Raw genomic sequence first — 72,089 nt, forward strand, 5'->3', positions numbered from 1 at the left:
TAATATCTTCTCCTACAAATGATACCTCATCATCGGGAAAATATGTTTTCAATGGTTCGTATTCTCCGTCTATGGGATTTTCTGCCAGATGATCTGCCAATGCTTGCCCTTTGACTGCTTGATGAGTTACGTAGACGATGTCAAACTCGCTCAATAATATTTGCCATTTTGTTAACTTACCCGTAGGCATGGGTTTCTTAAAGATATATTTTAGCGGGTCCATCCATGATATGAGATTTGTGGTGTATGCACATAAGTAATGCTTCAACTTCTGAGCTATCCATGTAAAAGCACAACAGGTGCGTTCCACCAAAGAGTACTGGGCTTCGTAAGGTGTGAATTTCTTGCTCAGATAATATATTGCCTGCTCCTTTCTTTTAGTTTCATCATATTGTCTCCGAACGCAACCAAAAGCTCCGTCAAATATGAACAAATAAAGCACCAGAGGCCTTCCTGGTTCTAGGGGGACCAAAACGGGTTGTTTAGATAAATACTCCTTGATTTTGTTGAAGGTTATCTGGCATTCTTTAGTGTAATCTGTTGCGGCATCTTTTCTTAGCATCCTAAAGATTGGCTCACATATAACGGTTGATTGTGCTATGAAGCGACTGATGTAATTGAGATGCCCTAAAAAGCTCATCACTTCTTTCTTATTCTTCGGAGGTGGCAACTCCTGGATAGTTTTGACTTTTGATGGGTCTAATTCAATCCCTCGGCGACTGACGATGAATCCTAACAATTTTCTAGTAGGGACTCCGAAGGTACACTTTGGAGGATTCAGTTTTAGATTGTACCTTCGGAGCCAATCGATGAATTTCTTCAGGTCTGCTATGTGATCCGAGGTCCTTTTAGGTTTAATGATAACGTCATCCACATATACCTCTATTTCCTTTTGTATCATGTCATGGAAAATGGTTGTCATGAACTCTCATGTAGGTGGCTCTAGCATTTTTCAGACCAAACAACATCATTTTGTAACAATAAACCCCCATGTGTGATAAAGGCTGTCTTTTCAGCATCCTCTCCATCCATCCAGATCTGATGGTACCCTGCGAAGCAATCCACAAAAGGATTGGAGTTCATGCTTGGCACAGTTGTCAATTAATATGTGTATGTTAGGCAACGGGAAATCATCCTTAGGACTTACTCTGTTCAGATCTCGATAATCAACACATACTCTAACTTTCCCATCTTTCTTTGGAACCGGCACAATGTTGGCTAACCAGGTCGGTTATTCGACAACTTGGAGAACCTTGGCTTTGATTTGCTTGCTAAGCTCCTCTTTTATCTTCAAACTCATATCTGGCGTGAACTTTCTAAGCTTCTTCTTTACCGGTGGACATACGAGATCAGTGGGTAGCTTGTGAGCCACTATGGATGTACTCAAACCAATCATATCGTTGTAGGACCACACAAAGATATCTTCATATTCTTTTAGGAATCTAATGTAATCTTCCTTCTCTGACGGTGATAGATGGATGCTTATACGTGTTTCCTTGACCGTTTCGGAATCCCCTAAGTTAATTGCCTTAGTTTCCTCCAAATTAGACTTTGGTTTGTTTCCAAAGTTTTTCACTTCTCTGATGATTTCCTCAGGTATTATATCATCTTCCAGATCCTCTGAATCACTAGCCTTATGTTGAGTTGTCGCATTACATGTCACAGTCGTTGGTTCATCGGGATAGGTAATAATAATGCTGAAAAGAAAGTGTAAATTAAAATATTAAATATGAAAAGCAATAATGCATTAATAAAATCTTAACAAACGTCAACAAGCACGGCTCAATGACTCGAGCAATTATTTCAAAATAAAATACTAAAAATGTTTCAAACGCTCAAAACTATTTTTTAAAGTAATTCATGCTAATTTGCAAGGCTTTCCAGGAACTCGACGAACCCGTGATGGTGCAGTAGTACAGTTCTTGAGAACAACTCCTTTCTCCACGGTGTGAATGTTAAGGTCTTCCTCCTCCTCCTCCTCCTCCTCCTTCTCCTCCTCAACTGTTGCACTGCAGTCCATATCTTCTTCGTCTAGGAACGGCTTCCTCATGCCAGCTGAGACTTCATCTTCCTCAGATCCCCACATCATGTCAGCTTGATGTAATGTCTGGTGCAGAGGTGGTACCGGTTGTTCTAGTGGATAATAAGGACCATGCTATGGTGGCGACCAATTCTGGCATTCTTGCCAAGTGTATTCATATCCGAGTCCAAAAGTTATGCCATGGCGTTACGGTTGTACGGGTTTGGTGATCCTTTGAAGGTCTTTGCCGAGACCTTTGCCAGGTTCATACCCTGTCCATAGCTGTATGCTTTCTATCTTGTTGCTCCACCATTGGTATTTTCAATTGAGTTGACTCGCTCAATGCCATGGTATGTTTCTCCACCCAGCTTCTTCCTGTTTTCGATGACTGGAATAGTCTAAATGGTGTAGATGGGGTTACTTCCATCTCCATAAATAATCACCTCCTGATGATACCATTCAAACTTCATAGCCTGATGTAGGGCTGAAACCTCTGCCTTGATAGCATGTACCCATGGTCGTCCCAACAATAGGTTGTAAGTAGAAGATATATCTAGCACTTGGAACTCGACATCAAACCAGGTCGGGCCTATCTATAGGCTAAGGTTGATTTCTCCGATGGTGGCTCTTTGAGATCTATCAAACTCCTTCACATTTATGATTCCCATCTGTATCTCGTGTAGGCCTTTACCTAATCTCTTCAGAGTAGTCAGTGGGCATATGTTGAGACGGGAACCCCCATCTATCAGGACCCTGGCGATGAACTAATCCACAAATTGCACTGTGATGTGCAGTGCCCTATTGCGAATCAGTCCTTCTAGTGGTAATTCATCCTCATGAAAGGTGATTTTATGGCTCTCCAATACCTTCCCGACCTTATTATCCATCTCCCCTCTACTGATTTTGGTGGGTATGTAAGCTTCACTCAACACCTTCATCAAAGCATTTCTCTGTGTGTGGGGTTTTGCAGCAGTGACAAGATGGATATCTGAGTGGGAGTTTTGTTCAAATGGTCAACAACAAATTATTCTCTTGCTTGTACTTTTCTCCAAAGATCATCAATGTCAGATTCGACAACAGGCGGCTTAGATGCAGTTTTCTTGCTTGTTCCTCCCAGGACCCTGGCGATGAACTAATCCACAAATTGCACTGTGATGTGCAGTGCCCTATTGCGACTCTGTCCTTGTAGTGGTAATTCATCCTCATGAAAGTTGATTTTGTGGCTCTCCAATACCTTCCCAACCTTATTATCCATCTCCCCTCTACTGATTTTGGTGGGTACGTAAGCTTCACTCAACACCTTCATCAAAGCATTTCTCTGTGTGTGGGGTTTTGCAGCAGTGACAAGATGGATATCTGAGTGGGAGTTTTGTTCAAATGGTCAACAACAAATTATTCTCTTGCTTGTACTTTTCTACAAAGATCATCAATGTCAGATTCGACAACAGGCGGCTTAGATGCAGTTTTCTTGCTTGTTCCTCCCAGGTTCTCAGGTGTATAAAATCTGCCAGTTCTAGTCATGACTTGTGCCGCACCTGTTTCCTCTACTTTTGCTTTTCCCTTTCTCCTTGCTTCCGCAACATAGTCCCATGGGATGGTATCAAACTTGTAAGATGGCGTGGGAGCTACCATCACGGTAAAGGGTGTAGATACCTCAACTTGAAACGGTGCATAGGTTTGTACCACAACTGGTGTGAGGGTGACTGGAGATGTTTTAGGATCATCTCCCGCTCGAATGAGTCTGATTGACCCTCCTGATCCCATTCTTCGTCAGTTTCTATCACATTCACTCCCTCACCTCTTTGATCCGGGAGAGGATTGTTACAGACATTTGGTGCAGCTTTCTTTACCTGTATGACTTTAGTGTTGATTAGTGACTGGATCTTATCTTTCAATGTGCGACAATCATCAATGGTGTGACCCTTCATGCCTGAATGATAGCCACATGTTTTGTTGGGGTTGATATACTGGGAAGAGTTCTCCATAGAAACAGCAGGAATGGGAGTGACGTAACCATCGGCCTTCAGTCTCTCGTACAGTTTGTCTATGGGTTCAGTAATGGGGGTGTATTGTCTAGGTGGTCTGGGGTCGATGTTTGGTCGTGGTTATTGGTAGTTTTGGCGGGCAGGTCATGGTGAATGGTAATATGAGGGTTGAGCATTATAGGCGTGGTACGTGGTGGTAGGATGTTGGTATCTGGGGGTGAAGGTTGGTATGTGGGTGGAGGTGTTCGGTATGTGGGCAGAGATGTTTGGTATTTGTGAGGAGACTTAGGACCCTAGGCTACCATTACGGCACCTACTTCTTTCTTCTTGAAATTACCTCCTAATTGCAAAGCCTTATTCATGGCCTGCAGTGCCTCGAAATTGGTCACCATCCCATTCTTAATCCCTTCTTCTATTCTTTCTCCTAGCTTGATAATGTCGGAGAATATGTGATTTTCAATAACCATCAACCTTTCATAATACTGCAAGTCTTGAGCTCTGACGAAGAACATATTCATTTGTTCTTCTTCAAGTGCTGGCCTTACTTAAACGGCTTCAGATCTCCACCGAGTAGGATACTCGCGGAAGGTTTCTATCGGCTTCTTCTTGAGATTTTGAATGTAGAAAATGTCTGGTGCATTTTCCGTGTTGAGCCTGAATCTGTCTATGAAGTCTGACGCCATGTTTATCCAACTAACCCACTTCTTTGGGTTCTGACTGTTACACCAAGACAACGCGTCTCCTGTGAGGCTTCTCATGAACAGTTTCATGCGGATTTGTTAATTTTTGCCCACTCATACAAGTTTGTCACAATATGTCCTCAGATGCACTTTCAGATCACCGGTTCTATCGAACATTTCAAACTTGGGAGGTTTGTAACCCTCCGGAAGTTCCATATCTGGCTGAATGCACAAGTCCTTATAGTTTAAACTTTCAATGCCTTTACCACCTCGACACTGTGAACCCTACCAGTGAGCTTCTTCAGTTCCTCTGCCATGTTCTTAATTAGCAGTTCTTTCTCAGTCGATTCAGGTATGTATAGGGTTTTTTGCGGGGTGTGGGGTAAAGTTTCCACATATATTGGATTGTTTTGATGAACTCCGGGAATCTGGGCATAAGGGTGGTCATTGGTTGAGTTTTGGGGATCAGGCGTATGTTGCGGTGCATTCTGGGGAGTGTGATAAGTAGTGGTTTGTGGGTGTTGAGTTGGATGATGATGGTGTTGTTGAGGAGTTAGTACTGGTGGTGGGTTAATGTTCTGAGGAGGTGTGTGGTACTGGTGTGGTGCAGGAGGATTTGGTGGTGGGTTTTGGTTTTGTGTGTTTTCTGGTGGTGTTTGGTTGTGGGTAGTCGGGTTTTGCTGGTTAATATCAGAGACATTGAGAGTGAGGGAATGGTTTTCCAAATTTCGGACCTGCTCAAGTTCACCTTGTAGTTCCAGGATTTTATGTTCCAGATGTAAGACCAGTTCATTCTGTGCCAGAGTACTTCGGCCATCTGAAGTTTCGACGTTTTCTGCCATGGTGGCGTTGTCTTTTCTGATACCACTCAAATCATCCATTTTGCCTTTTCCTTTGTTTTTACCTTTAGGATCGCTTGGTGGAGGAGGAGGTGGAGGATCTCAGGATCTAGTGTGATATGCTGAAGATGCCAGTATGCACGAACCAACCTAGGGGAATGGGAATAATAAAAAAAAAAGAAAAAGCAAAAGGTAACCAAGTTAGTACTGGATATTGAAAGAATGCCTGTAGTATTAAACATGTTTTGCAATGTCATGCAATAATTCGCGTCCTAATTTGGAGACCTCGTTGTGCTAGAGGTAGGGCTAAGCGACACATAGACTTGGAGAAAATCGATGCCAATAATTGCATCATTTTACTAATGCGAAAATGAGTCAAACCCTTACTAAATCGACAGTAATAATAATGTTACAAATGGCATTTAGCCTTATTACAATCGAAATCTAAAACTAAGCTAGAAAACAGTAAAGAACATAATTTCCTAATCTACTTGGTCCCTGAAGGACCTTCTCTGTGCTTGGCTCTTTTGACTCCATCAATTAGGTTCCCCAGATCGCACATATCCAATAATAAGTAAGTCTTTGCAAGATGCCCCCTTCACTGACATCTGTGTTTGGATGATCTGAGAGCCTCTTTGTCATCTTTCTTCAAGCTCCATCAACCCTTGTTCCAAGTATTCCAATCTCTCTGGCTACTTAGTGGAAATTTCCTTCCACTCTTTTATTGCCTCCATGTCCACTTTGTGTTGTTCCAGATGTCTAGCTCCAGACTCGAAAACCATTTTGTGTAGCCTACTATACTTAACTTGTGCTTCAGCAGCATCATCTATGATCTTGTTTCATATTGACTCCTAGCTTGACGTCTCATGCTATATCGTCCACCAACCATGATGGATAGAAGTAGACATGACTGGCATGATATCTATCTGGCTCAATGGTTTCTTTTTCTACAATGATCTTCTGGTTCCACATATGTTGTTCCTCGAACTTGAATGGAATGACATCCCCTTTGAAATATGCTTTGTACTGGACATGTTGGAAACCCGAGGTATGATATGTTTTCTTCCAACTTGTCTCATTACCCTTATAGGAGCATAAGGATAAATGCCTCGCAACCCGATCAATACCAGATAAGTAGTCCTTCTTGACCTTATGATGAACTCACTGCTAGGAAACCACTCAAACATCCAGTGTATCTGCTCATCTGTCAGATTGCTGAAGAAACACACCCAACTTACAGCATTCCCAGGTTATGCAACCTATCTAGGATGAATGTCATTTTCTTTGGGTGGTGGTAAGCTATGTAGTCATTCAAAGGCCGTTGCAGAAGCTCTTGACGATATTCTCCCCTATGAAGGTGTTCCAACAGCCAGACTTGCAGTAATAGATTACAACCATCAAAGTGTCCAAATCCCTACTTGCACCAATCTAAAGTGCGGTACACGTCAGCTAAGATCATGGGAATGATGGTATACGTTTGTCACTAGATGCTTTCCATCAAAGTCCTGGTGACCATGTCCAAGCGAGTATGAATCCTTCCCCTTTTTATTGGAAATATTAACAACCCTATGAAGCAGACGATGAACACATAAACCCGGTAGTGCGTACAACCCAAGGAAGTAATGGCGAGTTCCTCATGATGAAGACGATACGACTTAGTATGCCCATAACGCTCGTAAAGAAATCCAAAAGGGATGTATGATTTCTTTAAACATGCAGTTCATCTTTTTTCTTAAAGCCCAGCATCTTTAAAAAATCGTGAGAGGTGCGATTCTTAGGTACCAGTAATCTCGGACTATCCCATGGAAACTTAGCATAGCCTCATATTTCTTCTAGGAGGGGAGTCATTCCAATGTCACCAAATCGGAAGATAGCTCTTTTCTCGTCCCAGAACATACTCGCGGCCTCAATAAATGCCCTAATTGGTTGGATGTTAAGCAAGGATGGCAGGTCACCAAGTACTCTTCTCATATGATTATTGTCGCAAGGTACAAGGTCTTTCCACCAGTCAAGTAGCAAAGGTGGGATATTTTGGACCATGCCGAACCTAGGGACTTCAGGCTTCATTTTCTGCAAACAAACAAAGGTTAGCCCTTTCCCCCTCCGGATTCGACTACTTACGCAACAATGATCAACACATTGGCACATTTTCTCCAAGTAATTCACATAACATGATGGTGTCCATTGGGATTGTGGAAATCTCGTCGGGCTTTGGACAAAGTTTATCTTAGTGGGCTATTACGTTAATAACGTTCTAACCCGTACTAGGTTTAGCATGATGCATATACATTTCAAGTCAGAGTAATGTTTTCAGAATGGTCTAGACTGGTACTCTCAAGTGGACAATTTGAGTGGGAAAGGCACAGGACCATCGATTGCACCGTGATCGACTAGTCTACCGCAAATAAGCCTTTCCGATATAAAAAGGGTAGTTTTGGAAGAGCGCGGACACTCATCAAGCGCCGGTATGTTGATAGTTGGCACGCGTGGAGTATGATGTGGAGCATGCTTTATGCAGAAATAACACATTGCCAAGTATTTGCATGATAAAATATGTAGAAGCAATAAATAATATAGCAAAAGTAATCATGGAAAGAATAGAAAAGAAATACAAAAGGAAGAAGTCAGTTTAATTCATGGAATATATGTAGGAATGTCATAAAGAAAATAAGAAAGTAGGCATGATATAGCAATTTTGACAAGATGAAGAGTGAGCATAGCAAATAAAGGTGAATAGGGGATGGAATGCGCATGTCATAGAAAATTTAAACAAATAAAGGTGAGTAGGGGAAGGGATGTGCATGTCATAGCAGGTTTAGACAAATAAAGGCGAGTAAGGGAAGGGATGCGCATGTCATAGCAGGTTTAAACAAATAAAAGTGAAGAAGGGAAGGGATGTACATGTCATAGCAAATTTAAACAAATAACGGTGAAGAAGGGAAGGGATATGCATGTAACAAAGAAAGTAATCCACACGAGCCTAGTTCATTATGGTAAGAGCCTAAGTGTAAATCACCATCAGAGTCGCCATGTTGTCGCGACTTGTTTCTCGCGAAAGTGGGTTTCGACGTGTGATAACTCTTTTAAATGGAGGAGGTATTAAAAGAGAAGAGTTGCCACCTAACGATTTTAAGGTGCATTAGGGCACCTACTATGAAAATAACTCTGTTTGACTAGTCAATGTCACCAAAGTTCGGGTAAGGGCTCAAATTAGCTCAAAGAGAAGGTGTTAGGTACTCTTCGAGGTCTACAACTGTGGGCCCCAACTGAACTTAAAACTATGTGGATTATGTCATTAGGCTAAGTGATCATATAACAAAGAAATATAAAATTCAAAGAGTTTATTATAACACATGAGAGTTGGTACAATTTTTAAGGACTACAATGATACAACTACATGGGTCCATGTAAATAACAAGTACATAAAGGAAAACTAGGGGGGGGGGGGGGTCCTAAGTTCCTAAAGGATTACCTTGTGCAACATAAATAATACTTCACAACTCCCTTAAGGTAGGTGTTGCTCATATTATTCGGCGGGCACAGACTATCATCTCCTACTACCTAATTACTATGTTGAAGTTGTTTACTTAAAGGCGCTCTAATTCAATTCTAAATCATACCCTATGCATGCACTACCCGTCCCATGACTATGGTCTAGGAGGCTTTGGACTTCTATTTGGGTGGTTCTAGACTTACTTAGGTTGCTCAAAATGATAAAACTAGGCATATTCAAAACAGATAGGACTTCACGTAAAGACATCTAAAGGCCTAAGTTAGCCTCCACACATAAACAACGAATGTACGCAAGTAGTTCAGGAAATAGACAAGATTCAGTATTAGAGTCATTAAATCCTATTGGCATGATTTCTATATTGTTCTGACATTAACAAGTAATGTTGCATTCTCTATGCTAATGTACAGGCATATTAGATCGCTATGAGTCCAATAGACATGGTCTCTAAGTGATTCTAATTTCCAGCGTCATATATAAGCAGTGTTCAGGTGAATTGCAATCATATAGGCATGATTTCTGAGCGATCTGGATTCTAATAATACATGAGCAGTACAACAATTTCTGGATTAGCGCATAGGCAAATTGAAGGTTGCTAGTCCTATAGACATAATATCTAATCGTTTCGCGTAGAATGTTAATGAAAACAGTCACAATTCTGAATTACTAATGTTGGTTCATCTTAAAAGGACGACAGTGTAATAGAAAAACAAGGGGAACAGTTGATTAGAATATTAGAGACCTATATCCATGATATCTAGATAAGCAGCACACTAAAAAAATTGATTGAAGCAATTTATAGATTTATTATTTTGAAGTCCTATAGGCATGGGATCAAGGTGAGTAAAATATTACATTAAAACACCGTAACATATGCTATCTAAGGACACACAGTAACGGAAATAAGCATGGTAAATACCGGAAAGAGCATATGTTTAGGTGATGTGTGTGTGTGACTTCTATAGGCATGCTTTCTACTCATGACATCAAAACAGGTAAAGCAAATAGTGAATAAACCACATAACTCTTATAGGCATGCTTTCTACTCATTTATGCAAGTACTAGAATACCCTTCCCCAATTTCGCTAATCCATAATTGTTCAGTTTACAAATTATTACAGCCCGAGTGGAAAAGTCAAGTGTGAATAATTACATAAGGAGACCATTATAGGCGCATTTAACAGAGTAGACCCAAAAGAAAATAACCTAGTAAACCCTAGGCCTTCAGCAGGCTCGTTCCTCATACGAACAGCAAACTCAGATCCAAATACACCCCAAATATTAGAGTGTATCAATTGCTCAGCTCGGACTCACACAAGGACCTACACTAGGCCCAAAGGGAAGAACCACTTACCTAGCAATTGCAGATGAACAACTTAACCGCACAAATTAACGAGCTACACATGAAAACTAATTAAATAGTTCCGAAGCCTACTAACAGTAGTTCTCACTAGGACACAGATACAAAATCATAAAACATATTGGCAGGAATCGCATAAGACATATTGGAACTTGCATTTCAGAAACAAAGGGCTTTGAACGTGAAAACTAGGAGAATCGGTAGAGCTCTTCAACATAGTGAGTTTGATATAGAAAACTAACAACATAGGTTCATGATTGAGTAATTATACCACAGGGGAAAGGGTGTAGCATGCTGAATACAGTTACACATTAAGAAGGTCTAAAAAGGCAAGTTTAATGAGTTAACAGGACAAACACACACATGCTAATTTCCCAGCAATCAAAGACATTAACAAAAGTTGGTCAGAAATAGATTTTAAGCAGGTGAGTCTTATTCGAAGTAGTTATTGTCAGAGGGATATGCAATTTCACATGAAGGTGAGCACAAGTAGCATGGCAACACTAATAGCATAGCCTACTATAAACCTTAGCAGTGTCCTAACTCATGAGATCATGCAACACTTAAAAGGGAATGAGACAAGCAAGCATAACCATTCGCACCCAATTGCCTAGACAGCAGGGAGAACTAACATAGCAATTTACCCCTAGAATTAATCCAAAACCAAACATGCAACACAACTTGAATAGAAACATGCTTCAGCTAATTAATACAGTCTCGAAGATCTATCATATTAGACAAGAAGAACTTCACAAAGTCTAGAATACAAACATAGAAATGCAGGATATAGTAGAGAACACACATTAGTCTAAAAACAAACTAAGAAAGCTGGAATCCGTTCTAACAATGAAAGCATCTCACATGTGCTGAAACCTACTGAATTCAACTAACAAAGAACATGGAATTGCAAGGGATTATAAAACAATATCATGGCAGTACAGTATCAGGAATCCATAAATAACAAAGAAACCGAATCATGCTTACAGAATTTAAACAACATTAGCACATAGAACACATATATCATAGATAAAAAGAAGGAAAATAGTTAACGTTGCAAGAAGTAAGGACACTAACCAGTAGCAAAAGTAAACGAGCAAAAGAATAAGGAGTTTAGAATAATGGTGGAAAGAACCCCAGATCCCCGATTCGTCAGAGTTCACAAGAGCCTCGAGAAGGGCTTCGAGCAGTGATTGCATCAGAGGAGGTTATTTTAACAATATTATGGCCTTGGCTTTCAGCCGGTAGAAGATCTAAGTGTTTCAAAATTAGTGAACGAGTGAGCGAAAAAGTATAGTGAGTGCAGTAGTAGTCAAATTAGGTCTCTCTAGAGGGGAAATTGGAGAGGGGTTTATATAGTGATATATTAGAATGAACAAACATGGAAAATAATCAAATAAACGTAAAATAAGGAAGGAAAAGATCACATGCAATTAGTATTAGAACTAGTAAAAGAAAAATCGGAATCCAAACCCTAGTTGGAGTCGGATTTAGGAAAAATCGTTCACAAGCCTCAATCACGCCAGAATCACTAGGGATATACCGTATTCAAGAGAAACTTTTCTCTCCTTAGGTGTATAGAACCACAATCGCACCCAGAACCATAGAACCAAAGCCAGATCTGTGAGAATCGAACTTGCCATAAGTACAATGGTAACTAAAATTACCATAAATGAGTGATATTAGCAGAAATGGTAAGTAGGATCCGCGTATCAACGCGTACAAGGAAGGAATAAGAGAGAATCTATGGATCTAGGTTCCGATTTAAGGTTAAAGAGGTCGTCTGGTTTGGGCTGGGGCAGATTGGGCTAAGGTTTGGGGTGGATTGGGCTATTAATTTTGGTCCTAGATTAGCCTTGAATTGGCTATAAATTAAATATGCGAAATTATTATAAAAATAATTTACAAAAGATATTAATAAATAATAAATATATCAGTTATGCAGTACAGTGATTTAGAATACTAGCTTGACATTATAAAAATATAAAAAATGCTATTTAGAAAAAATAATGCAATGAAATGTAATTATGCATAGAATATAGGCTATTATTGCAAAATTATGTAAAAAGCTTAAAACTACAAACATAATTATATGAAATAAAGTAAAATATTATGCAACATATATGTGGATGCAAATAATGAATTTGGATGATTACATCATCATAAATAATTTAAAGGCATAATATTTAAGTAATTTAAATGTAAGAAAATTAATTTTAAAACTCTAAAAATTGCGGAAAATTATGGAAAATACTTGTATAAATATTGTAAATCACATAATGATGAAAAAGAAGACATTTTGAAAATATATATACCATTTGAAAAAATGTGAGGGTAAAATTGGGTATCAACAGACACTGATGTACAGAGATAGTTAGGACTTTTTCATAGAGATTGTCACTTGTGACTACCGGGTCTTTGGGAGTTGTTTGTACTCTGAAGTTATTGGTTGTACTTGTATATGTCGAGTGACAGTTTTTCAAGCTTTAGTTATATATACTTGTTGTTGTTAAGGCTTAGCCGTTATTTCTGTTATCGTTTAAGTTATTCCGCAATTATTAAGCTTACCTAGTCATAAAGACTAGGTGCTGTCACGATATCTTACGGAGGGAGATTTGGGTTGTGACAAGTTGGTATCTAAGCTCTAGGATCACAGGTGTTATGGGTCACAAGTAGGTTTAGTAGAGTTTCGCGGATCAGTATAGAGACGTCTGTGCTTATCTTCGGGAGGCTATGGAACTGTTAGGAAAATTTCACTTCTTTTATCTTGTCATGCGAAATTGTTAACTTCAGAATTCTAAACTTATGCCTTCTATTCTCTCACAGATGGTAAGGACACGTATAGAAAAATCAGATGACTAGGCACCCGCGCCCCCTGCTTGAGCCGTGAGAGGCTAGGGCCGGGGTAGATGCCGATGATGTCAATGTAGTGCAGCTAGAGCACCCGCACGAGCTACTACGGTGGAGCACCAGTAGCTCCAGTCGGATCACAGGCACCTGAGATCCCTGTTACTGCACCATCTCTTCAGGAGACCCTTGCATAGTTTTTAGCGTGTTTGGCACTTTGGCTCAGGCAGGGTTGATCCCACTTTCTCCTGCCACATCTTAGGTTGGGGGAGGAGCTCACACTCCCGCCACCCGCATCCCAAAGCAGCGGGTTCAGGCCGACCAGGTTCCAGAGGTTATCACTGTGTAGCCGGTAGCCCTAGTTCCGCCTGAGGGTAGGGCAGTAGTTTCTGAGGAGGAACAACTCAGGCTCGATAGGTACACGAAGTACCACCCTCCTACATTCAATGGCCTGTCGTCAGAGGATTCCCAGTGTTTTTTTGAGGAGTTCCACCGTATCCTTCGTACTATGGGTGTAGCAGAGTCGAGTGGGGTTTCTTTCATTACGTTTCAGCTTAGAGGAACGGCCTATCAGTGGTGGCGTGCTTATGAGTTGGGTAGTCCGGCTGGGGCAGATTCACTCACTTCGAAGCATTTCTCGGATATGTTCTTGAGGGAGTATGTTCCCTAGAGTCTCAGAGATGTATGGCGCGCAGAGCTTGAGCAGTTGTGTCGCGGTTCTATAACTTTGTCAGAGTATTCGGTTCGCTTCAGTGATTTGGGTAGAAATGCACCAGCCTTGGTTGCAATAGTTCAATAGAGGGTCCGTTGGTTTATCGAGGGTCTCAACCCCAGTATCAGGCTTAGCATGGCTCGGGAGTTGGAGATAGATATTGCATATCAGAAGGTTGTGGGGATTGCTAGGAGATTAGAGGGTATGCTGGTCAGGGAGAGAGGGGAGAGGGAGGCCAAGAGGTCACGAGAGTCTGGCACTTATAGTGGTACTCGTGCCCCAGCTACAGTCCATCATGGTAGGGGCCATGTGAGTCGCCCTGTTCATTTAGCACTTCCAACCGGTAGTGGTATTCCGGCCACTCCTAGGCCCAGGATCCTTATTATGCACTGCCATTGTCTAGTGCACCTCCTGCACGGGGTGCTTTCAGGACTCAGTCTAGCTGACCTGGCCCGAGCCAGCCACAACAGCCACGCCCTCCGAGAGCTTGTTTTAAGTGTGGAAACACTCGCCATATGGTGAGGGATTGCCCCAGACTTAGGAGGGGTGCACCTCCATAGACTACTCAGGCACCGCATGCTCCACCGGGTTCCCAGGCTATGATTACAGCACCAGCTACCACTCCAACTGCTCAGCCAACTCGAGGTGGAGGTCAGGGATGTAGAGGTCTCCCTAGAGGGGGAGGTCAGAGATGCATCAGCCTTATTTGATCTAGGGTCCACTTATTCATATGTGTCATCTTATTTTGCTTCGTATTTGGGAGTATCCCGTGATTCTTTGACTTCTCCTATTTATGTGTCTACACCTGTGAGAGATTCTATTGTTGTTGACCGTGTGTATCATTCGTGTTTGGTTGTTCTTAGTGGTTTTGAGACCAGAGCCGATTTATCATTGCTCAGTATTGTAGTCTTTGATATTATTTTGGGTGTGGACTGGTTTTCGCTCGATTATGCTATTCTTGATTGTCATGCCAAGATCCTGACGTTGGCTTTGTAAGGTTTATCGCGGTTATAGTGGAGATGTACCTTTGATTATACTCCCAGCAGGGTTATTTCATTTCATAAAGCTCAACGAATGGATGAGAAGGGGAGTGACGCGTATCTAGCTTATGTGAGAGATGTTAGTATTGATACCCCTACAGTTGAGTCTCCAGTAGTGAGAGATTATCTCGATGTATTTCCAGCTGATCATCTGGGCATGCCGCACTCAGCCCATCTCTATTCCTCCATATCGTATGACTCCTCCTGGGTTGAAGGAGTTGAAGGAACAGTTACAGGAATTGCTTGGTAAGGGCTTCATTCGGCCGAGTGTGTCACATTGGGGTGCTCCAGTCTTGTTTGTGATGGATAAGGATGGTTCGATGAGTATTGTGCTTTGATTATCACCAATTCAACAAAGTTATAGTGAAGAACAAGTATCTATTGCCTCGTATTGATGACCTATTTTATCAATTACAGGGTGCCAGAGTGTTTTTCAATATTTACTTGCGTTCAGGCTATCATCAGTTGAAATTGGGAGCAACATATCCCGAAGATTGCTTTTAGAACTCGGTATGGCCACTACAAGTTCCTTGTTATGTCATTTGGGCTGACCAACGCCCAAGCAACATTTATGCATTTGATGCATAGTGTATTTCGTCCTAATCTTGACTCGTTCGCTATTGTGTTTATTGACGACATCATGGTGTACTCTCGGAGTCGGGAGGATCATGAGCATCTACGTACTGTGCTTCAGACCTTGAGAGAAAAGAAGTTATATGCAAAATTCTCAAAGAGTGAGTCCTATCTAGATTCAGTGGCATTTTGGGTCACGTTGTGCCCAGTGAAGGGATCAAGGTGGATCCGAAGAAGGTAAAAGTAGTACAGAGTTGGCTAAGGCCGTCCTCAACTATGAAGATCCGAAGATTTCTTGGTTTGGCGGGGTATTACTGTCGATTTGTATAGGGTTTCTCATCTATTGCGGCACCTATGACCAGGCTGACCTAGAAGGGTGCTCCGTTCAGGTGGATAGAGGAGTGTGAGGAGAGCTTTCAAAAGCTCAAGACAGCCTTGACTACGGCCCCAGTATTGGTATTGCCTATAGGTTCAGGGTCTTATACTGTGTATTTTTATGCGTCGCGGATTCGCCTCGACGCGGTGTTGATGCAGGATGGTTGGGTAATTGCCTACGCGTCTAGACAACTGAAGGTGCATGAAAAGAACTATCATGTCCACGATTTTGAGCTAGCAGTTATTGTTCATACTATAAAGATTTGGCGGCACTATTTGTACGGTGTCCCTTGTGAGATCTACATCGACCATCGAAGTTTACAACATCTGTTCAAACATAAAGATCTTAACTTGCATCAGCGGAGGTGGTTAGAGCTGCTTAAGGATTATGATATCACTATTCTATACCATCCCAGGAAGGCCAATATGGTGGTCGATGCCTTGAGTCGTAGGACAGAGAGTTTGGGGAGCTTAGCATATCTACCAGCAGCAGAGATGCCATTGACATTGGATGTTCAGGCCTTGGCCATCCAATTTGTTTGATTGGATATTTCCTAGACGAGACGAGTTTTAGCTTGTGTGGTCTCTTAGTCTTCTCTTTATTATTGTATCAGTGAGCATTAGTATGATGACCCCCATCTACTTGTCCTTAAGGACACAGTTCATCATGGTGATACTAAGGAGGTCACTATCGGAGATGATGGTGCATTGAGGATGTAGGTCAGGCTATGTGTGCCCAATGTAGATGGTTTGCTGAGTTGATTCTCCAGGAGGCTCACAGTTTGCGCTACTCCATTCATCCTGGTGCCACAAAGATGTATCAGTACTTGAGGCAGCATTACTGGTGGAGGAGATGAAGAAGGACATAGTAGAGTTTGTGGCTCGGTGTCTAAATTGCCAGTAGGTGAAGAATGAGCATTAGCGACCATGTGGATTGCTTCAGAAGCTAGAGATTCTGGAGTGGAAATGGGAGCAGAGCACTACGGATTTCGTCGTTGGGCTTCCACGGGCTCAATAGAAGTTTGATGTAGTTTGGGTAATTGTGGATAGGTTGACCAAGTCGTCTCATTTCATTCCAGTGATGACTACTTATTCTTCCGAGTAGTTGGCTCGAGTTTTTATCCACGAGATCGTCAAGCTTCATGGCGTGTTGGTATGTATCATCTTTGACCAGGGTACGTAGTTTACATCGCGGTTTTGGAGGACCATACAACATGAGTTGGGTACTCGGGTTGAGCTGAGCACAACATTTCACCCTCAGACGGATGGATAGTCCAAGTACACTATTCAAATACCGGAGGATATGCTCTATGCATGTGTGATGGAGTTTGGGGGTTCTTGGGATCAGTTCTTGCCACTTGCGGAGTTTTCCTACAACAACAGTTATCAGTCGAGCATTCAGATAGCACCGTATGAGGCTCTGTATAGTAGGCGGTGTCGGTTTCCAGTTGGTTAGTTCGCGCCGAGCGAGGCTAGGCTATTGGGTATAGACTTAGTTAAGGACGCTTTGGAGAAGGTTAAGGTGATACAGGATCGACTTTGCACAGCCTAGTCTAGATAGAGAAGTTATATAGATCGGATGGTTCGCGATGTGGCATTCATGGTGGGAAAGCGGGTCTTGCTCCGGGTTTCGCCCATGAAGGGTGTTATGTGGTTCGGGAAAAGAGCAAAATGAGCCCAAGGTTTATTGGCCCATTCGAGGTGTTGCGGCGAGTTGGGGAGGTTGCTTATGAGCTTGCCTTGCCTCCTAGTCTAGCAGGAATTCATCTAATATTCCATGTTTCTATGCTCTGAAAGTATCACGGCGATCCGTCTCATGTGTTAGATTACAGCTCAGTCTAGTTGGATAAGGATTTGCCTTATGTTGAGGAGTCGGTGGCAATTTTGGACAGGCAGGTACGAAAGTTGAGGTCAAAGAACATTACTTCAGTGAAGGTTCAGTTTAGCGGTCAGCCCGTCGAGGAGGCGACTTGGGAGACTGAGCATGATATGCGCAGCCGTTATCCTCATCTTTTTACCACTTCAGGTATGTCTCTATGCTCGTTCGAGGATGAACGATTATTTTAAGAGGGAGGGGGGAGGGGATGTAACGACTCGGCCGGTCGTTTTGAAAGTATTAGCCCCGATCCCCCATTTACTATTTCCCCTGTATTATTTTATGCTTATGTGACTTGCTGGGATGATTTGTTTTTGGTTTTGGAGTGAAATGGGACACTTAGTCCCTAAAATAGAAGCTTAAGTTCTAGGAATTTGGTGAAAACGACTTCGGAGTAGAGTTTCGTCGGTTCCGTTAGCTCCATTGGGTGATTTTGGACTTAGGAGCATATTCGGATTATGATTTGTAGGTCCGAAGCTGAAGTAGGCTTGAAATGGCGAAAGTTGAATTTATTGGAAGTTTGACTGGGAGTGGACTTTTTGATATCGGGGTCAAATTCTGATTCCGAAAGTTGGAGTAGGTTTGCTATGTTATTTATGGCTTGGGTGCAAAATTTGGGGTCAATCGGATGTGATTTGATAGGTTTCGGCATCAGTTGTAGAAGCTTGAAGTAGCAAAGTTCATTAAGATTGTATTATGGTGTGATTTGTGTTTTTGTTGTTGTTTGATGTGATTTGAGGGCTCGACTAAGTTTGTATGGAATTTTAGGACTTGATGGTATCTTTGGTTGAGGTCCTGGGGGCCCCGGGTGCGGTTCGGATCAATATTTGATTCATTTTAGACTTAGAGGGATGGCTGATGCCAGGCTGCTTCTGGTTTTATCGCACCTGCGTTAGTGTTGGCCGCAGGTGCGGAAACGCACGTGCGAGTGGAAGATCGCAGAAGTGGATTTGGGCAGCCCAGTCAGGATTTGAAGGTGCGGATGCATTTCGGCAGAACCGACCTTGCTTCTTTGGTGGGATGATGCTTAGGAGCGATGGAGTCGCAGGTGCGACACTTTGGTCACAGGCGCACACGTGCAGGTGCGGCCCCTCCTCTCGCAGAAGCGGAACCAAGGGACTTAAGTCAAGTCTGATCCTGTAATAGTAATTCTGCAGGTGCGACTAAGAGCCACAGGTGCGAGATCGCTGGGCAGAAAAGAAGGAAATTTTGAGCGTTTGATCTCATTTTTATTTTGGGACTTTGAGAGCTCGGATTGAGGCTAAAATATAAATGACTTTCAAAGGAAACAATTGGGTAAGGATTCTTGACTTGTTTTTGATTAATATCCACTAATCTATCGTTAATTTCTTCATTTAATTAAGGTTTTGGATTGAGAAATTTTGGAAAATGTTGGAAAGTTCTTCAACCGATTTTTGGGATTTTGATTGAGATTTTAGTATCGGATTTGAGTAATTTAGGTATGGGTGAACTCGTAGTTGAATGAGTATTCGTATTTTGTGACTTTTACCCCTTTTGCAAGATGTCGGCCCGGATAGTCTTTTTGGGTAAATTTCTAATTTCTTGCTAAAGTCTTGATTTCATTAATTAGATTGCTTTCGTTTCATATAGTTATATTTATAGTATTTAATTCCTTTTGGATAGATTTTGGCCATTCGGAGTTGGAAAGTCGAGGAAAGGCATTCTTGTTGATTGATGGAGCTTCGCTTGAGGCAAGTGGCTTGCCTAACCTTGTGTGGGGGAAATACCCCTTAGGATTTAGTACTGTTGTGATAATTCTGTGATATGTGAGTGCCGTGTACGCGAGGTGACGAGTGCGTACACAGGCTAATTGTTGTGAAATCAGATTTTTACTGAACAGTAACATGTTATATCTTAAATGAGTTATCCCAACATGTGTAGTTATCCTCTTTAGCCTAATATTGCATGTCTACATGTCTTAAATGTTTATTTGAAATCTGTGCGGCATGCTTAGTTGAATTCCTATTTCCTTGACTTGTATTTAGTCTTAATCTGTAGGATTTCTTGTCGTTAATTGTTGTTTTCATCGATTTGAGCTGTGTGTTTACTTTTGGGACTACGGGGCGGTATCTCGGGAGATCCCCTATTGCATATTTACTTTTAGGACAACGAGGCGGTACCTCGAGAGATCTCCATCGCATATTTACTTTTAGGACTACGAGAGGGTACCTCAGGATATCTCCGCTACATATTTACTTTTGGGACTACAAGGTGGTACCTCGGGAGATCCCTTGTTAAGTATTTACTTTTGGGACTACGAGGCAGTACCTCGGGAGCGCCCCTGCTGTTTATCCCTATGTGTTGTGTTGTTATCTTCCCTATATTTCTCGTTGTTAAATTTTTAGTCTTTCAGTATATTGCTATATTTTCTGCCTTATTTGAAATATTCCAGTCACAACCCAAATCGTAACCCGTCGTGATGGCGCCTATCGTGGTATTAGGAGAGCCGACCATTTCCAAAATGCTTCCACCATTTAACAGGAAATAAATTGAATTTTTTTAAATAACCGGAGTTTTCATAAAAATGGGGTAAAACCCAAACACAAGTGCGGAAATAACTTCCAAATCAGGGTGTCACTGAGGTGATGAGCATCTATACAACAAGTCTAGAAGGAAATGTCTACGAGAGTCTATATCAAAGTACAAATAAAAAAAGATAAGGAAGGTGAAACAAGGTCTGCGGACGCCGGGCTGCTACCTCGTAAATCTCCGAATATCAGCTGTGCACGATATCAATGCCCATTTTGTCCAGAAACACCTAGATCTGCACACGAAGTGCATGGTGTAGCGTGAGTACAACCAACTCAGTAAGTAACAATTATAAATAAGGAACTGAAAGATATTGACGAGCTACACAGTTATAATTCATTTTCAATATTCTTCACAAGAAAGTAGGCACGCTTTCAAATCCGGCAATTTAAGTCAAATCAGTTTATACAGGCCAAGTTCAAGTAAAAACGGGATATAAAATCTCTCAGTAGTTTTCAAAATAGTGAAGTATGGAAACTACGTGCAACAACAATGAAAGCAAATACAACCTCTCAGGGCAACAGTTCCTCAGTCTTTCTCAATAACTAATCACTCGGCTATCAGCCCTCAACACTCACACTCAATAGGTACCTGCTCTCACTGGGGTGTACAGACTCCGGGGGGGCTCCTTCAGTCCAAGCACTATATCGCTACGGCGTGTAGCCCGATCCCATAATATATAAATAGCCATAAGGCTCGTTGCGGCATGCAACCCGATCCATATATACATAAAGCCCTCAGGCACGTTGCAGCGTGCAACCCCATCCATATATACACATATAGCTCACAGCTCGGCACTCAGGCCCTAACTATATCACCAACCTCTCCAATCTCTCGGGATCTCAGAAATCATAAAGAATCAGCCTAAAACAGAGATAGAGGTTGAGATATGATACGCAAGTAAAACCGTGACTGAGTACAAGACATCAATTAGCAAATAATTCAACAACTACACAACCTCTACGGGTCCCAACAGTTTCATCACATAGCCTAAGCATGATTTCTAACATGATTTGCAGTCAAATTTCTATAACACAGGGAGAGCATATAGATAACAACAAGTTATGTAACTTTACAGTTCCACAGAATTGACCAAGTAAATATTCCTACGGTGCACGCCCACAAGACCGTCACCTAGCATGTGTGTCACCTCCAAACCAATCACATAACGCATAATCTGGGGTTTCATACCCTCAGAACAAGATTTAATACTGTTACTTCCTCAATCCGAGCAAAACTCTAATCCAAAATGCCTTAGCCTCTCAAATCGGTCTCCAAACATCCCGAAAATAGCCACAAGAAGTACAATACAATCAATATAGGCTAAGGAATCAATTCCACCAGAAAAATACGAATTTATTAGCCAAAATCCGAAATCGGTTCAAACCCGGCCCACGGTCCCACATCTCGAAATTCGACAAAAGACATAAAACCCAAAAGCCCATTTACTCACGAGTCTAACCCTACAAAATTTACTCAAATCCGACAACAAAATCCCATTAAAAACCTCAAAAATCTAATCCAAGTACTCTTCCTCATTTTCCCCAATTTTTGACCCTAAATCACAAATAAGATGATGGAATTAAAGGCATAATCATGGAATTTGACCAAAATTAGATAGGAATCGCTTACCCCAATCACCCACGCAAGAATCTCCAAAAAAATCGCCTTCTACCGAGCTCCTAATTCATTTTTATGATATGAACTCGAAACCCTTGTTTTGAATCTTTTAAATCTGCCCAGGTATGCCTCCTTCACGAACGCGACCTAACCCCCGCGTTTGCGTAGAGCACTATGACTGACCCCTCAAGTTAAACCTTCGGGAATGTGTCCACTGACTCGCGAACGCGATGCTTTGCTGAAATAACTCATCGCGAACATGGTCCCTCTCCCACGAACGGGTAGACCACTAGATAGGGCCCCTACCTGCCACATTTCTTCTTCGCTAACGCGTCCCCCATCTCGCGTTTTGCGATTCACTCACAGTCCAAACCTTCGCGTCTGTGTCCCCTTCGTGTCACAGTCCAAACCTTTGACTTGTGATTTTGTGCACAAAAGTCACAAATGACCCCAAGAACCTACTCCAACTTGCGGAATCCAATCTGATACTGATATCAAAAAGTCCATTCTCGGTAATACTTTCCAAAATTCCAACTTTCGCAATTTATAGCCTAATTCTTCAACGGACCTCCATATCATAATTCGGACGCATTCCTAAGTCAAATCTCACCTAATGGAGCTAACAGAACCATCAAGATTCAAATCCGAGGTCGTTTACACATAAGTCAACATCCGGTCAACTTTTCCAACTTAAGCTTTCGAATAAAAGACTACTTGTCTCTATTCACTCTAAAATCTCTCCGGACTCGAACGAACCAACCCGATAAGTCATATAACATATTAGAGTTCAAAAGGAGCAGAAAATGGGGGAACAAAGCTATAACTCTTGAAACAATCAGCTGGGTCGTTACATCCTCCCCATCTTAAACAAACGTTCGTCCTCGAATGAGTCTAGAAACATACCTGGAGTCTCAAATAGGTGTGTTTATGTGCCTCGCATCTCCCGCTCGATCTCCCAAGTAGCCTCCTCCACGAGCTGACTCTCCACTGCACCTTCACTGAAGCTATATCCTTTGACCTCAACTTTCTAACCTGCCGATCCAAAATGGCCACCGACTCCACATCATAAGTCAAATCACCATTCAACTGAACCGTGCTGAAATCTAAAACATGACATTGATTGCCGATATACTTCTGGAGCATAGAAACATGAAATACTGGATGCACACTCGACAAGCTAGGTGCCAAGGCAAGCTTGTACGCCACCTCCCTAATCCTTTGAAGTACCTCAAACGGCCCAATGAACCAAGGGATCAACATGCCCTTCTTTCCGAACCTCATAAAACCCTTCATTGGTGAAATCTTCAGCAGAACCTTCTCCACAACCATGTAAACAACAATACAGACCTTCCTATCGGCATATCTCTTCTGTCTAGACTGCACCGTGAGAAGCCGCTCTTGGATCAATTTAACCTTGTCCAAAGCATCCTGCACCAAGTCAGTACCCAATAGCCTAGCCTCACCCGGCTCAAACCAACCCACCAGAGATGTACACCGCCTCCCATATAAAGCCTCATACTGAGCCATATGAATGCTCGATTGATAATTGTTTTTGTAAGCAAACTCCACGAGAGGCAGAAACAGGTCCCATGAACCCCCGAAATCAAAGACACAAGTGCGTAGCATGTCCTTCGATATTTGAATGGTGCGCTTGGACTGTCCATCCGTCTGAAGGTGAAAATCTATGCTCAACTCGACCTGAGTGCCCAACTCTCGCTGCACGACTCTCCAAAACTGCAATGTAAACTGCGTGCCTCTATCTAAAATGATGGAAACTGGCACACCGTGAAAGGCGAACATTCCTCTCGGATGTAAATCTCAGCCAACCGATCTGAAGAATAAGTAGTAGCCACTGGAATGAATTGCGCGGACTTGGTCAGCCGATCCACAATCACCCAAAAAGAATCAAACTTCCTCGAAGTTCGTGGGAGCCCAACTACGAAATCCATGGTGATCCGCTCCCACTTCCACTTTGTAATCTCTATCCTCTAAAGCAATCCACTCGGTCTCTGATGCTCATATTTTACCTGCTGACAGTTGAGACACTGAGCTACAAACCCAACTATATCCTTCTTCATTCTTCTCCACCAATAGTGCTGCCTCAGGTCCTGGTACATCTTCACGACACCTAGATGGATAGAATACCGCGAGCTTTGGGTCTCCTTAAGAATCAACTCCCATAGCCCATCTACATTGGGCACACATATCCGATCCTGCATCCTCACCACCCCATCATCTCCAATAGTCACATCTCTGTCATCACCGTGCTGAACCATGTCCATGAGGACAAGAAAATGAGGATCGTCATACTGGCGCTCTATGATGCGATCAAATAAGGAAGAAAGAGATATCACACAGGCTAGAACCCGACTGGGCTCTGAAACATCTAACCTCACGAACTGGTTGGCCAAGGCCTGAACATTAACTGGAAGAGGTCTCTCACCAACAAGAATGAAAGCAAGGCTACCCATACTCACAACCTTCCTACTCAAGGCATTGGCCACCACATTGGCCTTCCCCGGATGATACAGAATAATAATATCATGGTCCTTTAGCAACTCCAACCACCTCCGCTGCCTCAAATTTTGATCCTTATATTTGAACAAGTGTTGAAGGCCACACAGGACACACCATAGAGATAGTGCCTCCAAATCTTCAACGCATGAACAATGGAAGCAAACTCTAAATCATGAATACGGTAGTTCTTCTCATGAGGCTTCAACTGGCGCGAAGAATAAGAAATCACTCTACCTTCCTACATCAAAACACACCTAATATCGATCCGAGAAGCATAAAAAATACACTGTATAAGAACTAGAAGCTGATGGTAAAACTAGAACTGGAGCTGTGGTCAAGGCAGTCTTGAGCTTCTGAAAGCTCTCCTCACACTCATCTGACCACCTGAAAGGAGAATTCTTTTGGGTCAATTTGGTAAAGGGTGATGCAATAGACGAGAAACCCTGCACGAAGCAATGATAATAATCGGCCAGCCCAAGAAAGCTACGAATCGCCGTAGCTGAGGACGGTCTGGGCCAACTCTGTATCGCCTCTATCTTCTTTAAATCCACCCGAATACCCTCACAGGATACCACGTGCCCTAAGAATGCCACTGAACTAAGCCAAAACTCACACTTGGAGAACGTGGCATAAAGATTCTCCTCCCCCAGCCGGTGCAACACAATCCTCAAATGTCGGGCATGCTCCTCCTGGCTGCGAGAGTACACCAGGATATCATCAATGAATACAATGACAAATGAGTCAAGATAAGGCCAAAATTCACTGTTCATCAGATGCATAAACGCTGTTGGGGCGTTGGTCAGCCCAAAAGACATCAAAAGGAACTCATAATGACCATAAAGAGTCCGGAAGGCTGTCTTATGGATATTCGAGTCCCAAATCTTCAAGTTGTCACACCTCCTTTTTTACACACCTACCCCGAAGGATAAATGTATAGAGGAGTTTTTCCATTTAAAGTGACATTATTCGAAATGGGATTATTTATTTATATTCAGAGTCGCCACATCGGATAGGATTGGCTTTTGGTGTCCCAAGTCATCGGTTTAACTTGAATCCCAAATCGAGGAAAATTTTGACTTCCCGGTTGGAGTCTGCGAACCAGAAATTCTAAGTAAGGAATTCTGTTGACCCGAGGGAAGGTGTTAGGCACCCCCGGATCCCGTGGTTCTAGCACGGTCGCTTAAACTATTATAAATGGCTAAATATCTGATTTTAATACATGTTTCAATTTAAAGTGCAATTTAAATTACTTACCGCTTTGAATTAATTTTTAAGGAATTTACAACATTGTTAAAACACGTCTCGAACCATGTCACATAAATGCACCCGTGGTTTTTGACATATTCCAACACCGTTGAGATTTGGATTTGGGTCACATAAATGTGCACCCGAATTTAAGAAGGTAATATTATTAAATGCCGGGCCTAAAGTAGCTAGCGTATTATTAAATTTGTGGGAGGCCATGAAATTCGCTAAATGGCACGTCCCGAGGTCTAAATATATATTTAAAGAGGGCCACGCGATTTGTGATTTTATTTGGCACGGCGCACCTCGTTTTTATTTTAAGGCCAACCTAAAAGGACTATGATTTTCTATTAAGTATTGTCTCTAAAAGGCCTAATTAATTAGTTATGCGAATCAATTATTACTAGGAGTAGTCAAGGAGGCTCAGGTCTTAAGTCCAAAATTTAAACAAGTAAAACGGACCTTCAGCACGTTGGGCCTCAAAGCTGTCCATGGGAATGAAATACTATTTCAGTTTTGCTTAAACCAATCGTTAAGAGCTTTGGGCCCCAAACGAACCCAATACAAAAGTAAAACAAACAGGGATTTGGGCCTAAGTCTGCACAGGCCCTCAGCCTAGCGAAAATGAATGGTTTGAGGCGGGCCTGTGGATATTCAGAGCGGTGATTGTGTTACTGGGCCAAATTAGGACCAAATCTACGGCCTGGACTGTCCAAAACTCACTACTAACCAATTGGAAGCTTGACTTACTATGTTAATGGCTAATATCAGGACTTAAATTCTGATTTATACAAAACATGAATTAAAATTGAAGATAACATTTCATATACTAACAGCGTAGCAGTGTTTATCATATGGACTTCGTGGACTAGCAGGAATCAATTTCACAAATAGGCCTGAAATATACTATTTTACTAGCTTAATTGAAAGCAGACTAGTCCATTACATGTGAATCATGTGAGACTATTTAATTCGTAGGCTTAAACTAGCAAATAGCTTCAATGTTCAATTCACAAGATCAAATAAGAGGTTGAGGAAATGCATTAACTAATGTTGTAATTCAAGTTACACTCCCTATTAAATTTCAACTAACCAAAATACCACAACTAAAACCCAGTTACGCTAGGCAAGCACTACTGAATATCCTACATATACATTTTCTGAGAGAGGAGGAAAAGCAATCCAGTTATTACATAACATTGAAAGTCCAGGTTCATTACATTTCAAATACTACTACTATATAATCTTACATGTAAACTAATGTGCACACAAGTAAAATAAACATGAAATTAACATGAGTAATTTGTCATTTATTCAATAATTTTGAATACACTTGCTGATTCAGCTCTTCACACATCATTCGAGATTGAAGAATACCTGGAATTGAAGTAACGTAAAAGGTGAGAATCAGTCCAAACAGACAGAAGAACAGCAGATGCAATTCAACAGGAAATCAGCAACTCAAAGTTAAGCTCGAACCCAGAAATGACATCAACCAAAACCCAGCAATTTTACAACCAGTAAACAGCCCAAAATCAACTCGAATAGACATATTTAGCTCGAAGTTAACTCCAGAAACTTTAAAAAAACCTTAATTACTGAAAACCAGGAAAGTTCAAGCCATTTTGGACCTTAGATAAGCTAGGAATTCAAATTAAGAGCTGGAACTTGAAATTGTTGTCAGGAAACTTCAATAGAATAGTGTTTTTTGGAGTTTTTTGTGTTGTTTTTGGGTTTTTTGAAGAACTAAAATCTAAAATGGACTCTTTCTTCTCAGATTTAGATCTGTGCTTTTTGAATTTGAATTTCAAATTTTCTGATGTTCAAAACTTGCAGAAAGTGTTTTGGGGGGAATTTTAGAGGCTGAAATTTTTTTTGGGAATTTTTCAGATGTTCAAACTTGTAAATCAAGGCACTAGGCCTGCTTTTTATAGGCAAGGAAGGGGGCAGAATGTTCTGGAACTCACTCCCCATTTTCCCCCTTTTTTATTTCAGAATTTAGTGATTAATCCCTGAAGTTTTGGCTTGTTGCCCAAGTTACTGCTTTTAAAATGCTGAAACTTACACTCAGACCCCTCCTAGAAGGTTCTAGGGTGTTCTAGCTTTGTTTTCCTACCTATGGAACGCCTATACTACCCTTATTTTTGTTCTGAAATTACTGGCCCTTTAACAAACCAGCCCATTTTGGATGCCTAAACTACCCTTGATTGCCCCTAAAATTACTAACCCTATTATGAACTATAATCCCCCAGCCCCCCTTTTGTCCTAGCTAAAATTTAACTATAGTTAAAGCAAACAATCCTAATTCAGCTATATCCAAACAACCTAATAAGAACGTCTAAAGATTCTAATTAACACTAACAAACTTTCAGCTATAACCAAATTAACTAAACTAAAATTTAACTCTAATTAATTTGTATCATTGAACTAATAAAGCAGTAAACTGTTAAACAATTAGGAACCCAGTAAAATATCGTACAATAACACTCAACAAACCTATGATTTGCCAAATTAACTAACATCAATAAGCAAACTACAGTACTAATTCATCAATATGTCAAACAAACATGAATTCAACAAGTAACGATTAATCAACGACACTAATTCATGAATTTTAAACTACCATTAGTAAAAACAGAGGAGGAACCAAAAAAAAAAAAATTTAATCGGCAAAAACATAAATACCAATTACTGCCAAAAAAGAAAAAAGAAAGAAGAAAAAGAGCATAAGGAAAAGATGAACAAATTTAAACAAATAAAGGAAAATTATATTCAAACTAACTAAAGCAATAGGATAAAACTCACCTATGCAAGGTCGAACGGGACTGGAAACTCGATTCGAGCCTCGGAACAATGTTAAGCATTTGTTCTTCTCAAAGAACAAACGAAAATATTGCTTCGTAACTCGAATCCCATATTAGACTCAAGAAATCGAGCAAAATGGATTCTAGGGTTCTGTCGGCTCTATGATTAATAATTCGAGCCGCTTTAATGATGTTCAAAGGAATCTAGTTGGGTATTAGGAATGAGGAAGGTTAGGGGTGCTATGGTGTTATTTTGGAGTTGTTTGGAGCCGGCGCCGCCGTGTGCGGCGGAGATGGAAGTTAGGGTTTTGCAGATTCGGGGCATTTGGTTGGGATTTGGAGGAAAACAATGACGGGTATGGGACGGGGAGATGAAGGAGATGACGTGGTGAAAATTTGGGACGATTTGGACGTTGGCTGCCGCTGTGAGGCGATTTCCAGCGGCGGCGATAGGGCGGAGGGCGGCGGAGACGGTGTTGTTACCGGGGGTACGAGGAAGAGGACTCTTGTCTCTAGGGTCTCTGATTTTTTGAGAAAATTTTATGTATAATTTAGGGGGCCAATGGTCCGTTGGATGGTGGAAAAGGGATGGACAGGATTGATCGATGCCAAAACGGCGTCGTTTTGCAATGGGGAGGGACTGGACCGATAATCTTTGGGATTGGGCTTGGGGTTTGGTCCGGTGGAAGGGGTCTTGGGCTGGGGGCTGACACGAAAACTGGCCCAAATAACCTGGCCTGGTTCTTTTATTAGTTCTCTCTTTTCATTTGTTTTTCCCCTTTTTTATTTATTTGTTTTATGTATTTCTTTGCAAAAATTAAAACTAACAAAACCTACTTTAACTCCCAAATTTAGACTAATTAATTTTCTAAAAATAAACTAAATCCTAATTTAAAAGAAAACTAAACAAAATGTAAAAATGTAAAATTAAAAATTATAAAAGGACTATTTTTCGTTATTTTTCCCTTATTTTATTAATATTAATTAACTAGTAAAACTAAGAATATAAAATCGAATTCTAAATGCAAATGCACTATTTTTTGTTCTTTTTAATGAATTATGGCACCTAAAATGCACACAAAAAATGCAAACAAGGCACAAAATCATGCAATTAATTCAAATAATAAAGAAAAATCCTAATTCTAAGGAATTTATAGGAGTAATTTAAGCGTGGCAAAAATCACGTGCTCACACAAGTGGTGATAACCATACCTTAAATCAATCTTGCAGAACACCCTCGTTGCCTGAAGCTGGTCAAACAGATTATGAATACGCGACAAAGGATACTTATTCTTGATTTTGACGTTGTTCAACTGCCTATAGTCAATGCACATTCTCATAGTACCATCCTTTTTCTTCACAAACAAAACAGGTGCACCCCAAGGTGACACACTATGCCTCATAAACCCTTTATCAAGGAGTTCCTGAAGCTTCTCTCTCAACTCCTTCAACTCAACCGACGCCATACGGTACAGACGAATAGAAATAGGTTTAGTGCCTAGCACCAAGTCAATACCAAAGTCAATAACCCTGTCGGGTGGCATACCCGTCAGGTCTGTAGGAAACACATCCGAAAAATCTTGCACCACCAGAACAGCATCAATAGTAGGGGTATCAACACCATCATCCCTCACAAAGGCCAAATAAGATAAATAACCCTTCCTAACCATCCACTAGGCCTTAAAATATGAAATCACTCTACTGGGAACATAGTCTAGAGAACCTTGCCACTCAATCCGTGGCAACCCTAACATCGCCAATGTCACAGTCTTAGCGTGATAATCCAAAATAACATGACATGGATAACCAATCCAAACCAAGATCACGTCAAAATCTACCATACTAAGCAGCGGGAGATCAACTCTAGTTTCCAATCTCCCAATAGTCACTACACACGACAGGTACACACGGTCCACAATAATAGTATTGCTTGCCGGCGTAGATACATGAACAGATAAAACTAAAGACTCATGGGGCATGTCCAGATAATGAGCAAAATACGATGATACATATGAATAGGTGGAACCAGGGTCAAATAATACAGAAGCATCTCGATGACATACTGAGACAATACCTGTGATCACCGTGTCTGAAGCAATAGCATTTGGTCTAGCAGGGAGTGCACAGAAATGAGCATGGATGCCACTTGATCGGCCTCCCCCTCTAGCGCGACCCCAAGCTAACTGAGCTCCACCCCGAGCTGACTGGGAGGCTAGTAAAGTAACTGGTGCTGAAGTCGTAGGTTGGCTCCTCTGTTGAGTTGGACCTCCCAATAGGCGGGGACACTGCCTCCTGATATGAAAAAACTCTCCAGACTTGTAGCAACTCCCCGGTGCTAGTGTTGGGGACTAAAAGGAGCCCTGAGCACCGAGATAACTAGTAGAAGGTCCTGGCAAAAATAAGCCTTGAACCGATGGAGCACGGGACGAACTCTAAGCTGGTAGGGCACTGAGAGATGACTGGCCCTGATGAGAACTGTACGACCCATTACCAGATGATGCACAAAGGTGAACCTGATGAGCCGTTTGAGCGTACCTATAGGGGCGACCGGTACCGTGGTGGAACTGACCTCCAGAAGGAATACCACTAAAACCACCTGATCCACGAGACCTCTTGGCCTCCCTCTCAACCCGCTCCTCGATGCAGACCATCTCTATCTGTCGAGCAATGTTAACAACCTCATCCAAAGTGGCACCAGATACCCTCTCTCTAGTCATAAGCAACCGCAGCTGAAATGTGAGGCAATCAATGAACCTTCTGATCCTCTCCCTATCATTGGGAACCAACCAAAGTGCATGACGGTCCAAGTCAGAAAACATCATCTCGTACTACGTCACAAACATATCATCCTGACGTAACTGCTCAAACTGTCTGCGCAGCTCCTCTCTACGAGACTGCGGCACGAACTTCTCTAAAAAGAGAATGGAGAACTCCTGCCATGTAAATGGTGTTGCAACGACCGGCTTACGCCTCTTATGAGCCTCCCACCAACTGAAGGCAGCCCCAGAGAAATGAAAAGTAGTGAACAAGACCCCACTGGTCTCCAGAATACCTACTGTACGGAGAATCCTCTGACACTTGTCCAAGAAACCCTGGGCATCCTCCGCCTCTGTACCACTGAAAGATGGAGGCTGGAGTATTCCAAACCTTTTCAATCGCCGCTGCTCATCAATAGACATAACATGAACCACGTGGGCCTGAGTAGCTGCAACCGGCTGGGCTGGTAGTGCCCCCGATGTCTGGAGTCCCTACATCACCTGCTCTGCTGTGCGGGCGGCGGGAGTCTAAGTACCTCCCCCAGCCAAAGAAGTGGCTGCTCTGGCCGGAACAGAGACCGCCTGAGCAAGACTGGTGCATACGGTCAGAATCTGAGCTAAGGCCTCCTGAAGGCCTGGAATCACAATAGGCATGGGTGGTGCCTAAGCTGGCCCCATAGGCTCATCCACAACTGGAACCTGCTCCTGAACCAGGGCAACTGGTGGATCTACAAGTGTTGCCCTAGCTGCTGTGCGAGATTCACCTCTACCCTACAGTGGCCTCTACCGCGACCTCGGCCTCCCGCAGCCCTGACTGGTGGTACTGGTGGCTGTCGTTCCTGTCCAGTAGTACGTGTCCTTACCATCTATGAGAGAATAGAATAACAGATGTTTAGTTACCATAATCAACAGATTCGCACGACAAAAATTCACGAATTTGAAGTTTCCTAAGGGTTCGACAGACTCTCGAAGATAAGTACAGACATTTCCGTACCGATCCGCAAGACTCTACTAAACCTGCTCATGACTTGTGAGACCTATGTAACCTAGGCTTTACTACTAACTTGTCACGACCCAAGTCCTAACCCCTCGTGATGGCGGCTATCGTGGTATTAGGCAAGCCGACATTTCCAAAATACTTCCAACATTTAACAGAAAATAAATTAACAAAATTTTAATTAACCGGAGTTTCCATAAAAAGGGGTAAGACCCAAACACATGTGCGGAAATAACTCCCAAATCAGGGTGTCACTGAGCTCCCGAGCATCTTTACAACCAGTCTAGAAACAAATATCTACGAGAGTCAGTGTCAAAGTAAAAACAAAGAAAGATAAGAAAAGGAGAAACAAGGAACGCGGATGCCACGCAGCTACCTCGTAAATCTCCAAACATCAACCGTGTACGATATCAACGCCCACCGTGTCCGAAAATGCCTGGATCTGCACACGAATTGCAGGGTGTAGCGTGAGTACAATCTACTCAGTAAGTAACAATAACAAATAAGGAACTGAAAGATAGTGACGAGCTACACAGTTATAATTTATTTTCAGTAATCTCAACAAGAAAGTAGGCATGCTTTCAAATGCGGCAATTTAAGTCAAATCAGCTTATACAGGCCAAGTTTAAGTAAAAACCGGATATAAAATCTCTCAGAAGTTTTCAAAACAGTGAAGTATGGCAGCTATGTGCAACAAAAATGAACGTAAATACAGCCTCTCAAGGCAACAGTCCCCCAATCTTTCTCAATAACTCATCATTCGGCTCTCATCCCTCAACACTCACACTCAATAGGTACCTACGCTCACTGGGGTGTACAGACTCCGGAGGTGCTCCTTCAGTACAAGCGCTATATCGCTGCGGGGTGCAGCCCGATCTCATAATATATAAATAGACATTAGGCTAGTTGCAGCGTGCAACCCGATCCCATAATATATAAATAGCCATAAGGCTCATTGCGGCGTGCAACCCGACACATATATACATACAGCCCTCAAGCTCGTTGCGTTATGCAACCCTATCCATATATATACATATCGTTGCGGCATGCAACCCCATCTATATATATACGTATAGCTCACAGCTCGGCACTCAGGCCCTAACTCAGTCATCAACCTCTCTAGTCTCTCGGGCTCTCAGAAATCATTAAGAATCAGCCCAAACAGAGATAATATAATGTATCAACAAGAAACAAGAAGAGGCTGAGATATGATATGCAAGTAAAACCGTGACTGAGTACAAGACAACAATTAGCTAATAATTCAACAAGTACACGACCTCTGCGGGTCCCAGCAGATTCGTCACATAGCCTAAGCATGATTTCTAACATGATTTGCGATAAAATTTCTATAACACAGGACAAGTTATTCAACTTTCCAGTTCCACGAAATTGACCAAGTCCTAATTCATACGGTGCACGCCCACACACCCATCACCTAGCATGTGCGTCACCACCAAACGAATCACATAACACATAATCCAGGGATTCATACCCTCAGAACAAGATTTAAAAATGTTACTTACATTAATGCAAGAAAAACTCTACTCCAAAATGCCTTTGCCTCTCAAATCGCTCTCCAAACATCCCAAATCTGGCCACAATATAGGCTAAAGGAATCAATTCCACAAGAAAAATACGAATTTATAATCCAAAATCCGAAATCGGCTCAAACCCGGCCCCTGGGCCCACGTTTTGAAATCCTACAAAAGTCACAAAACCCGAAAGCCCATTCACTCACGAGTCTAACCATACCGAATTTACTCAAATCCAATAAAAAAATCTCTTTCAAAATCTCAAAAATCTAATCCAAGAACTCTTCTTCATTTCCCCAATTTTCCACCCCAAATCACAAATAAGATGATGGAATTAAAGGCATAATCATGGAATTTGACCAAAACTAGATAGAAATCACTTACCTCAAACACCCACGCAAGAATCTCTCCAAAAATTGCCTTCTACCGAGCTACCAATTCAATATTATGATATGAACTGAAACTCTCATTTTGAATCTTGTAAATCTGCCCAGGTATGCCTCCTTTGCGAATGCGACCTGACACTCGCGTTCGCGTAGAGCACTCTGACTGACCCCTCGAGTTAACCCTTCGTGAACACATCCACTGACTCACGAATGAGAAGTTTTGCTGAAATAACTCATCGCGAACGTGGTCCCTCTCCCGCGAACGCGTAGATCAATAGTACGGGGTCCCTGGCTGCCTCATTTGTTCTTCGCGAACGCGTCCCCCATCTCGCGTTCGCGATTCACTCACAGTCCAAACCTTCGCGTCCGCGTCCCCTTCTTCGCGAACACGAAGTACAAAACTTCCTCAGCTCACAGATGCACTTCGCGAACGCGAGAGCCCTCTCGGGAACGCGTAAGAGGAAACCAGAAAATTACACCAGGAGTCTTCAACCAACAAGCTAAGTCCAAAAATGATCTGTTAACCACCCGATACTCACCCGAGGCCCCCGGGACCTTATCCAAACATAATATCAAGTCCCAAAACATCATGCGAACTTAGTCGAACCCTCAAATCTCCTCAAACAACATTAAAAACACAAATTGCACATGGATTCAATCCTAATGAACTTTGAAATTTGCAAATTCTACAAACGATGTCCAAACCTATCAAATCACGTCCGATTGACCTCAAATTTTGCACACAAGTCAAAAATGACCCCACAAACCTACTCCAACTTCCGAAAATCCAGACCAACCCTAATATCAAAAAGTCCACTCCCGGTCAAACTTTCGCCATTTCAAGCCTAATTCTAATACGGACATCCAAATCACAATTCGGACGCACTCCTATGTCCAAAATCACCTAACGGAGCTAACGGAACCATCAAAATTCAAATCTGAGGTCGTTTACACATAATTAAACATCCGATCAACTTTTTCAACTTAAGATTTTGTATAAGAGACTAAGTGTCTCAATTCACTCTGAAATCTTTCCAGACCCGAACCAACCAACCCGGTAAGTCATATAACAGTTGTAAAGTACAAAAGGTGAAGAAAATGTGGGAACGGGGCTACAAATCTCGAAACGACCGGCCGGGTCGTTACAATTCCAGTACGGCCCTGACCTGACCTCGTCACTACTCTAACGAGGTTAGGCTTGGCACTTACTGGGTACCGTTGTGGTGTACTCATAATACTCTTCTGTACATGTTTTGTATGCAGACCCAGGTACCTCCTACCAGCCCCGCTATTAGTTGAGAGTACTTGCTGCTGCCATAGAGACTTCAAGGTATATTTGATAGCGTTCCCAGACCTCAGAGTTCCTCTCTATCCTTTTATGTTGTTCTTCTTCATTTTTTCTAGACACTGGGAGTTGTTTGTACTCGGAAGTTATTGGTTGTACTTGTATATGCCGAGCGATAGTTTTTCCAGCTTTAGCTATATATACTTATTTTTTACGGTTTAGCCGTTATATTTGTTATCATTTCAGTTATTCTGCAAGTGTTAGGCTTACCTAGTCTTAGAGACTAGGTGCCGTCACGACATCTTACGGAGGAAGATTTGGGTCGTGACAGACTGCTGAGGCGTGTAGTTCCGATCCATAAATAATATATATAAAGCCAATATGGACTGCTGCGGCATGCAGCTCGATCTCATAAATATCCTTACAAATGGATGAACATGACTGAGTATGAAATTTACATTTTAAAAAAATTAATTCAACAGCAATTGACCCCTGTGGGTCCCAAAAATAATAGCACGTAGCCTAAACATGATCTTTAATACGAGTCTCAGCTCAATTCCTTTAACACATGAAAGTACACGGATAATGTTAAGATTATTTGACTACACAATTCCACGTAATTAATTACGTCACAATTTCTATAGTGCACGCTCACACGCCCGTCAACTAGCATGAGTGTCACCTTCAAACAAAACACATAACACATGTTTCGGGGTTTATACCCTCAGAACCAAGTTTAGAAATGATACTTACCTCGAACAAGCCAAATCCAATGTCCGGCAAGCTAAACAATACTCCGGAAATTCCGCTCCGCGCGTATCAAACTCTGAACGCCTTCCTGTCTCTTCAATTCAAAGCCAAATGATCCGAAACTAGTCAAAAAACGTGCAAATTAATCAAAATATACTCCAATGCTTACAATTTAATAATTTATAAAAAATTTCTACTCTGCCCGAAAAGTCAACCAAAAGTCAAAGTGAGGTCCACGTCTCGGATTTCCGTCAAAATTATAAAATTTGAACCCCCATTCAACCACGAGTCCAACCATACCAAAATTACTCAAATTCGACCACAACTTGCCTTTCAAATCCTCAATAAAAGTTTATGAAATTTTCTATCATTTTCAAACCAAAATACTAATTTAATGATAAAAACAACAATATATTCCAGTAATTTAACCAACACTGAGTTAGAATCAGTTACCCCAATCCATATGGTGAATTGCCTCAAAAATTGCTTCAATTTGAGCTTCATTGCTCCAAATATGTTAAAATGGCCGAAACCCCCGAAAAATAGCTTCTAACTAGGCATTTACCCTTTGCGATTGCGGAAAATGCTTCGCCATTGCGAAGCACAATTTTCTCAGCTCAAAATTGCCCTTCGCGATCACGGAAAACCAATCGCGATTGCGAAGAACAAACTGCCCAAAGTCTTCCACATAGCCTCTAGAATAATCTCCATGACCTTTTGTACAAAACTCCAAATGACACATGGTTTGATTTTCTAAAAACTAGACACCAAAGGCTACAACTTTTATTTTTCGATCATCTCTAAATTCCTTATAGATTGAGAGATATAAGCTTCTAAAGTCAGCCATGTGCAACAGAAACTTCCTCCTACGCGATCGGGAAAAGCCTTCCGCGATCGCGATTCACAGACCAATTTTTTTCCCATTTTTCGCTTCACGATCGCGGACAATTATACGCAATCGCAATTGCACACTGCCGTAGCCCAAAACCAGCAACTAAAAATGGCATAGAAATGGTCCGACTGAAACTCATCTGAGCCCCTTGGGACCCTGTCTGAATATACCAACAAGTCTCAAAACATATTATGGACCTATTCGAGGCCTCAAATAACATATAACAACATAAAAACAATGAATCGTACCACAATTCAAACTTAGAAATTTTTAAATCTTTCAATTTCGAAAACTCATGCCGAACCATATCAATTCAACTCGGAATGAACTCAAACTTTGCGTACAAGTCCCAAATGACATAACGAAGCTACTAAAATTCTTGGAACCACAATCCGAATCCAATATTATCAAAGTCAACGTCCAGTCAAACTTATGAACTTGCCAAACCTTCGAATTTTAAACTATCGCCAATTAGCGTCGAAACCTTCTAAAAATATCCAAATGAAATTTCGGGCATATATCCAAGTCCAAAATCACCATCCGAGCCTATCGTAATCATTAAAACTCTGATCAGAGGTCGAATGCTAATAAGTCAAACTTGGTCAACCCTTCCAACTTAAAGATTCAAACACAAGATTTGTTCTTTCAATTCAATCCCGAGTCATCTAAAAACCAAACTCGACCACACACGCAAGTCATAATACACATCATGAAGCTGCTCTAGACCTTAAGTAGCCGAAAGGGACGTTAATTCTCAAAACGATAAGTCGGGTCGTTACATTGTGTTACTTGGAATAGATGTATTGATCGTTTCAATGTTGACATCTATTAATTGCCTAGTCAACTACTGCTCACTTACTTAGACAAACAAATACAACGTTTATAATGGTGTTCCAATTACATTAAAAGCTGAATAACAATTTTTCAAAATTAAAGGTTCCAAATAACACGGTTTATCTCTTGTTTTCTGTAGTTATTAAAACAGAAAACATATATACAATTCAACAGATATTAGCCATCACACAACATTTTAGAACTATCGTCGTATACTTGCATATTCAACACAACACAAAAAGAAAATCAAAATGGATATTCAACTACAAGTTACTTCTTTATCATTGTAGATTCACAGACATATTTGTGTGTAAATATCTCAAAATTTGGTTCTATTGTTTTGGATTTTGATAAAATATACATATATATTGTCACGACCCAAATTCCATATTATACCGTGATGGGGCCCAACACCGTTGTTAGGCAAGCCAACACTAATCAACAAAAAAATCCTCGTTTAAAAAATTAGTACGTGATAACTTTTCCTTATTGATAAAGAAATTAGGAGTTTAAAATTTAAGCATAATTAAATGGAGAATAAATACGAATTGAAATCATGAAAGTAAACCAAAAATCATAAGTCTACTATTGTGTGTGCCAAGACCGGGTGTCACACGTGTGTGTGGGCAATCTAGTAGAATATACAAAACCATACTATCCTACTGTTTGGAAAAGAAATAGACAGGTAAATAAAGACAAGAGAGACTCCAGCTGCTACAGAACGGCTCAAAAGGGCAGCTCACCGAGAAGACTCAAGCTGAGGAGTCAAATCTACGCGCCGGACGGATTACCATATGCACCTGCCTCAAAGCCTGTACAATCAAGTACAGAAGTGTAGCGTGAGTACATAAGAATATGTACCTAGTAAGTATCTCGCCTAACCTCGAAGAACTAGTGACGAGGGGTCGACTCCGACACTTGCTAGGCCAGCAATATAATAATATGAAGTTCACTATTATAAATCACAATGTATGTAGATAACAACAAGTTCAAACAAGAATGAAACTAAAACTCCTTTCATCAAATTTAAGAAATCAAGGTACTTTCTTCATTTAAAATAAGTGACCTTTCAAGCAACAAATCATACGAATTATAAAGAGTTCCGGTTCGATTATCACACATAAATACCACCGAGGACGTTCGGCCTGATCCAACATAAAAGTAAACTGTGCACTACCGAGGGTCGAACGGCCCGAAGCATAGATACATCTATTAACCTGCCGAGGCAAACGGCCCGCTCCCATGAGTGTAGTGAAAATAATCACCCCGCTCGCGGAATATACTTGCGACTCGGTTAAGTATAAATATAATGAAATGTTTCCTCAATTCATTCAAAATAATAATTTACTTGAAACCTTTGAAATCATGAAATCCTCAACTTAGCTCTGTTCAATGCAATTCAACAAATATATTCATACAGCGGCACCCATAAAGCATGGTGTAAGCCTAGAACTACCCAGACATAATAAGAATAGTAGCTACGTATGGATTCTCCTCACTTCGTGCGTACGTAGTCCCCACAATTAATCATATATTAATTACGTTCACTTATGGGAAAATTTCCCTTTTACAAGGTTATAAAAGAGACTTACCTCGTTTCGAGCCAACTTCCAACTCAAGAATGCTCAAACCCTCAAATCAGAGCCGAACAATCCGAAACTATTCAAATAGTGTAAAAACAAATCATTATAGGTTCAACAGTTCATATCCTAACTATTAAAGTGATTTCCCAACTCCAAAGGCAAGATTCCTAATATTCACCCCCAGGCCCACGTGCCCGGATTCTAGAAATTTTCGAAGGGAGTTGTTACCCATAACCAAAGGAACATAAATATATGATTATCACTAAGTTTCATGGTAAATTTTGCGGTAAAAATCTCATTCTTGCCAAACCCTAGGTTTTCCTCTAATCCCATGATTTTCACTAATCTTTGCATGTTAATCTACCCAAAATCCAAGTATTTAACTCATATATAGTAGGAATTACTTACCTCCAAAAGATTGGTGAAAAACCTGATGACATCCAAATCCACTACTAAAAAGTAAATGGACACGGTCGCATGTAATATAATTTACCCAACTATAAGTCGGGGTCAAATCCCACAGAGAATAATATATAGGCGATTAGGAATGTAAGAGAATTATCACTTATTATGCAATGCCAAACGCTAAGAATAGATTTGAGTAAAGATTTATACCTAAATGTGGAAATGTAAACTAACCTAGAAAGCAAGTAAAATGATCAATGGCTACAAGTATGGATGCATTGGGAATTCCACTCAAGTAACTATCCAATGTATTTCACGATTTTACAAATATGAGCGAGTTTATGTTAATTAGCCTCGGGTAATAATTCTATATTAGCTTCTTCCAAAGACTAACAAGACTTCCTAATTGAATTATCCCTAAAACAATTAAGAGATTAAGCACACCCGATTATGGCTACAAGTAGTTCAATCCTATCCCTAGGTAGAGTCTATAAAATGAGGGTTAAAGCCTCAAGTTCTTGTTAATTAATCTTTCCCAACCCCAATTAATCTTTCCCAAAATTAATTCGGAGTTAATTGGCGAGTCCTAGGGTTAGCTAATCCCTTTGAAAACATTAAAGAACAAGAATAATTTAAGAAATAATAACTCACTTCATAAAAGATAAAAAATCATTCAATACTTAAGCACAACAAGGTATTTAATCCACACTTTAAATATGATTATTTCCATAAACAAGATTCAAGTGTTGGATAAAATACTACGCACTTAGATATAAAATACAAAGCAAGGAAATGAAGAAATGAACATAAATGGGTAAGAAATTCTCAACAAAAAGTTTCAAATCTTCAAGACCCAAGTGTGTGTGCAAACCCTAGTTTTCAAAACTTGTTCTTCTCTAGTGTTGAGGACTGAAAATAAGCCAAAGATCTGCTAGGTCGTGTATTTGTGGGTTTGGAATTGACAAAATATGAAATGACATTCCAGTCTAGTTCTGATGCCCGTTGACCGCACCAGCGGAATAATCCGCGCAGGTGCGGCTCCGCAGAAGCGAAAACATGAAGGGGCTTCTGGCTCTGCAGATGCGGTCTCTCTAGCGCAGAAGCGCAACCGTAGAAGCGGATCATCATCCGCAGGTGCAGTTCCAGGCAAAGTGTCTCAGCACCGCAGATGCGGTCCATTTCTCGCAGACGCGAGATCGCTTCTGCGACCTATCTTCTGCAGATGCTGATTCCCTGAAGTGTTTTGCATTACTTCACCATTTTTTTGCTCAATTCCACTTCAATTGAGTTCAAATCACTTCATGGAATCATTTACCTGAAAATATAACAATACACACCATAAACGGCCTCATATTATAGTTAAAGGACAATAAAACTAAAGAAAAGAGAATAGAATGAGTGATAAAATCACCACTCATCAAAACCCCTCTCAAGAAGCTCTAAAATTGCCCAACAATGGAGTGAAATGAGCCAAAAACGTCTAAGGCCCGTATTAAATGAAGGCCACTGCCTTCAGTCATTTCCGCTCCTGCAGTCAAGGGCCGCACCTACGCCCTCGCATTTGCGGACACTGGTCCGCTTCTGCAGGATTCCCTAGGCCTGCTGGAGCCGCTTCTGTGGAAGGCCCATCGCTTTTGCGGTTACGCTTCTGCGGAGAAGGGAGCACATCTGCGGGTTCAAGGATGCCCACCCTTGGCCGCATCTGCGAGTCAAAGCCCGCACCCGCGAGCTCGCACCTGCGGCATACCAACCGCAGGTGCGGTTATGATAGAAGTTGGGGCTTCAGCTCTTGTTCCAATTTTTCAACTTAGTCTGAGCCTCGTCCGATTGACGCTCGGGGCCCCCGGGGCCCCGCCCGAACATACACACAAGTTTGGAATGATAAAACAGACTCGCTCGAATCCTCTGAATGCCCGAAACAACATTAAAACTAAGAATCACACCCTAAAACCAATTGAATCAAACATATGAACTTCAAGTTCTCCAATTTACTTTCAATGTTCCGAAACATACTTATACTACTCGGATTGACATCAAATTTTGCGTGCAAGTCTTAAATGACAATACAGATCTATTCCCGGTCTCGGAATCGCGTTCGGGCCTCGATATCATTAAAAAATGCCATAAACCAAATTTAAAGAACTTCAAAAAACCTTCAAAAACCAACTTTCACTATTATGTGCCAAAATGCTCCCGGGCCATCCAAAACCCAATCCGAACATACGCCCAAGTCCGAAATCATCATACGAACCTATTGAAATGGTCAAATCCCGATTACGAGGTCATTTACTCAAAATGTTGATTGAAGTCATACTTGGCCTTTTAAGCCAACCTTAAGGAACCAAGTGTTCCGATTTCAACCCAAACTCTTCCAAATCTCGAACCAACCATCCCCGCAAGTTATAAATTAGTAAAAGCAAGTACGGGAAGTCTTATCTTGGAGAACGGGGTTCTAGAAAGCAAAACGACCAGTTGGGTCGTTACATTCTCCTCCTCTTAAACTAACATTCGCCCTCGGACGGGTTTACATTCATACCTGAAGTGCTAAATAAGTGCGGATATCTACTCTGCATGTCCTCCTCGGACTCCCAGGTCGCCTCCTCGTCTGGTTGGCCCCTCAACTGAACCCTTACATCAGAAATCCTCTTGGATCTCAACTGGCGATCCTGTCTGTCAATAATGGCAACTAGTTCCTACTCATAACCCAAGCTCTCATCTAGCTGAATAGTACTGAAGTCTAACATATGGGACAAATCGGAGTGATACCTCCGAAGCATAGACACGTGAAAAACTTGATGAACCCCCGATAGGCTGGGAAGTAAGGCAAGCTCATAAGCAACCTCCCCAACTCGCCTCAACACCTCAAATTGGCCTATAAACTTGGGGCTCAACTTGCCCTTCTTCCCATATCTCATAATACCCTTCATCGACGAGACTTTCAAGAGGACCTTCTCGCCAACCATGAATGATACATCACGCGCCTTCTAATCCGCGTAACTCTTCTGTCTGGACCGTGTTGTGCGAAGTCTCTCTTGGATCAACTTTACCTGTTCCAAGGCATCCTTCACCAAATCAATACCATATAGCTTAGCCTTGCCGGGCTCTAACCACCCGATAGGGGAACGCCATCGCCGACCATATAAAGCCTCAAATGGAGCCATCTCGATGATGGACTGATAACTGTTGTTGTAAGCAAACTCGGCCAAAGGCTAGAACTGATCCCACTGTCCTCCAAAGTCAATCAGACATGCTCTCAGCATGTCCTCTAATATCTGAACTGTCTGCTCCAACTGCCCATCGGTCTAAGGATGAAATGTTGTGCTAAGCTCTAGATGGGTCCCCAACTCACTCTATACTGCTCTCCAAAAATGCAAAGTAAACTGAGGGCCTCTATCTAATATGATGGAAACAGGCACACCGTGCAATCGAACTATCTCCTGAATATAAATCTGGGTCATCTTCTCTGTAGTATAGGTAGTCGCAACTGCAATGAAGTGTGCTGACTTGGTCAACCTGTCAACAATGACCCAAACTGCATCAAACTTTTGCAAAGTCTGTGGCAACCCAACTACAAAGTCCATAGTGATGCGCTCCCATTTCCACTCACGTATAGTCATCTGCTGAAGTAGGCCACCTGGCCTCTGATGCTCATACTTGACCTACTGGCAATTTAGGCATCTAGCTTTATACTCCACTATGTCTTTCTTCATTCGCCACCACTAATAATGCTGCCTCAGGTTGAGATACATCTTCGTAGCACCTGGATGAATAGAATATCATGAACTGTGTGCCTTCTCTAGAATCCTCTCCTTCAAGCCATCAACATTAGGAACACATAGACGACCCTGGAGTCGCAGAACACCATCCTCGCCAATAGAAACCTCCTTGGCACTATCCTGTAGTACTGTATCTCTGAGAACTGCCAAATGCGGATCATCAAATTATCGAGCCTTGATCTGCCCCAATAGTGAGGACTGGGCAACAACACATGCAAGAACTCGGCTGGGCTAAGAAATATCCAACCTCAAAAGTCAGTTAGCCAAGGATTGAATGTCCAAAGATAGTGGCCTCTCCTCTGCTGAAATGAATGCCAAGCTACCCATACTCTCTGCCTTCCTACATACGGCATCCGCGAACATATTTGCTTTGCCCGGATGATAAAGAATGGTGATGTCATAGTCCTTCAGTAACTCAGGCTATCTACACTGCCTCAAATTGAGATCCCTCTGCTTGAACAGATGCTGCAAGCTGCGATGATCAGTGTAAACCTCATATGACACCCCAAACAAATAATGCCTCCATATCTAAAGAGCATGAAGAATCGCTGCTAACTCTAGATCTTGCACAGGGTAATTCTTCTCATGAATCTTCAACTGACGTGAAGCATATACAATAACGCACCCCTCCTGCATCAATACACAACCCAAACCAATGCGTGAAGCATCGCAATAGACAGTATGCATCCCGGAACTGGAAGGAAACACTAGAACCGGTGCAATAGTAAAAGTTGTCTTGAGCTTCTAAAAGATCGACTCACAATCATCAGGACCAACGGAGAGGAACACCCTTCTGGGTCAACCTAGTCAAAGGTGCTGTAATGGATGAAAATCCCTGCACAAATCGGCGATAATAACCTACTAGCCCCAGGAAACTCCCGATCTTATTCACCGAAGTAGGACGTGGCCAACTCTGGACTGCCTAAATCTTCTTGGGATCCACCTTAATACCCTCTCCTGATACAACATGCCCCAAGAATGCCACGGAATCTAGCCAATACTCACACTTGGAGAACTTGGCATATCGCTTCTGTTCTCTTAATGTCTGAAGCATCACTCTCAAATGCTGCTCGTGCTCCCCCAGTCTGCGTGAGTAAATCAAGATGTCATCAATGATGACGATAACAAAAGAATCAATATAAGGTCTGTACACCCGATTCATCACATCCTTAAACGCCGCTGGGGCATTAGTCAAGCCAAAGGACATCACTAGAAACTCATAATGGCCATATCTAGTACGGAAGGCAATCTTCAGACCATCTGAGTCCCGAATCTTCAACTGATGGTACCCCGATCTCAAGTCGATCGTAGAAAACACCCTAGCACCCAGCAACTGGTCAAATAAATCATCGATACACGGCAACGAGTACTTGTTCTTGATGATAACTTTGTTCAATTGGTGGTAATCAATGCACATCCGCATAGTCCCTTCTTTGTTGTTCACAAATAACACTAGTGCACCACAAGGTGATACACTTGGTCTGATAAACCCCTTTGCTAGTAACTCCTCAAGCTGTTTCTTCAGCTCCTTCAACTCTTTCGGAGCCATAAGGTACGGTGGGGTAGATATAGGCTAGGAACCTGGAGCCAAATCAATACAAAAATCAATGTCACGATCTGGCAGCATGCTTGGAAGGTCAGAAGGAAACACATCGGTGAACTCCCGGACTACCAGCACTGAATCATTCGTCGGAGACTCTGTGGTGGTGCCTCGAATATATGCTAGATACGCTAAACAACCCTTCTCGACCAAATGTCGAGCCTTTAGGAAAGAGATAACCCGACTAGATGCACTAAAAGAGGAACCCTTCCACTCCAATATCGGTAATTATGGCATCGCTAAAGTAATAGTCTTGGCATGACAATCAAGGACTGTGTGATATGGGGATAACCAGTCCATGCCTAGGATGACCTCAAAGTTGACCATATCAAGTAACAGAAGGTCCGCTCTTGTCTCGTAACCATAGAATGTAACCACACAGGACTGGTAAATCCGATCTACAACCACAGGATCGCCCATAGGAGTGGACACATAAACAGGAGTACCCAAAGACTGACGAGGTATATCCAGGAAATGAGCAAACAGCGATGACACATATGAATAGGTAGACCATGGATCAAAATAATATCGAAGCATCCCTACCGCAAACAGAGATAATACCTGTGATCACGGCATCTGAGGCCATTGCATCTGGTCTGGCCGGAAAAGCATTGAATCTAGCTGGAGCGCCGGCTGGCTGGCCTCCGCCTCGCTGAACAATGGCTGGCTAACCTCCTCTTTCCTGGCCTCCACCTCTAGGACGGCCCACGCCTGCCTGCCCTCCGCCTCCGGGCGGCCGGACGGCTGGTGCTGTAATCATGGGATGATGACCCTATTGTACTACCTTTCCTTGAAGTCTAGGACAAAATCTCTTCATGTGACCCGGATCCCACACTCGTAACAACCCCACGGTGCTATAGATTGCTGTCCTAAAGTATGACCCTGATTGCCCGAACACCCACTAGAAGAACCCTGAATGGCTGGTGGGCGGCATGAACTCTCTAGCATAGCACTGAAGTAGGCACTAGAAGAACCCTGATGACAAGAATACCCGCGGAGGAACCCTGAATTGCTGGAGAGCGGGAAGAACTCTCTAGCATCGAACTGAAATAAGGCCTCACTGGAGCACCTCGAGGAGGTGGTGGTGGTGCTGAATAAGGGGGCTTGCTGGGCTGGCCCCTCCCAGACTGAACTCTGCCCGTAGCTGGGGCACCTCTAAACTCTCCCGAGAATCGGGCCCTCTTTGTCTTGTTGCATCAGCTCTCTACCCCTCTGACAGTAGCCCTCAATCCTCCGAGCAATCTCTACCACTATCTGATAATCAGTACCCATCTCATCCTCTTTGGCCATGGTGGCCCGAATACTGGGGTGTAACCCCGCAACAAATCTTCGCACTCTCTCTGTGTCCGTAGAAAGTATCGTAAGTGCATGGCGAGACAACTCATAGAATCTTACCTCATAGGCGTCACAAGCATCTGTCCCTGCTCGAGCTACTCAAACTGACACCGTAACTCTTCCCTCTGAGAGAGTGGAATATACCTATCCAAAATAAGTCGTGTAAACTGATCCCAAGTCATGGGAGGAGAACCTATTAGTCTGCCAAGAAGGTAAAACTGCTACCATCTACAGGCCTTGCCCTCTAACTGGAAAGTGGTGAAATCTACTCCATGGGACTCCAATCCTCATGTTGTGCAGTCTGTCCCTGCACCGATCAATAAAGTCCTGGGGGTCCTCATCCCGCTCACCCCCGAAGATAGGAGGGTGTAGCCTAGTCCATATGTCCAGTAGCTTCTGCGGATCACCGTCCGCAACTAGTCTAGACTCAGGTACATTTACGGTAACTGGCTGGGCACTGCCTGCGGGTAGTGTACTCGGAGTCTGATATACGGCAGCTGCGTGCCCAAGAGCCTGAGCAGTAGGAGTCTGTGCTCCCCCTCCTACCTGAGATGCAGCTGGGTTTGTTGGAAATAAACCAGCCGGAGTCATAGAGTCCATGAACCACAACATACGGCCCATGACCTCTTGAATGTCCGATGCTGTCATGAAATCTACCGGGGCAGGCTCTACTGCGGGCACCTCGTCCTGCTCCTTAATAATGGGATCCTCTACTGGATGCCGGTGGTACTACAGGGGCAGCACTGGGATGCCCTCGTCCCCTACCTCAGGTCGGTGCCATCTCCCGGCCTATGCCTCGGCCTCTAGCAACGGGGGGAGCAGCTCCTCCCGGGTCTAGAATGCTGCTGTACGCGTCCTCACCATCTGTGAGAGAATAGAAGAAGGAAATTTAGTATACCATCAAGTGCACAATAGAAGATGAGTAAAGAGTAGTTTCCTAACACCCTATTGCCTCTCGAAGATAAGTACAGACGTTTCCGTACCGATCCGTAAGACTCTACCAGGTTTGCCCATAACTTGTGAGACCTACATGAACCTAGTGCATTGATACCATGTTGTCACGACCTAAACTCTATATTAGGCCGTGATGGCTCCTATGATGACCCCAAAAGGCCATCTCATGTTTTAGAAGTCAAATTTGTGTTCCGAGCATTTAAAAACCTCCTTTTGTTTCACCAAGTTGCGTGCGCAGTCCAGGCGTATATCCGAAAAGCTCTTATGTTAAAATTTAGGAAAAATGCTAAATTTTGCCTTTAAAATGGAACTAAGTTGACTTTGGTCAACATTTTGGGTAAACGGACCCGGACCCGTGTTTCGACGGTCCCGTAGGATCCGTATTAAAATATGGGACTCAGGCATATGCCCGAAATCAAATTCCGAGGTCCCTAGCTTGAGAAAAGAATTTTTAAAGAAAATTGTTACCTGGAAAAAATAACGACTATTTGAAATGAAATGATGCGTGTTCTTGATGGTATGAAATTTGGTAAGAATCGGAGTAGATTTGGTATAAATCGGACCTTAGTTGAGAAAATGGAAATTTCAATGTTCTTGAAGAATTTCATGAATTTGAGGTTAAATTCGTAGTTCATGATGTCATTTTGATGATTTGATCGCACGAGCAACTCTGTATGATATTATTAGGCTTGCGTGCATGTTTGGTTTGGAGCCCCGAGGGCTCGGGTGAGTTTTGGATAGGCCATAGAGTGAGTTTAGTTTTAGGAAGATTGCTAGTATGTTGCAGCTGTGTAGCAATCCCCTGATCTCGCAATTGCGAGATCGGGCATCGCAACTGCGATGTAATTAGTGAACACAAATGCGAGCATTTGCTTCGCAAATGCGAAGAACTCAGGGCCAACCTTTCTCTCAAATGCGAAGGTTGTCCAGATAGGCTAGAGGTCACAATTGCGATGTTTTGCTTCGCAAATGCGAAGAAAGTAGAAATTCCCAGGGTTCGCAATTGCGAACCCATGTCGCAATTGTAATAACTGCACCTGTTAAGTGGGATTTCAGACGGGATTTTTGTATCATTCTTCAAAATTTTAAAACCTAAACTCCTAAGGGCGATTTTTCAAGAGCAAGTTCTTCCCTAAATCATAGGTAAACGATTTCTAACTCATCTTCTTCAATCTATTTCAACTTTTTACATAATTTCACTTCAATATCTAGGGTTTTTCATGGGAAATTGGGTGTTTTGGGTAGAAGTTAGATTTTCAAATTTTGAGGATTTGGACCTCAATTTGAGGTCCGATTTCAAAACTAATTGCATATTTGAGTTAGTGGGTAAATGGGTGATCGGGTTTTGGTTCGAACTTCGGGTTTTGACCAAGCGGACCCGAGGTAGATTGTTGACTTTTTGGGGAAAACAATGGGAAATTTATTTTCATGCATTAGGATTGGTTTATTTAGCATTTATTGATGTTATTAAGTAAATTATGACTAGATACACGCGAATTAGAAGTGGAACTGAGAGGTAAAGCGGTAGTTGAGGCTTAATCTTGTCCGTGGAATCGAGGTAAGTGTTTGGCCTAACCTTAGCTTGAGGGAATAGGAGTTGTGGTCTTATTTGCTATGTTTTAGTATGAGTACGACGTATAGGTGTGGTCACGAGTATCTATACGTTGGTGTCAAGCATGCCCGTGAGTCTTATATCATGATTGTTGTGACTCTATTATGTATCGTTCATGCTTAAATTGATGATTAAAAATGTTGAACAAAGCTTGTGAAAGTTTCTTGGTAATTGACTATTGTTGAGTATTGACTCAAGTTGAGTTTCATTTTGTGAAGTATTTGTTGAAAACGAGATTGGTTATAGCTGATTCCCTTGCCGGGATGTTATTATTGATATTGATGATCCCCTTGCCGGGATGTTATTGTTGATATTGTTGATTCCCTTGCCGGAACGTATTGTTTCTATTGTTTGGGTGAGGAAGAGTGTAAAGCACGAAGGGTGATGTCGTGCATGATATTGTGAGTGAGTGTAATGCACGAAGGGTGATGCTGTGCCGATATTATGAGTGTCAATGCACAAAGGGTAATGTCGTGCCATGATTTGAGAGTTAATGCACGAAGGGTGATGTCGTGCCAATATTGTGCGGAATAATGCACGAAGGGTGATGCCTTGCCGTTTCTGTTGTTTCATATGGTGAGGACGATAGTAAAAGCATGAAGGGCGATGCCTTGCACGTGTTACCATTTCATTATTCTTGTTGATATAGATATGATGTTCATCATGGTCCTTTATTGTTGCTTTTTTATCGGTTTATTATTAAAATCTGATATTCCCCGCAGCATGCCCCCCTTCCCACCTTATTCTGTTGATTCCTGTTATTATGATTCTATTTGTATATAATTTAACTGCACAGGTTTTTATGGTAGTCGTGTCCTATCCTCGTCATTACTTCGCTGAGGTTAGGCTCGACACTTACTCAATACATGGGGTCGGTTGTACTGATGCTACAGTCTGCACTCTTTTGTGCAGATTTCGGTACCGGACCCGGTGAGTAGTTGAGGTAGCTGCCTTCTGTCTAGGGAGACCAAGGTAGATCTGCTGGCGTCCGCAGAGCCTAAAGTCCCCCTTCCTTGTTTTAGCTTTCTGCTGTCTCTTTTCATTCCGAGAACCGTTGTACTTTTCTTTCTAGACAAGTGTTTGTAGAAATTCGTAGATGTTCATGAATTTGTGACACCAGATTCGTGGGTAGACATGTATTGGATTATTTGAATTTTTTATAACTCTTCCGCACTTTACATCTATTTAGCTTTAGTTATTGTTTATACCTGTTTTGGTTGATTGCTAATGGGTTAAAACTTTAATAGTTGGCTTGCCTAGCTTTCACGAGTAGGCACCATCACGACTCCCGAGGGTGGAAAATCCGAGTCGTGACAAGTTGGTATCAGAGCACTAGGTTGCCTAGGTCTCACAATTCACGAACAAGCTAGGTAGAGGCTGAGGGATCGGTACAGAGACGTCTATGCTTATCCCCAGAGGCTACAGATTTTAGGAATAACTTCACATCTATTCTTTTCCGTCGTGCGATTTGACTTCTCAATTCTAATTGAACTTCTACTCTATTCTTTCACAGATGGCGAGAACACTTGCGTCTTGATCTGCTGATCAGCAGCTCGAGCCCCTAGTGGCAGCTCCTACGAGGGCAGAGGACGAGGCCAAGGCCGTGCTAGAGGTCGAGGTAGGGACAGGGCTCAGCTAGAGCAGCAGCACCAGCGGTGGAGCCTCAGGTATAGTTTGAGGAGGAGCCTCCAGCCCAGACCATTCCAGTAGGGCCAGCTCGGGTCCTAGAGGGGTTCATCGCTACCCCGATACTCCAAGATGCTCTGGTCTATCTAGTGGGCCTTATGGAGAGTGTCGCCCAGGCACGCTTACTTCCTGTAGCACCAACCATCTCTTAGGCTAAGGGGGAGCACAGACTCCCGCTACTCGCACTCTGGAGTAAATAGCTCCTCAGTTTCAGACTCCAGTAGCTCAGCCAGTTGGAGTAGTTCAGCCGGGTGTGGTAGCTCAGACCGGTGATGGAGCAGCTATGTCTGCTGATGCTTTGTGGAGATTGGACAGGTTCACCAAGCTTTTTACTAACACATATGGCGATACATCTTCAGAGGATCCCCGGGACTATTTGGATAGCTATCATGAGGTTCTACGGAACATGGGGATAGTGCAGACCAATGGGGTCGACTTTGCTGCTTTTTGTATGTCAGGTTCCGCAATGACTTGGTGGAGGGATTATTGTTTGGCTAGGCCAGCTGGGTCACCAGCTTTGACTTAGGTTCTGTTCTCTCAGCTATTTCTGGAGAATTTTCTTCCTATCACCCAGAGGGAGGACTATCAGAGGTAGTTTGAGCGTCTCCAGCAGGGTTCTATGACCGTCACTCAGTACGAGACCAGATTTATTTCCTTGGCCCGTCATGCTCTTAGTATACTTCCCACCGAGAGGGAGAGGGTGAGGAGGTTTATTGAGGGACTATCTCAGCCTATCAGATTGCAGATGGTTAAGGAGAAAGGGAGCGAGATTTCTTTTCAAGATGCGGCCAATGTGGCCCGGCGAGTTGAGATGGTTCTATCATAGGGGAGTGGTCATGGGTCTGACAAGAGGCCTCTTCATTCGGGCAGATTCAGTGGTGCCTCATCTTGAGGCAGGGATTCTTTGGGTAGGGGCCATCCTCCCAGGCCGTTTCATTCAGCACTTCAGGCTTCCCATGGTGCTCCAAGTGGCCGTGGTTCTCATATGCAATATTCGAATCAGCTACCCTATAGTGCATCACTAGCTCATATCAGTGCACCTCCGCTCCAGAGTTTTCAGGGTGGTTACTCAGGTCGTTAGGGTCAATTTCAGGGTCAGCAGTCCCAGCAGCCAAGGACTTGTTATACTTGTGGCGATCCGAGGCACATTGCTAGATTTTGCCCTCGAGCCTCGAGCAGTTCTCAGCATCAGGGTTCTCATGCTATGGTTCAGGCACCGGGTGATCCACAGCCCGCCGACCAGGCAGAGGTAGGGGTCAAGCAGCTAGAGGTGGAGGTCAGGCCGTTAGAGGTGGAGGTCAGGCCATTAGAGGTGGAGGTCAGGCCGCTAGAGGTGGAGGCCAACCAGCAGGAGGCCGTCCCGGGGATGTAGTTTAGAGTGGTGGGTCCCAGCCCCAATGTTATGCTTTCTCAGCCATGCTTGAGGCTGAGGCATCCGATGCCGTTATCACAGGTACGGTTTCAGTTTGCAGTAGAGATGCATCAGTTCTGTTTGATCTAGGGTCTACATACTCCTATGTGTCATCTTATTTTGCTATGTATTTGTTTCTGCCTCGTGATAGTTTGAGTGCTCCTATATATGTTTCCACACCGCTGGGTGATTCCATTATTGTAGATCGTGTCTATCGCTCGTGTGTTGTTATTATTGGGGGTCTTGAGACCCATGTAGATCTCTTACTTCTGGATATGGTTGATTTTGATGTCATATTGGGGATGGATTGGCTGTCACCTTATCATGCCATATTGGATTGTCATGCCAATATCGTGACCATAGCCTTGCTGGGGTTGCCTCGATTGGAGCGGAGAGGGATTTCTAGTCATTCTACCAGTAGGGTCATTTCTTATATGAAGGCTCGGCGTATGGTCGAGAAGGGGTGTTTGGCTTACTTGGCATATGTGCGTGATTCTAGTGCCTAGGTTCCTTCTATGGATTCTGTGCCAGTTGTTCGTGAGTTTCCAGAGGTATTTCCTGCAGACCTGCTGGGGATGCCACCTGACAAGGATATCGACTTTTGGATTGATTTGGCTCTGGGCACTCAACCCATTTCTATTCCGCCATATCGTATGGCCCCGCTATAGTTGAAGGAGTTGAAAGAACAGTTGCAGGACTTGCTTGATAAGGGCTTCATTAGACCTAGTGTCTCGCCCTGGGGTGCGCCGATATTATTTGTTAAGAAGAAGGATGGATCGATGAGAATGTGTATTGATTATCGACAGTTGAACAAGGTTATCATTAAGAACAAGTATCCATTACCGAGTAATGATGATTTGTTTGACCAGCTTCAGGGTGCCAAAGTGTTTTCGAAAATTGATTTGAGATCTGGCTACCATCAGTTGAGGATTAGGGCATCCGATGTCCCTAAGACAGCTTTCCGCACTCGGTACGGACATTACGAGTTTTTAGTGATGTCATTTGGGTTGACAAATGCCCCATCAGCATTCATGGATTTGATGAATCGAGTGTTCAGGCCTTATTTGGATTCCTTTGTGATTGTCTTCATTGATGATACTTTGATCTACTCCCGCAGCCGAGAGGAGCACGAGCAGCGTCTTCGAGTCGTTCTTCAGACTCTGAAAGACAGTCAGTTGTATACTAAGTTTTCATCGAAGTGCGAGTTTTGGTTGAGTTTAGTTGCATTCTTGGGCAACGTCCTATCAGCAGAGGGTATTTAGGTGGATCTGAATAAGATAGAGGCAGTCAAGAATTGGCCTCGACCCACATTAGCTACATAGATCCGGAGTTTCTTGGGTTTGGCAGATTATTACCGTCGATTTGTGGAGGGGTTTTCATCAATTGCAGCCTTGATGACCAGGTTTACCCAGAAGGGTGCCCAGTTCAGGTGGTCGGATGAGTGTGAGGCGAGCTTCCAGAAGCTTAAGACAGCTTTGACTACGGCGCCGGTGTTGGTATTGCCTACGGGTTTAGGGCCATATACAGTGTATTGTGACGTATCTCGTATTGGACTTGGTGCGGTGTTGATGTAGAATGGCAAGGTTATTGCATATGCTTTGCGGCAGTTGAAGATTCACGAGAAGAATTATCCCGTTCATGATTTGGAGCTAGCAGCCATTGTTCACGCGTTGAAGATTTGGAGGCATTACTTATATGGCGTGTCATGTGAGGTGTTCACGGATCATAAGAGTTTGCAAAATTTGTTCAAGAAGAAGGGGCTCAATTAGAAGCAGAGAAGGTGGTTGGAGCTACTAAAAGACTATGATATCACCATCTTGTATCATTCGGGGAAGGCTAATGTAGTGGCCGACGCTTTGAGTAGGAAGTCGGCCAGTATGGGCAGCCTTGCGTATATTTCGGTCAGTGAGAGACCGCTTGCTTTGGATGTTCAGGCTTTAGCCAACTAGTTCTTGAGGCCGGATGTTTCTGAGCCTAGCCGTGTGCTAGCTTGCACAGTAGCTTGTTCTTCATTATTTGAGCGTATCCGAGATCAGCAGTATGATGATCCTCATTTGCTTGTCCTTAGGGACATGGTGCGGCACAGGGGTGCCAAGCACGATACAGTTGGAGATGATGGAGTTTTGAGGATGCAGCGTCGTATTTGTGTGCCTAATGTGGATGGACTTCGTGAGTTGATTCTAGGGGAGGCCCATAGTTCCCAGTATTCTATTCATCCAGGCGCCGCTAAGATGTACCAGGACTTGCGGCAGCATTATTGGTGGAGGAGGATGAAGTAGGATATTGTTGCATATGTAGCTCGGTGTTTGAATTGCCAGCAGGTAAAGTACAAGCATCAGAGACCTGGTGGTTTGTTCTAGAAGATTGAGATTCCCGAGTGGAAGTGGGAGCGTATCACTATGGACTTCGTTGTTGGACTCCCACAGACTCAGAGGAAGTTTGACGCAGTATGGGTTATTGTGGATAGGCTGGCTAAGTCAGCCCACTTCATTCCTGTGGCAGTTTCTTATTCTTCCGAGCGGTTGGCAAAGATTTATATTTGGGAGATTGTTCGTCTTCATGGTGTGCCTGTGTCTATTCTTTCTGACCGAGGTACGCAGTTTACCTCGCATTTTTGGAGGGCAGTTCAGCGTGAGTTGGGTAGTCGGGTCGAGTTCAGCATAGCATTTCATCCTCGGACAGACAGTCCGAGCGTGCTATTCAGATTTTGGAGGATATGCTCCGAGCATGTATTATTGACTTTGGAGGTTCGTGGGATCAGTTCTTGCAATTAGTGGAGTTTGCCTAAAACAACAGTTACCAGTCGAGCATTTAGATGGCTCTCTATGAGGCATTATATGGTTGGCGGTGTCGGTCGCCGGTTGGATTGTTTGAGCCGGGAGAGGCTCGGTTGTTGGGTACAGATTTAGTACAGGCTGCCTTGGATAAGGTTAAGATCATTCAGGATAGGCTTCGTACAGTTCAGTCCAGGCAAAAGAGTTATGCCAACCGTAAGGTTCGCGATGTGGCATTCATGGTCGGAGAGCGAGTATTTCTTTGGGTGTCGCCCATGAAGGGCGTGATGAGATTTGGGAAGAAGGGCAAGTTAAGCCCTAGATTCATCGGTCCTTTTGAGATTCTTGATCGAGTGGGAGAGGTGGCTTATAGACTTGCATTGCCACCGTGTTTATCAGCAGTGCATCCAGTGTTTCATATGTCCATGCTTCGGAAGTATCACGGCAATCCATCCCATGTGTTAGTCTTTAGCACTGTCCAGTTGGACAAGGACTTGACCTAAGAGGAGGAGCCGGTAGCCATTCTAGACCAGCAGGTTCATCAGTTGAGATCAAAGATATCCCTATCTTTTCCCCGACTTAGGTACTTTTCTATGTCCGTTCAAGGACAAGCGGTTGTTTTAGAGTTTGAGAATGTGATGACCCCAAAAGGTCATCTCGTGTTTTAGAAGTCAAATCTGTGTTCCAATGCTTTAAAAACCTCCTTTTGTTTCACCAAGATTTGCGTGCACAGTACATGCGTACATCCGGAAAGCTCTTATGTGAAAATTTGAATAAAATGCTAAGTTTTTCCTTTAAAATGGAATTAAGTTGACTTCGGTCAACATTTTGGGTAAACTGACCCGTACCCATGTTCCGACGGTCCTGTAGGGTCCGTAGTAAAATATGGGACTCGAGCGTATGCCCGGAATCGAATTATGAGTCCCTAGCCCGAGAAAAGAGTTTTTAAAGAAAATTGTTTGTTGGAAAATATAAAGAATCTTTGAAATGAAATGATGCGTGTTTTTGATGGTATGGGGCCCGTATCTTGGTTCTGGAGCCCGGTACAGGTTTAAAATAATATTTAAGTCGAACCTGTGAAATTTAATAAGAATAGGAGTTGATTTGGTATAAATCGGACCTTTAGTCCAGAAAATGGAAAATTTAATGTTCTTGAAGAATTTCATTAATTTGAGGTTAAATTTGTAGTTGTTGATGTTATTTTGATGATTTGATCGCACGAGCAAGTCCGTATGATATTTTTAGGCTTGCATGCATGTTTGGTTTGGAGCCCCGAGGGCTTGGGTGAGTTTTGGGTAGGCCACGGAGTGATTTAGACTTTGGAAGATTGCTGGTATGTTGCAGCTGTGTAGCAGGCCCCTGATCTCGCAATTGCGAGATCAGGCATCGCAATTGCGATGTAATGAGTGACCGCAAATGCGAGCTTTTGCTTCGCAAATGCGAAGAACTCAGGGCCAGCCTTTCTCGCAAATGCGAAGGTTGTCCAGATAGGCTAGAGGTCACAATTGCGACGTTTTGCTTCGCAAATGCGAAGATAGCAGAAATTCCCAGGGTTTGCAATTGCCAACCCATGATCGCAATTGCGATAACTGCACCAGATAAGTGGGATTTCAGGCGGGATTTTCATATCATTCTTCAAAATTTTAAAACCTAAACTCCTAAGGGCGATTTTTCAAGAGAAAGTTCTTCCCTAAATCATAGGTAAAGGATTTCTAACTCATCTTCTTCAATATATTTCAACTTTTTACATAATTTCACTTCAAACTCTAGGGGTTTTCATGGGAAATTGGGTGTTTTTGGGTAGAAGTTAGGATTTTCATGTTTTGGGGATTTGGACCTAAATTCGATGTCCGATTTCAAAAGTAATTGCATAATTGAGTTTGTGGGTGAATGTGTCATCGGGTTTTGGTTCGAACTTCGGGTTTTGACCAAGCGGGCCCGGGGTGGATTTTTTACTTTTTGGGAAAAACAATGGGAAATCTATTTTCATGCAATAGGATTGGTTTGTTTAGCATTTATTGATGTTGTTGATACCCAATTTTTCCTTGTATATTTTTTATATGCAAAATACTTTCAAAATAGTATATATATGCATATATAAGCATGTCCAAGTGTTTTATTATTTTTCCAAATTATAAAAGATTTTTAAACCAAATTATTGCCCTATTTTAACAGTACAAAACCAATAATTATTCCCAAAATTATCATTTTTGGTGATTCAGTTATTGTATTCTCATATTTATACCAAAATATAGCTAAGGTAATTTTTGCTATATCTTTTATAAATTAATTTGGTATTTTTAAAGTCTAAAATTGTNGAATCCGACAAAAATTCCAAAACCAGGATCTCCTTTCACTCCCGAGTCTATACATACCAAAATCATCAAAATCGGACCTCAAATGGTCCCTCAAATCCTCAATCAATACTCTCCAAAATTCAAGCCTAACCCCTTCAACTTCTCTCCAAATTCCCACTAAATTTCATGATTAAACAGTGGAAAAACCATAAAAAACACAAATAATGAAGTCCAAGTAAATTAGTTTACTGATACCCCTCGATTCCCTCTTGAAATCATTGCTCTAAGCTTCAAACTCGCCCAAAAATGGTGAAAAATGAACTGAAATTCGCGAAGGAGAAATTATATACTTTCTGTCCAGAACTTCTGCATCTGTGGTCCATAAGTCGCTTCTGCGACGCCGGTTCTGTGGTCAAACCAACCGCATCTGCGGTTTCCACTTCACCGCCCTTGAGCGCATCTGTGTCCAAATACCCGCACCTGCGGTCACGCAGGTGCGTTCCTCCATCCGCACCTGCGGCTCCTGGCTTCCTTGGCCTTGGCCGTTTCTGCGGCTGCTCTCCCACTTCTACGAACCTCGCACCTGCGGTCCCCACTCCGCAGGTGCGGTTATGACAGCTGAAGGAAATCTTCAGCACTTCCTCAAATCCAATCCTTGATCCGTCAACCTTACAAAATAAACCCTGTTGATACCCAATTATTTCCTATATATTTTTATATGCAAAATACTTTCAAAATAGTATATATATATGCATATATAAGCCTATCCAAGTGTTTTATTATTTTTTTTTCAAATTTTAAAAGATTTTTAAACTAATTTATTGTCATATTTTAACAGTACAAAATCAATAATTATTCCCAAAATTATCATTTTTGGTGATTCAGCTATTGTATTGTCATATTTATACCAAAATATAGCTAAGGTAATTTTTGCATATCTTTTATAAATTAATTTGGTATTTTTAAAGCTAAATTGCACTTAATTGCAATATTAGCCTATTTTAACAATTAATTGCGCTTATAATTACAAATTTGATTTCAGTATTATTAATCTAATATTTTTATTGTATTAACTAATTTAGCACCTTTAATTTATTTTCAGAAATCATTTTACTATTTTTATAAAATAAAAAGGGAAAAAGTGGCTATTTAAAATTTAGCCCTATTTCATTTCAAATTTTAGCCCAAATGGACCCCTCATTTAACCCCAATTTTAATCTCAATTGGACTGGCCCAAATCCTAAATTATCCGACCCCCTGACCCATTTATTTTTACCCGCCCGGCTCCCCTTTGATCCAGGCCGTTGATCAAAATGATCAACGGCCACGATTTTCCCTTGCCTTTTTAATTTCCCAAACCACCCAACCCTAAGCCATTTCATCTGAGATGCCGCCTTTGAATCCCTTCGTCTCTCAAACACTCTCGAACCTTCCCTGAACTCTCATCATCGCCCACCTTGAAACTCACCGGAATCAATGGCTTCCCAGGTTGTGAGGCCCCTATGCTCACCTCCTATTGCTCATTTGTGCTCGATACTTGAAGATTCGAGGCCAAACCTCGAAGGTCTTCACTCAGACCTTTGCTGATTCAAGGTTCTCCGGTCATCTCCGGCGTGCTATAGTTGTTTGAGTCTGATTCCGACCTCTCCGACTCAGTCCAATGACCTTTTCAGAGCCTTTCTCATTCTAGGGTTCTTCTGAAACCCTAACCCTTCGAGGTTTTTCTCCGATTCTTTTTAGATCTGTTGGGTATCTATGCTCTACTTGAGTTTTCAAACGATTTCCCTAACTTTTCTTTCGAAAATCACTTTCAAAACCTTTCTTTTCGATTTAGGGTTTTCTGGAAAGTGTTTAAGTGTTTTTTCTTCTTTGTTATTCGTGTGTTTGCCTCCGTTGTGTTCTCGTATCATCTCTTGTGTGCTTCTCTTACTATATTTTCCTATATTATGGTCTCGTAGACTTCTCTACTGTATTTTTACCATGTTCTTATATGTTTATCTTACTGTGTTTTCCTATATGCTTTTCTGCTATACTTTTCCGGTGTTCTTCTGTTCTTCTACTGTATTTTTCTGCAAAGTTTTTAAGTTTCTTTGTTTGCCTTCTACTGAGCCCTGTTTAGGTTTCTTCTAAGCATGTTTTCATTACTGTTCTTATTAGTATTTGCCAGTATGTTCTTTGAATCCTTCTACTGTGATTGCATTATTACTTTGCTATCATATTTTCTCATAAGTTCTATTGTTGAAGAACCCTGCTCTTTTCAGAAACTTCTAAACATGATTTCGATTCAATTGCTTTCCCTCTCATTTTTGCTTTATGGTTTGCTTGAACTGCAGTAACCATGCATGTACATGGGTAGATAACTTGCCTATAGGAATCTCTAATTTCTGCATTTTTCATATAGTTACCATGCCTATAAGACTTCTGCATTTTAACATAGTTACCATGCCTATAAGATTTTTGCATCTCATTTAGCCACCATGTCTATAAGATTTCTGCATCTCATTTAGCTACCATGTCTATAAGAACTCCTGCATCTCATTTAGCTACCATGTCTATAGGGATCCTGCACTTTCATGTAGATACTATGGCTATAGCTCCTGCACGCGCATGTAGAAAATATGCCTATAGGTCCTTTCTGATTCTTGCATACCCGCTTTTCACTAGGCAAACTTATCTGTAGGTCCTAATAACTGAAAATTTATAATCAGGTATCACGTCACGCTTAGATATCATGTTATAGAATTTCTGTACTCTTCTATGCCTATAACAACGTTTTAAGTTGACAAACACATAGAAAGCATGCATGTAGGGGTTCTAATTCAAATCTGAATCACCTCGCTCGTTGGTAAGTATAAACTGTCAGCAGTAATACATTATCAATTGCAGAATTCATACTCCTTTTGTCAAAACTGGCAACCTTTTCCTAAATCAATCTGCAATCTGCTTACCTCTTCTTTTCTAAAATCAGTAGATATCATGCCCATAGGTTCCTTCTAACACTTAGGCAAGCCTTAGGGTAAAAGTTATAAGTTGAATCAGTCTCTATCAATTACGACTAGCAAGCACGCCTAATTCGGACTTCTTATCTGGAAATATATGATAAATCAGCATGCCCCAGCTTTTAAGTTTAATCAGAACTTAATCAGTACGTGCAAGACATGCTAAACTATATGCTTTTCTTTGATCTGAGGAGGCCTGTTTGAGCCTTATTTGTTTATGTGCTTCCCCCATGCTTTATATACCAATATCCCTTCCCTTTAGGATAGTAGTCCTAAATGCCTCCAGGACTGATAGGATTGGGGCGGGTAATAGCATGCAATAAGAAAACGAGACTATTCCGGGCTTTAATACCTTAACAGGTGGGAAAGGGTAGATATGGATATGATGACCACGCGATAACACCATGTGTGTAGTGATTAACGGGTGTTGTGTGGGGTGATCCATATTATTTATAAACCTAGGACCCCCTCTCTTTTACTTGTTTATTTCCAAATTTCAAATTGTTTTTCCCAAAATTTAGCTTTCCTTCCGTTTCTTTTATCTACATCAATTTGCAACCATTATGTGAAATCCCCTCTTATTTGAAAGTCTTACTTGCTTACGTGTTATTTGTACTTAAAGTCACATCAATAGTTTGGCTGGGAACCACACTAGTGGATTCTGAGGGGTTCCTAACACCTTCCCCTTGGAATAAATTTAAGCCCTTACCCAATCTCCGGTTACTTGACTCAAACCCTTCTTAGTGTCCTAATGCACTTAAATCATTAGGTGGCGACTCTTCAATTCAATTCCTTTAAACCCAATTTCCAAAAGGGAACGTGTTGTCTTCCCAAATTTCATAAACCCGATTTTCGCGGAGGAAAAAGGGGGCACGACAGCATGGTGACTCTGCTGGGGATATTCTATTAGGCTTTTACCATTTCAAGCTATTACTGTGACTTAACATTTCTTATGTGCCTTTATTTGTTTAATCTGTTTAAGTATTTAATTCTTTCTTCTACTGCAAAAACTGACTCGTTTCTTTGTTTCTTTCCTTTATTTCTTTACTGCTTCCCTTTACTGCTTTCCTTTACTACTGTTTTAAATTATGAGGAATTGTTGTAATTATTGCTTTTGTAACGTGCAAATACGTGACAACTTGTTATAATTATTGCATAAGCATGTTTTCAACATCATATTCCACTCGTGCCAAAGAAAATACCATAGCAACGCTTATAATGAGTGGTAGCGCCCTTCCAATATTATCACCCCATAAATCCGGCAAAGGCATATTTGCGGTAAAACCAGTCGATCAACGGTGTAGTCGACGGTTCCGCGCCTTTCCCTCTTGAGTTGTCCGCTCAAGGGTACCAGTCTAATACCCCATAGAAAGCTTACTCTGTTTAATTGTTCATGCATCATGGTCAAACCTAGCCGAGTCAGTTATGTTGTCCGCATAATGACTCTTTAAGATAACCTTGTCCAAAGTCCACTGGGTTTTCCCAAAACCCTAAGGGACGTTACCACATTTTGTGCATTTATTTGGAGAACTAAAATTCTTTTATGCCAATTGTTGATATTAAATAGTCGAGTCTGGTAGGGGAAAGGGCCTAACCTTTTGTCTTGTAGAAGTATGAGGCACGAAGTCCCTAGATTCGGCATGGTCACCCACATCCACCCTAAACTACTAAGCTGGTGGAAGGATCTTCATTCCAGCGATCAGACTCTTGTCCGGAAATACCTGGGAAACCTACCTTCTCTCATGGAAATTCAACCTAACAACAAAATCATAGAGGCTGCTACCCTATTCTGGGATTGTGATAGGTCTGTGTTCCGCATCAGAGACATTGAGATGACACTCCTGCTCAAGGAAATAGGAGGACTGGCTGGAATACTGTGGGAAACTCCGGGTTTGTTAATGCCGGAAAACCGCAAAGGTAGGGGTTTTCTCAAAATGATGGGTTTAAAGAAGAATACAGACTTGACATGTTTGAAAGAGTCGTACATTCCCTTTGACTATGTGTACGAGAGGTGCGGCCACAGCAAATCTTACCGTACTTATCCTGACGAGTTCGCCCTTACATCATTGAGGCATATTCACCGAAGGGTCTTTATCTTCATGTTCTGTTTTTTGGGGATGATAGTGTTTCCAATGAAGAAAACAAGAATCCATACCAGGCTAGCTATGGTCACCAAAACCCTATGGAAGGGATTGACGGACAACCATTCAGTCTTGTGCCAATGATCATTTCAGAAATATACCGAGCCCTAGAAAGGTGTCAACAGGGAGCTAAACATTTCGAGGGTTGTAATCTTCTACTTCAAATGTGGCTCATGGAACATCTCCAAAAGGGTGAGTACCAATCATCACCCAAAGAGAATGAATTACATGCCCAACATGTTCGCCCAACCGGAGAATGCTAGAGAATGGGTCGAACTCTTTGATAATTTGACTGAAGACCGGGTACAATTGATGTTCGAGTGGTTTCCTACTGAAGAATTCATCGTTCGATCCAGGGATACGCAATTTCTGATACTGATTGGTTTGAGGGGAACCTACCCTTATATTCCTCTCCGAGTTATAAGACAGGATGGTAGGAAGCAGGTTATTCCAAGGGTCGACAAGATGTGTCATTTCCGGGCTGACTTCCAGGCTGACGATAGTCCGTACAGGTGCCAGGCTCAGCATATGTGGCACTGCAAAATTATCTTGGGAAAGGACACCATCGAACCAGACCAATACCATGTTGGTTGTAACCCACACTATTCAAAATGGCCGGAGGACAATCACAATGGTCTGGGTCAACCCTTGTTTGTTCGAAGTCACAGGATCATCGATAAAAAGGCTGAAGCACAGGTCAAGTACAGCCAACTGCGCAAGAGGATTAGGGAACGTGAAAGTGAGCACCGGGACATATAGGAAGCCAATCAAAAACTAATTGAAGAGTGGAAGGATATGGCTGTCAGCGCCAACAAGCGATTGGTCTATTTGGAGCGAGGTATAGTAGAGTTGGAAAAGAAGTTTCTGAAGAGAGTCGAAGATTGCCGGATTGCTGAAGGAAATAAAGGTGGACATCTGGCCGGAGCTTACCTGCTACTAGGACTGCGCGATCTGGGAGAGCTGTTCGAGGGAGCCAACAATGCCGAGTCTAGGGAAGGTCCCTCCGGGACCAAATAGATAGGAATTTCCATTTTCGCTTTATGAGATGTAATAAGGCCAATGGCCATTAGTGATTTTTATTTTCTTGTCATTCAGTATCGTTTTAGGATTTGTCTACCTTTAATCAATGAAATGAGGCATTTAGCATTCCAAGTTCTCCAAATTAACTTATCTCTAGGCCTACCTCAGGCACAACAAGGTCCCCAAAATTAGGACGCACTTTATATTTCAAGCACTACGTGTTTAAATATTGCGACATTTTTCTTATGATCCTTACTGACTTATTACTTTTTTTGTTTTTACTTTTTTGTTTATTCCCCTCCCCAAAGGTTAGTTCGTAAACTCTGGCAACATCATCATATTTTACGAAATTCAGGGGCCCTCCACCTACTCCTCCTCCCAGTCCTGTCAGACATAAAAACAAAGGAAAAATGGAAGATTTGAACAACTCAGCTGAACGGGTAGAGGTCACTCATGGTACTCTGGTCCCTAAGGAAAATGCATCCCAACTAGAACAAAAGCTGTTGAAATTTCAGGAAGAACTTGATCAAGCCCGAAATTTGGCGAATCTATCGTTTTCCCTCACCATCCAGAGGTTACTTTCCCAAAAACTCATAATCCTGTACCTCCGCAAAACATCCCGAAGCCACAAAACCATCCCGCTCCTCACCACCACAGCAATACTTGCCATACCTCAAATGATACCTCACTGCTCATCCTAGAACTCCACAAATGACCACTGCCACACCCAACATAATACCCCCATCTACGTGGAGACTGTGCCACACTCCACCCAGCCCATCTCAAGCACACCCGAGTCCGAGGGTAAGGACTTGCTCATGAGAAATTTGGCCGAAGAGCTTAAGAAGTTGACTAGCAGAATTCAAGGCATTGAAGGTAGTAAAGGAATTGAGGGGCTAAACTATGAAGATCTTTGCATACACCCCAATGTCGAACTGCCCGAGGGGTACAAACCTCCCAAGTTCGAGATGTTTGATGGTACGGGAGTCCAAGGGTCCACTTGACGACATACTGTGATAAGCTGGTCGGAGTAGGAAAAGACGAGAAAATCCGCATGAAGCTTTTCATGAGAAGCCTGAAGGGAGACGCTTTATCTTGGTACATTAGCCAGGATCCGAAGAAGTGGTCGAGCTGGGTAAGCATGGCGTCCGACTTTATGGACAGGTTCAGATTCAACACGGAGAATGCGCCGGATGTGTTCTACATTCAAAACCTAAAGAAGAAGCCCACAGAAACCTTCCGCGAGTATGCTACTCGTTGGAGGTCCGAAGCAGCTAAGGTTAGACCTGCCTTAGAAGAAGAACAGATGAACAAATTCTTCGTTCGGGCCCAAGACCCACAATATTATGAGAGGCTGATGATGATCGAGGGCCAAAAATTTTCTGACATTATCGAGCTAAGGGAAAGGATCGAAGAGGGCATCAAAAGCGGAATGGTTACTAATTTCGAGGCTTTACAAGCTATAAACAAGGCCTTACAGTCAGGCGGTGTGTCCAAGAAAAAGGACGTAGGAGCCGTAATGGTGGCACAGAGAACCAAATCTCCCGTCAAATACCAAACCTACTCAATGCCTCCACTCACATATCAGCCTACTCCAAACTACCAAGCACCCTCACCCTCTTACCAAGCTCCACCACTCACCTACCAATCACCTCCCACATATCAGCCCACTTCACCCAAATATTCCCAACCAGCACATGTTTACAAAGCCTACAACACTCAACCATCCCACTACAAGTCCCCTCCTCCATGCCAAAACTTCCCTAGACCCCGACCAAACTTTGACCGACGACCCCCAGAACAGTNAGCTGTACGAAAGACTCAAAGCTGCTGGTTATGTCACCCCTATCCCTGCCATAACCCCAAAAAACCATTCTCAGTGGGTCAATCCAAATAAATCCTATGCATACCATTCCGGTATGAAAGGACATACCATTGATGAATGCCGCTCTCTGAAGGATAAGATCTAGACTTTGATCGACAATAAGATCATTGTAGCAAAGGAGCCTGCTCCAAATGTCCGTAATAATCCTCTGCCAGACCACAAGGGCGGAGGTGTTCACATGATCGAGATAGAGGATGACTGGGACCCAAGAGATCAATTGGTTTAATCACAGAAGGCAACGATCCAAAGAAGCCAATAGTCACCCTCAATCCGATTGTGGTCCAGATTCAGCCTTCTGGGGATGCCGAGGTAAATATGTCCATGCCACTCGAGTTTGATACATCATCATCTGCAAAGACGCCGGCGCCAGTTGAGGTCGAATTCGTGTCTCCAGCAAAGGCACCTATACCCTTTGAAGTTGCAGTTTTACCGCCTAAGGGGCCTGCTCCGTTCAGGATAAGGATAGCCACACCAATTCCAGTGGCAATGTCAACTATAACACCATTCCATACAAATGCTATACCATGGGACTACACAGCCGAAGCCAGAAGAAAGGGGAAGGTCAAGTTCGGGGAAGCCGTTGCGGCACAGGGTATGACGAGAACCGGCAGGGTTTATACCCCGGAACATCTGGCTGAGTCAAGCAAGCAGGCCTCTAGTCGACCAACCATCATTGAAACTGGGCCCGACGATCTCTAGAGAAAGATGCTATTCTCGCCTTGCTACAAAGTTCCGATGCACACAAAAATGCCTTGTTAAGAGTGTTGAGAGAGGCATATGTACCGAGCAACATCACTGGTGGAGAGATGGCGAATATGGTGGGCCAGGTACTGTAAAGTCACAAGATCACTTTTCATGAAGATGAGCTGCCGCCAGATGGGTTGAGTCACAACAAGGCATTACACATCACTGTACAGTGCGAAGATTATTTTATCACCAGAATCCTGATTGACGGAGGATCCAGCCTCAGCATTTGCCTGCTAGTGACACTCGGGACATTAGGAAAGGGTATTCATGAGATCAAGGCTGGGGCCATCAACGTCAAAGCTTTTGACGGATCCCAAAGGTCTACTATTGGGGAAATTAGCTTGTGTTTGCAAATGGGGCCTACATGGTTTGACGTTGATTATCAAGTGATAGACGTGCCAGCGTCTTACAATCTGTTGTTGGGACGACAATGGATTCATGCCACTGGGGCTGTAGCATCAACACTACATCAGGTAGTGAAGTTTGAGTGGAATCACCAAGGGGTGATCATTCACGGCGACAGTAGCAATCCCATATACAGTCGCCAGACCATTCCGGCAATTGGAGGAAGAAGAAGGATAGGCGGGGAAACTTACCACCACATCGAGCGAGTCAACGCCGTTGATAAGGACAAATGGTGGGACAACAAAATTGAAAGCATTCTAAACTGAAGTGGATATGAACCAGGCAAGGGACTTGGCAAGAATCTCCAAGGAATCACTAAGCCCATCAAGCTCAAGAAACATGGCACCACCTTCAGATTGGGGTATGAGTATACCTGGAAGGACTTCAAGGACTGGTCGTCACCATGGCGCGGTCCTTACTACCCTTTGGAGCAGCCAATACCCCATTTGGAGCAAACTTTCCAGCCGACCGAGGTTATCTACGGGTTAGAAGAAGAAGAAGCACTGGCAGCAGTGAGGAATTTGTTCCTGGGAGAAGATGATATGGATGGTTGTGTCATTTTCGAGGAGGAGCGGGAGGAAGGCCCTTCCATACAAGCTGTAAGTAGAGGAGCATTCCTCAATAACTAGACTATCAGAACCACCAAAGCCCGGCGAGCCTCGGGGTAGCAAGGCTGAACAACAATCAAGCACTATCTTTTATTTTTACTAGTTGACTTTCCTTTCACATTTTTTATTTTTTGCAAGAAAGAGCTCAAATGTTCAAAAACGGTTATGGAATTTATCAAAGCATTTCGATTATCTTATAAATCTTACTCTTATTATTTTCTCTCATTACTTTACTTATACAGCATTACTATTACTTATCTTGATAAACCAATGACTGTGACATGCAACGAGACAATGCAACAAAAGGACATAGACTCAGAGGAAGACGACATACCAGAAGACATCGTTAAAGAGGCTGAGAATTTTGAGAACAGACCTAAGTCCAACCTGGACGAAACTGAGATTATTAACTTGGGAGATGCTGAAAACATCAAGGAAACACGAATCAGCGTTCATTTGTCACCATCAGAAAAGGAAGAATACACAGAGTTTCTAAGAGAATATGAGGACATATTCGCCTGGTCATATGACGACATGACTGGTCTGAGTACATCTATTGTGGCTCACAAATTGCCAACCGATCCAACCTGTCCGCCAATAAAAGATAAGCTCAGAAAGTTCAAGCCAGATATGAGTTTGAAAATCAAGGAAGAAGTCACTAAGCAGGTCAAAGCCAAAGTCCTCAAGGTAGTAGAATATCCAACATGGTTAACCAACATTGTGCCCGTACCGAAGAAGGATGGGAAGGTTAGAGTCTGTGTCGACTACCGGGACCTCAACCGGGCCAGTCCAAAAGACGACTTCCCCTTGCCAAACATACACATCCTGATTGAAAATTGCGCCAAGCACGAGTTGCAGTCATTTGTGGACTATTTCGCTGGTTATCATCACATCTAGATGGATGAGGAAGATGCTGAGAAAACTGCTTTCATTACGCCGTGGGGAAGGTACTGCTACATGATGATGCCATTTGGCCTTAAGAACGCAGGGGCCACCTACATGAGAGCCATGACTACCATTTTCCATGATATGATACACAAGGAGATTGAGGTGTACGTAGACGACATCATCATTAAGTCAAAGAAAGCCATTGCTCGCATGCAAGATCTGAGGAAGTTCTTCAATAGACTGAGAAGGTACAACCTGAAACTGAATCCCGCAAAATGTGCATTCGGGGTTCCAGCTGGAAAATTACTTGGGTTTATTGGGAGCCCTCGGGGAATAGAATTGGATCCATCGAAGATCAAGGCCATTCAAGAATTGCCACCACCAAAGAACAAGAAGGACGTAATGAGTTTCTTGGGGAGACTTAACTACATCAGCCTGTTCATAGCACAATCTATAGTTATCTGTGAGACAATCTTCAAGATGTTGAAAAAGGATGCCGCCACCAAATTGACTAATGACTGCCAGAAACCTTTCGATAGAATCAAGGAATACTTATCAACACCACCAGTCTTAGTCCCGCCTGAGCCAGGTAGACCTCTGTTACTCTACATCACAGTGTTGGATGGTTCCTTCGGTTGCGTCGTGGGGCAGCATGATTAGACAGGAAAGAAAGAACAGACCATTTACTACCTCAGCAAAAAGTTCACCCCATATGAGGTCCGGTATTCTCTGTTAGAACGCACCTGTTGTGCTTTAACTTGGGTAGCCTAGAAGCTGAGGCACTACTTCTGTGCCTATACTACATATCTCATATCATGGATGGATCCTTAAAAATACATCTTTCAGAAGCCCATGCCCACTAGCAAGCTAGCCAAGTGGCAAATCCTGTTGAGTGAGTTCGACATTGTTTACGTAACTCAGAAAGCAGTCAAGGGACATGCACTAGAAGATCACCTTGCGGAAAACCCCGTAGATGGAGAATACAAACCCCTGAAAACGTATTTTCCTGACGAAGAGGTAGCATTCATAGGAGAAGATATTGCGGAATCCTATGACGGGTGGAGAATGTTTTTCGATGGAGCAGCAAATTTCAAAGGAGTTGGCATAGGAGCAGTCCTAGTGTCAGAAACCGGTCATCATTATCCGGTGTCTGCCAAACTCAGGTTCCCATGCACCAACAACATAGCCGAGTACAAAGCCTGCATCATAGGGCTCAAGATAGCCATTGACATGAACATTCAAGAGTTGCTAGTAACTGGGGATTCAGACCTACTCATTCACCAGGTACGGGAAGAATGGGCAACCAAGAATTCCAAGATACTCCCTTATCTGCATCACATAAAGGAGTTGAGGAAGAGGTTCACAAAGACAGAATTCCGACATGTTCCCAGAGTCAAGAATGAGTTTGTCGATGCATTGGCTACCCTATAGTCCATGATACAGCATCCAGACACGAACTTCATTGATCCTATTCCTGTGAAGATCCATGATCAGCCAGCTTACTGTGTTTATATCGAAGAAGAAGCAGATGGAAAACCTTGGTTTCATGAAATCAAGGAATATTTGGCAAAAGGAGAATACCCAGAACTTGCAAACACTACTTAGAAGCGCACACTTCGAAGGTTGTCCAATAATTTCTTTAACAGTGGAGGAATCCTATATAGGAGAACTCCTGACTTGGGATTACTAAGGTGTGTTGACGCAAAAGAAGCATCTAAACTGCTAGAAGAAATCCATGCTGGGACCGGTGGTCCGCATATGAACGGCTTCGTTTTGGCAAAGAAAATACTCCGAGCTGGTTACTTCTGGATGACTATGGAGACGGATTGCATCCAGTATGTCCGGAAATGCCACTGTTGTCAGGTACACGCAGACATGATAAAGGTACCTTCCAATGAGCTTAATGCAACAAGCTTACCATGGCCGTTCGCCGCTTGGGGAATGGATGTTATTGGACCAATCGAACCTGCCACTTCCAACGGGCACAGGTTTATCCTAGTGGAAATCGATTATTTCACCAAATGGGTTGAAGCAGCATCTTACAAAGCAGTAACCAAGAAAGTCGTGATACACTTTGTCCGCGACCGCATCATTTGTCGATTCGGGATTCCAGAGTCAATCATTACTGATAATGGCTCCAACCTCAACAATGACTTAATGAAAGATATGTGTGAAACCTTCAAGATCAAACACAAGAATTCCACAGCCTACAGGCCTCAAATGAATGGAGCCGTTGAAGCCGCCAACAAGAATATCAAGAAGATATTGAGGAAAATGATAGAGAAGCATAAACAATGGCATGAGAAGTTATCATCTGCTCTATTGGGGTATCGCACCACAGTCTGAACATTAACTGGGGCAACTCCCTATATGCTTGTTTACAGTACAGAGGCCGTCATTCTCGCCGAAGTAGAAATTCCTTCTTTGAGAATCATACAGGAAGTTGAGCTCGACGATGTAGAATGGGTGAAGAGTCGTTACAAGCAGCTAGCTCTTATAGATGGGAAAAGAATGAATGCAGTTTGCCATGGTCAGCTTTATCAGAACAGAATGTCCAGAGCCTTCAACAAGAGAGTCAAGCCGAGACAGTTCACACCAGGACAGCTGGTATTATAGTAAATCTTCCCGCATCAAGATGAGGCCAAAGGGAAATTCTCTCCCAACTGGCAAGGTCCATACATGGTTCACCGGGTTCTGACAGGAGGAGCCCTTATACTTGCAGAAATGGACGGAGAAGTTTGGGTGAAACCGATTAATTCGGATGCAGTCAAGCGCTCTTATGTGTAATATTTGTGCTTTCCTATATAATGTAATTTGACCTACGTCTGACCTGATTCCCATTTAAGAGGGTATACGTAGACAGCCTTATGGGTTCGGTCACAATTCAATAAAATTTTCATTCTCCTCTTACCCCCCCCCCCCCCCCCCGCAATTGGAAACTGGAGCAGAATCTTGAGGAGGGCCCTCAAAATTCTGAAGTAACTTCAGCCAGTCATCGCAAGCAACCGTCAGAAGTAGCAACCCATTAAACTGGGGCAGAATTTTGAGGAGGACCCTCAAAATTCCGAAGCAAGAGAGGTTGCAATGTCCTGAACCACGTCACAGTGGTCGGTTCATCTAAAAACTATTTCTTAAATATATACTTATGTCGTATCTTTAACAAACTCACACATGTTTATTATCGAAATCGCTTTGTTCAGCAATGCTACCCCTATGATACATACCGTGTCATCAGATCAGCGCCAAGCAGGCCAGCAAAGTCATCGGAGATACGAACTAACCTTTCCCCTTTACAAAACTCACGATTTTTCTTTGGATGCAGGCACCCAAGTCACAAAATCATATATTATACGCTCATACTGTTCAAGGATACAACTCTCAGAACCGTCACGCCTATTCACAGTTGCTATCCGCACACAATGTCCCCAGCAGCCATAATATCACAACCAGCTCTCAGCAATCAACTATCAGCTAAGAAAATTATATTACTATTCACCTTTTATCTCTTGCATAAGGCTACCATTCTGCCTTCCGAGGTTAAGCTCTACCTCCATCTGCATTTCTGCATTGAGTAAGGCTACCATTCTGCCTTCCGAGACTAAGCTCTGTCTCAATCTGCATTCCTGCATTGCATAAGGCTACCATTCTGCCTTCCGAGGTTAAGCTCTACCTCCATCTGCATTCCTGCATTGCATTAGGCTACCATTCTACCTTCCAAGGTTAAGCTCTACCTCCATCTGCATTCCTGCATTGCATAAGGCTACCATTCTGCCTTCCGAGACTAAGCTCTATGTCCATCTGCATCTGCATGGCTGAAAGATCGCCACCTTATTTACATTTTGCATGGCTGAAAGATTGCCACCTTATTTACATTCTGTATGGCTGAAAGATTGCCACCTTATTTACATTTTGCATGGCTGAAGGATTGCCACCTTTACATTTTTTGCATGGTTAAAAGATCGCCACCTTATTTACATTCT

Source organism: Nicotiana attenuata, chromosome 6 (genome assembly GCF_001879085.1).
Source record: "Nicotiana attenuata strain UT chromosome 6, NIATTr2, whole genome shotgun sequence".
Classification (NCBI taxonomy): Eukaryota; Viridiplantae; Streptophyta; class Magnoliopsida; order Solanales; family Solanaceae; genus Nicotiana; species Nicotiana attenuata.